The sequence below is a fragment of the Gymnodraco acuticeps genome, unplaced genomic scaffold (genome assembly GCF_902827175.1).
Source record: "Gymnodraco acuticeps unplaced genomic scaffold, fGymAcu1.1, whole genome shotgun sequence".
NCBI lineage: Eukaryota > Metazoa > Chordata > Actinopteri > Perciformes > Bathydraconidae > Gymnodraco > Gymnodraco acuticeps.
The window spans coordinates 1-70971 of NW_022991003.1; the positions used below are offsets into that span (position 1 = coordinate 1).

General features: G+C 42.0%; 6 protein-coding genes across 11 annotated transcripts; 4 read left to right on the forward strand and 2 right to left on the reverse strand.

Annotated features, from left to right (window-relative positions):
• Positions 1-975: 975 nt before the first annotated feature.
• On the forward strand, positions 976-23250 carry mpi (mannose phosphate isomerase; the record flags this gene model as incomplete). The annotated part of the gene is given in 5 exon segments (XM_034236126.1): positions 976-1117; positions 11593-11772; positions 13509-13682; positions 18634-18842; positions 20183-23250. Coding segments are annotated over 5 exon segments (924 nt in total), but the record flags the coding sequence as incomplete, so codon positions are not given.
• LOC117559375 (protein ANTAGONIST OF LIKE HETEROCHROMATIN PROTEIN 1-like) lies at positions 14721-16786 on the forward strand. Its single transcript, XM_034236127.1, has 2 exons — positions 14721-15071; positions 15521-16786. Exons 1-2 carry the CDS (start codon positions 14956-14958, stop codon positions 16425-16427), a joined length of 1023 nt encoding a protein of 340 aa, XP_034092018.1. The 5' UTR covers positions 14721-14955; the 3' UTR covers positions 16428-16786.
• Positions 23251-23454: 204 nt separating the features above from the next.
• LOC117559376 (protein PML-like) lies at positions 23455-26413 on the reverse strand. 2 transcript variants are annotated; one of them, XR_004570976.1, is made up of 3 exons: positions 26009-26413; positions 24077-24838; positions 23455-24044 (listed from the first exon to the last, which is right to left on the reverse strand). XR_004570976.1 is itself a non-coding variant. In XM_034236128.1 (2 exons), exons 1-2 carry the CDS (start codon positions 26082-26084, stop codon positions 24183-24185), a joined length of 732 nt encoding a protein of 243 aa, XP_034092019.1. In that variant the 5' UTR covers positions 26085-26413; the 3' UTR covers positions 23455-24182. The 2 variants fall into 2 exon arrangements, 1 of the variants encoding a protein (XP_034092019.1); XM_034236128.1 differs by having other exon boundaries at positions 23455-24838.
• Positions 26414-28108: 1695 nt separating this feature from the next.
• On the reverse strand, positions 28109-31375 carry LOC117559354 (DNA polymerase III PolC-type-like). Of its 2 annotated transcripts, XM_034236073.1 has the most exons (4): positions 30749-31375; positions 30525-30576; positions 29662-29676; positions 28109-28911 (listed from the first exon to the last, which is right to left on the reverse strand). In XM_034236073.1, exons 2-4 carry the CDS (start codon positions 30574-30576, stop codon positions 28379-28381), a joined length of 600 nt encoding a protein of 199 aa, XP_034091964.1. In that variant the 5' UTR covers positions 30749-31375; the 3' UTR covers positions 28109-28378. The 2 variants fall into 2 exon arrangements, with proteins under 2 accessions (XP_034091964.1, XP_034091966.1); XM_034236075.1 differs by lacking the exon at positions 29662-29676 and having other exon boundaries at positions 30749-31332.
• Positions 31376-42567: 11192 nt separating this feature from the next.
• LOC117559355 (DNA polymerase III PolC-type-like) lies at positions 42568-45503 on the forward strand. Its single transcript, XM_034236076.1, has 3 exons — positions 42568-42860; positions 43049-43100; positions 44702-45503. Exons 2-3 carry the CDS (start codon positions 43049-43051, stop codon positions 45241-45243), a joined length of 594 nt encoding a protein of 197 aa, XP_034091967.1. The 5' UTR covers positions 42568-42860; the 3' UTR covers positions 45244-45503.
• On the forward strand, positions 42768-50804 carry LOC117559357 (DNA polymerase III PolC-type-like). Of its 4 annotated transcripts, none has more exons than XM_034236082.1 (3): positions 42768-42861; positions 46977-47038; positions 50016-50804. In XM_034236082.1, the coding sequence occupies exons 2-3, from the start codon at positions 46987-46989 to the stop codon at positions 50540-50542; spliced, it is 579 nt and encodes a 192-aa protein (XP_034091973.1). In that variant the 5' UTR covers positions 42768-42861; positions 46977-46986; the 3' UTR covers positions 50543-50804. The 4 variants fall into 4 exon arrangements, with proteins under 4 accessions (XP_034091973.1, XP_034091971.1, XP_034091972.1 ...); XM_034236080.1 differs by lacking the exon at positions 42768-42861 and adding an exon at positions 46450-46797; XM_034236081.1 differs by lacking the exon at positions 42768-42861 and adding an exon at positions 46450-46796 and having other exon boundaries at positions 46987-47038.
• The last annotated feature ends 20167 nt before the right edge of the window (positions 50805-70971 follow it).

Genomic DNA, 70971 nt, shown 5'->3' on the forward strand with positions numbered 1-70971 from the left:
TTTGACCCTGAGTCACCCCCAACAATTCAGCTGGGCCTCCCCAGACCCGAACACCAAATGATACACTTTTTTTATTCTTCAGACTTGGCTAAATGGTCAAAATCAGTTTTGTAGTGTTTATATAGCTGCTGTGGAGGACATCATGAAGCCTTGTTCCGATACCAAAAAATAGAGCGTAGTTATTATATCATTTTAACTTGAAACGGGTCAAGGGGAGACCTGAACACAACGTAAGGGTTACATATAAATTGGGATACATTTTACTAATCAGAAATGACAGTGAGTTCCCACCACCTGAAGACATTGTTACTTAGGACATTGTGTGTGATTGTTACCCAAACCTTAAAGAGGAACTGCACACATGTTACACATATACGTCTGTTTACAGGTCTCCATGAGCATTACTCCATATTTTGTTGAGAGAAAGAGAGAGCTTTGAAAAGTCTAATAAATCTACTAGCATGACAAATTCCACATTGAGTTTTTACAGAGGCGCCAGTTTTTTCAATACTTGCATGGAATAAAAACGATTATATTTCTGGCTCTGCTTCTTTGATTTTAACCGAAAAAATCTGTCCCTGAATTCAATAATGGTAAAGATGACTGAATATGGGGGGTATCCACATATAGTTGATTAAAATAAGAGGTTCATTCCCACTTAAAAAACCAAACAAGCGGCTGTTTGTTTCAGTTCAAAGCTGGTATCTCACCTTTATGTTGCTTTCTCCTTAAAATGGCCATATGAAAATGCAAATGGCTGAAAGCAATCTTATCAAATTGTTACAAAGAGAGTGCTATACACACACATCTACATATGTTTATTAGAAAGACTGCATTCAACATGGTTTAACATGTTTTCTGTTGGTTTGGACATTGAAGCCATTGGTCCAGAACAGACTTTGGTCGACCTGCTCTCCTCCCTCACTTCCCCTCTCTAGTAACCTTCTTCCTTTTCTGTCTGCATGCTTTGGTCAGGAGTTAGCGGCTCGTCTCCATGCTCAGTTTCCGGAGCATTATCCAGACAACAACCACAAGCCGGAGATGGCCATCGCCCTCACCCGCTTTGAGGGCCTCTGCGGCTTCAGACCGGCGGAGGAGATCCTGGGGTTCCTCAAATGTGAGTCCCAAAATCCCACAGGGTCATTAAGAGGATTTGGGATAGATGTTTGGGCAGTTACTAGAGAAACAAGGATAGACGGATGGATTTGGGATAGATGTTTGGGCAGTTACTAGAGAAACAAGGATAGACGGATGGATTTGGGATAGATGTTTGGGCAGTTACTGTTAGAGATTTGGAGGGATAACTGGTCCGCTTTTCAAATCTCCGCGCGTTCCTATGAAGCTGGTTATAATACAGGAAGGAATCCATATCTACAAAGTAACCGTTAACAATAATCTACTTTAATGGCAATATGACAATGCAATACAATCATTACAATACAACATGATATATTACAGTTATATTGCAATGCTTAAGGAGTAATGCCGGCTTACTCCTGCTCTAGTCCGCATACTGCAGAGCTACTTTCACCCGAGCGCAGCATGTGAAGAAGAGGCCGAACGCCAGGGATCCACCGGAGATATACCAGAGTAAGAAGGAGGGGTTTGGTGTTAGGTCAGCTGGTCATCTTTTCAGGTCATCTCATTGGGAGACGCAACGCAGCAGGAAACGCAGCAGGAAACCAAACAGGCTCACTTTCCAACAAAAGGTCTCAAGGCCTGCATACCTACACCTCCCCCACAGAGCCATAAAACCCTGTTTACTCCAACCAGCCCAGAATGTTTATAGCCATTTGTAGTCCTTACATTTATGAAAGGATAAAACAGAGAAATCAATATAAAACACAAACACAGGTATTGTTTGAACAGTATTCACTTAACTGCTACTATTGATAAGCACCAGAGAAACCCAAGGGACCTCCCTTAACATCACAAACACTGCAGCTAGATCTAAGTTGAATGCAAATCAGGACATGCTCTCCCCTTCCCCCATCTTCCTTTGTCCTCAAAAACACATGTCAACAGGCCCCAAATGCAGCTCACAGTTTTACCCAAATTATTCTCATTTTAAGCTTATCCATAGTTTGCTAACATGAATAAATACAAATATAACTCTACAAATCCCCCTTTTTATCTCCTTCTCCAGAGATAAACTTAGACAAGGCATTTTGAAATATACCCACGGTCATTATTTTCTACTGTGTCCGTAAATCCATCCGAAGCTGGTATTCAGAGTACTTGAAACCTTCATGGAGACCGAACACCACTTTCCATGGCAGTGAAGGAACCATGAGGGGGTAGCTGAGTGCTAGAATCATCAGCCCCCCCCCCCCGAGGAATAGCCCACAAGGACAGCTAATAGGGAGGGGGAGATGCAGCTTTCCCTTCACGGGTAGAACTGATCAGAGCGAAGTAGACTCCTCTGCTGCGCCGTCCCGGCTTGCCGTGTCTTTGTCCACCCAATCCGCTGACAGCAGCTTCTGGGCTGCCTGCTAGAGAGATGTCTTCCTCCTCCTCGTCCTCCGGCCCGCTGATGGCGGCTTCCGGGTCGATGCTGTAGAGATGTCTCCAGGGTCCTCCTTCTCCGGCCCGCTGATGATGCCTCCCGGGTCGTCTGCTGTAAGGATGTCTCCAGGGTCCTGCTCCTCCAGTCTGCTGCTTCCGAGTAGTCCACGTCTGCCAGGGCCACGTCCGTCCTGATGTCGTCCCCTGGTCCTAGTAGGTGGTTTCCCCGCCGCACACTGGCTCCCGTGGTACGAGCTGTCCCCCTTTTCTCCCAGGCAGACGGCATAAGAGGTCCGCTGGGTCACTCGGTCGGGGTCGGAGAGCCTGGGGTTGAGCCACTTTGTCCTCGTGCTTCTCGGGTCCCCCTTTTGGCGCCGGTGACCTGTGTGGAGAAATCTGATACAACTCCCTCAAGCCTACGCTCAGCTGTTTTGACCCACTTGGAGCCTGTTGGTGGGGTGTCTTGAAACAACAGCCGTCTGTGAACAGGTTTTCCAAATTAATTGTAGACCTCCTATCTGCCAGTGCAGCTTCAGAATCTTAATACTTGGATTGTGCCAACTAAATAAGAACCTCAACATCTTTAGGTAAACTAAATAACATATTTCAATAGCTCTGAATTTCTGACAAGCATCTGTGTTTATTTTTAAATGAAATCCTATTTAAAATCCAAACATAATATGAACTACTAATGTTTCTGGTAAAGAAACACACTAATGTTATGGATTCAAAAACAACCAAAATCACGATGCTAACAAAGTGAATGATTTCCTGGTGATACTGCTTCTACCTGTCAGTGCTTAGATATTATCACGCTGAAAAAATGAATACAGAATTCCAACAAACTGTCATCAAATGTCTTTCTATTATAAATTTAGATGAAATGTATATCCCCATAATGACCTAAACAATAAAGTCTATGGCTTTTACTCCTTTACCAGGCTAGTTACATGATGTTGTCTAAATTAAATTCTGTCTCAATACACTACTATGTTTTAGCTTTAACTGTAATATGTTCTTTCTACATTTCAAACCTCAGTTACTCTAATGTCTGTTAAAATATTACAAAATTGTTTCATTATCACAGGTCAACTTCTTCGGTTTCACAGTAGCCCCTTGGCCACTGCTTCTTTGTTACCTGTTATAATTCAAATCAATATTTAGAAACATCTCAACATTCATCAAACAGTATCTTATCCCCAGATATGGAGCAGGTTAATTACATTCAATGCTCAATCCTTAAAAAATGTAAATTGTGAATTTTACAGCCATGTTGACATTTATACATTATACTCACTCCCCCTTTTTACACATGAAATCATGTGTAACAAAAGCCTGTAATGGGAGGGGAACAAAAACTGTCAGGTAATTGGTTAGGGACATAACGAACATTATTATCATTATTTCCACAGTGAACACTTCAGTGAAAAGAAGTGTTCCTCTCCGTCCTTCAGGCCTAAAAGAAACAGAATCTTCAGATTGTAGTTTTACATTTGCAAACCGCCAACTCATGTGAGAGGAAAATATCACATGTGCGGTTTCCCCTTTTTGTGGAATTTTTAGGAAACCTCTCGTTTCCCTTGGAGCTCCAAAATAATATGTTAGTCCAAAAACATGCTTGGTTAGTTATTGTTTTAGAATCATGCAGTTACACTGATCACATGCCGGCATTCATTCACACTCACACTGTCTGGTTGTCATGTCAAGTTTGGTCAGGTTCACCCCAGAGTCAGTCATCCACAGTGCCTTGTCAAGTTACACTGTCGGTCAGGGTCAAAGGTCAGTTGGTCTCCGTCTTTTTTGGCCATGTGTCGTGCTCTGCAGAGACTTTGACATTTCAGCATAGGCCAGTATCCTTTGTCTACAAAAATATGTCACGATTTCAACTATAATTTTCAAGATGATTCTCACTTGTCATTGGGACTTCCGCCTCCCACTTTTCCTGAAACTTGGTACAAAACTCACTTCCTTCGAGTACCACTACTAATTAAAATGTCTAATGATCTATTTCAGAAACTTTTGTACAATAACTATTATCTTGAGTCAAAACATTACTAGGATCTGTGTCGCTCTGCATTTCATAGCTCATTATAATTCTGGTCTACTTAAAAAACAATGATAAACTCTTTAGCAGTGTGTGGAACCTTGGGTGTCCGAACATGCAACAATTACTCCCTCCTTTATCAAGGATTTAAAACCGAAGTCTGGTAATAACTATGCCACAATGGTGAAATCAACACTTTAGATTGGAATTTAATATGTGGCTTGGCACTAGCCATTAATACAAACAAAGATTTGTCCTATAGAGTGGTTCCTAAAACTATCCTTTTAATGGTGATCAATATTGTAACCAATGAGACCGCTACTTTATTCACACATGAATAAAAATGTCTTAAAGAATGAATTGTTAACATGATGAAAATATTGAAGAATATGGTTCTACTCTGTCAGTGTGTTTTAGGATGATTATCATTTTACTTTAATAGTTTCCTCTTTACTGCTATTTTTAATTTACCAAATGATTAATAAATCTTTCTGTCTTTACGTATTTATGAAGTTAATTCAAGTTATTTAAATGTGCGTTTCGTGAATAAGTGTGTTTATGTGTAACTCACTCATTCCCGTTCTCCTTTCCTCCTCCCCTGGTTTTCTCAAGCCGTGACCCCGGCCTCCTCACTTCTAATCGACCATGCCAACTCCTCTGATTCTGTCTTCTCTTCAGTCCATCAGCTGTTGAATCCATCCGCTGTAACTTTTGTAGGCAGCCATTGGCCCAGTCACATCTGCAGCCCCATCATGCCACTGTTGTTGCACTCCTCCTTTACAGTCTCTCTGCTGTTTTTATGGAGGGCGGATTCTGCTCTCATGTCTATTGTGCCAAATCTCGCGGCGCAGTTTGGAACTTCATGTCCTGTTTGAGGGACCGATGAGAGTATCTCTCTGTATGTCAGCATGCTGGTTTGGTTCTGGATGCCACAGGTGGAGATAGTTCTGGCTGCAGTCTTGATGTAGTCTTGTTGTTGTTGTTGGTTCAGCTCTGGTTCTCTGTCTGTACGATGGAGAAGGAGGAGTCTCCTGTTGGGTTAGGTCTCGTTGTCTGCTTGGAGGGTCGGGATCAAAGCCTTTCTAACTCAGAGGGGGAGTCCAGGTCCCGGTACACATTACCTATAAGAAGTCTAGCACACTGATGTTAAATAAATCCAACCCTTTCCACTCTGTCTCTTTCTAATCATACTATCTGTCTTAGTTGTTAAATGCCATCTAAACAACATAATTAATGTCTACTTATGATATTACAAAAACTAACTCCAAAAATTGTTTCATCCATTGTTACATATTTACCCAACACAACTCTGAAATACTTACATGTTTCCAGCATCACATATTCCACACACTATGAAAGAACATCTCCATATCTTCTCTCATTTTAAATCCCACTGTTACTTCGAACAATAGTAAACCTGCAGAGCACACCAATCGGATCACAGTAATGAAATTTGAATCAAGTGTAGGCCTATGTCTTCTTTCTGAACATTTATTTATATTGTCTACATTTGCAAACAGTTCGAGTGTAAAATGTGTTTTGCACAATGTATTTACACTCTACAGATTCTTGAGTTTACTCATCTCCTGGTGCTGTCGTTGTAAAAAATGTTCAATCCCTTATTGTTTTGTACCAGTTTACCAAACAATACCGGCCAGCAATGTAATGATTAAACTCTAAGCTCGCATAAGTTTCAAGGGTGTGATACCCCCTTTCAGCCACTAGATGGCAGCAGCAGAAGTTTCAAGGGTGTGATACCCCCTTTCAGCCACTAGATGGCAGCAGCAGAAGTTTCCAGACAAAGGGAAACGCTCTACCTTGGTTTAATATATAACAGACCTCTGGCTTTAAGCTTTTAGCATTGGTCTGTTATTTAAACCCCAGTTTTAAACGGCGACTCGATCTGATATATCGAGTTTTCAGGTTTTGCCGTGCAGGATTCAAACCTCGCATTCACACAAACTGCACCATTTCTACGCCACTCAGGAATAAACACCTGCAGATCCGCGCCAAACTGCTCTATTTCACGTCACGCAGGACTTTCGTCTACCTGTCGATCCACGTTTACGTTTTGTATATAACTTTCCTAACATAGTAAAATATGCATTGTATATTCCATTTAAACTATAAAAACACTGTGAAACGCCTACAGACAATCCTAAAGTTTTAGCGTATCCAATTACAGACAGGCGACTTTCATCGTCTGCTTACCTTATTTGCAAAGTTGCAGAGTCCTGCTGATTGTCTGAGATGTTTGAAAGCGTCTGAATTCTTCCTCAGCTTCGTTATAGACGTCGGGTCACCATTTTGTTAGAGATTTGGAGGGATAACTGGTCCGCTTTTCAAATCTCCGCGCGTTCCTATGAAGCTGGTTATAATACAGGAAGGAATCCATATCTACAAAGTAACCGTTAACAATAATCTACTTTAATGGCAATATGACAATGCAATACAATCATTACAATACAACATGATATATTACAGTTATATTGCAATGCTTAAGGAGTAATGCCGGCTTACTCCTGCTCTAGTCCGCATACTGCAGAGCTACTTTCACCCGAGCGCAGCATGTGAAGAAGAGGCCGAACGCCAGGGATCCACCGGAGATATACCAGAGTAAGAAGGAGGGGTTTGGTGTTAGGTCAGCTGGTCATCTTTTCAGGTCATCTCATTGGGAGACGCAACGCAGCAGGAAACGCAGCAGGAAACCAAACAGGCTCACTTTCCAACAAAAGGTCTCAAGGCCTGCATACCTACACCTCCCCCACAGAGCCATAAAACCCTGTTTACTCCAACCAGCCCAGAATGTTTATAGCCATTTGTAGTCCTTACATTTATGAAAGGATAAAACAGAGAAATCAATATAAAACACAAACACAGGTATTGTTTGAACAGTATTCACTTAACTGCTACTATTGATAAGCACCAGAGAAACCCAAGAGACCTCTCTTAACCTCACAAACACTGCAGCTAGATCTAAGTTGAATGCAAATCAGGACATGCTCTCCCCTTCCCCCATCTTCCTTTGTCCTCAAAAACACATGTCAACAGGCCCCAAATGCAGCTCACAGTTTTACCCAAATTATTCTCATTTTAAGCTTATCCATAGTTTGCTAACATGAATAAATACAAATATAACTCCACATTACTAGAGAAACAAGGACAGAAAGATGGATGTGGGATAGATGTTTGGGCAGTTACTAGAGAAACAAGGACAGAAAGATGGATGTGGGATAGATGTTTGGGCAGTTACTAGAGAAACAAGGATAGACGGATGGATTTGGGATAGATGTTTGGGCAGTTACTAGAGAAACAAGGATAGACGGATGGATTTGGGATAGATGTTTGGGCAGTTACTAGAGAAACAAGGATAGACGGATGGATTTGGGATAGATGTTTGGGCAGTCACTAGAGAAACAAGGATAGAAAGATGGATTTGGGATAGATGTTTGGGCAGTCACTAGAGAAACAAGGATAGACAGATGGATTTGGGATAGATGTTTGGGCAGTTACTAGAGAAACAAGGACAGAAAGATGGATTTGGGATAGATGTTTGGGCAGTTACTAGAGAAACAAGGATAGACGGATGGATTTGGGATAGATGTTTGGGCAGTCACTAGAGAAACAAGGACAGAAAGATGGATTTGGGATAGATGTTTGGGCAGTTACTAGAGAAACAAGGACAGAAAGATGGATTTGGGATAGATGTTTGGGCAGTTACTAGAGAAACAAGGACAGAAAGATGGATTTGGGATAGATGTTTGGGCAGTTACTAGAGAAACAAGGACAGAAAGATAGATTTGGGATAGATGTTTGGGCAGTTACTAGAGAAACAAGGACAGAAAGATAGATTTGGGATAGATGTTTGGGCAGTTACTAGAGAAACAAGGACAGAAAGATAGATTTGGGATAGATGTTTGGGCAGTTACTAGAGAAACAAGGACAGAAAGATGGATGTGGGATAGATGTTTGGGCAGTTACTAGAGAAACAAGGACAGAAGATGGATTTGGGATAGATGTTTGGGCAGTTACTAGAGAAACAAGGACAGAAAGATGGATTTGGGATAGATGTTTGGGCAGTTACTAGAGAAACAAGGACAGAAAGATGGATGTGGGATAGATGTTTGGGCAGTTACTAGAGAAACAAGGACAGAAAGATGGATTTGGGATAGATGTTTGGGCAGTTACTAGAGAAACAAGGATAGACGGATGGATTTGGGATAGATGTTTGGGCAGTTACTAGAGAAACAAGGACAGAAAGATGGATGTGGGATAGATGTTTGGGCAGTTACTAGAGAAACAAGGACAGAAAGATGGATTTGGGATAGATGTTTGGGCAGTTACTAGAGAAACAAGGACAGAAAGATGGATTTGGGATAGATGTTTGGGCAGTTACTAGAGAAACAAGGACAGAAAGATAGATTTGGGATAGATGTTTGGGCAGTTACTAGAGAAACAAGGACAGAAAGATAGATTTGGGATAGATGTTTGGGCAGTTACTAGAGAAACAAGGACAGAAAGATAGATTTGGGATAGATGTTTGGGCAGTTACTAGAGAAACAAGGACAGAAAGATGGATGTGGGATAGATGTTTGGGCAGTTACTAGAGAAACAAGGACAGAAAGATGGATTTGGGATAGATTGTTTGGGCAGTTACTAGAGAAACAAGGACAGAAAGATGGATTTGGGATAGATGTTTGGGCAGTTACTAGAGAAACAAGGACAGAAAGATGGATTTGGGATAGATGTTTGGGCAGTTACTAGAGAAACAAGGATAGACGGATGGATTTGGGATAGATGTTTGGGCAGTTACTAGAGAAACAAGGACAGAAAGATGGATTTGGGATAGATGTTTGGGCAGTTACTAGAGAAACAAGGACAGAAAGATGGATTTGGGATAGATGTTTGGGCAGTTACTAGAGAAACAAGGACAGAAAGATAGATTTGGGATAGATGTTTGGGCAGTTACTAGAGAAACAAGGACAGAAAGATGGATTTGGGATAGATGTTTGGGCAGTTACTAGAGAAACAAGGACAGAAAGATGGATTTGGGATAGATGTTTGGGCAGTTACTAGAGAAACAAGGACAGAAAGATGGATTTGGGATAGATGTTTGGGCAGTTACTAGAGAAACAAGGACAGAAAGATGGATTTGGGATAGATGTTTGGGCAGTTACTAGAGAAACAAGGACAGAAAGATGGATTTGGGATAGATGTTTGGGCAGTTACTAGAGAAACAAGGACAGAAAGATGGATTTGGGATAGATGTTTGGGAAGTTACTAGAGAAACAAGGACAGAAAGATAGATTTGGGATAGATGTTTGGGCAGTTACTAGAGAAACAAGGACAGAAAGATGGATTTGGGATAGATGTTTGGGCAGTTACTAGAGAAACAAGGACAGAAAGATGGATGTGGGATAGATGTTTGGGCAGTTACTAGAGAAACAAGGACAGAAAGATGGTGTTTAATGAGGTCACACATGCATATACTGTCATGGCTTCTTTCCTAGTTTTTCTTTCAAGCCACTTGACGCCTTAAACAGACATTTTGAACTTGTTTTCTTTCCTTTATATTACTTACAGTTGAAGAGTTGCTTGGCCTCCGATGGTTTGGATGATGTTATGCGATGTGTTTGTTCAAAATAAAACAACAAACGTTTACACATGCAACAAAGAAAAGAGGCATTTACAATATTCAAAACAGAGAGGCAAAACTCAAATAAAATACCAAACAACTTAGGTATTCTTTCTTTCTTGATAAGGCTTATATAACTTAATAACTGTTAGGAAAATATCACTCGACACCGGGATGAGAATCAATAGTCAGGTACTAATTTATTCTTGCAAGAAGGAGCAGAGTTAAATCACATACAAAGGATATGGTTCAACTCACACGCATGCGCTATGCTGCTCACTGGAGCAGAAAAAGACATCATCTTATATAGTCTAAAATAAGGAGGCATCAGCAAAGTCGTAAATCGGGTTGGTCAGCAGGTGTCGGGGACATCTCTGGAAAGTCACGTACTTCCTTCGCGCCACTGTTGCTCTTTGCCCCTCAGAGAAGTTAGGAGCCAACAAGTATGTGTCCTCTCGTCTGCATCAACGACATAAATCATGCCCTGCCTTCTCCTATCTCAGAAGAGGCAGCTGCAAGGTCATACACGGTGCAAAGATACACCCACACAGTATCAGTGCATTCAAATCAATAAGAGGAGACAAACTGTATTTTCTCCAACAATAACTTAAAGGGTAATTGGACGGTTAAAAACTGTTCCTCGACGGCGTCTTTCTGACAGGTTGCCCATCACTGTCACTCTAGAGGAGGCGCTGTGGGAATTGTAGTCTTTTATAGTGTGTTGACTACAGACGTCACAATTAGGTGGCCTATACTGGCTCTAACATATACAGCGTGTTATATTATGGGTGAAGTGGTAAAGACCTGTACTTCTAAGGGTTTGAATCAAATACATTCTTACCTTGTGCGTATGTGTGTGTGCACTGCGCTGCACCCACACCCGCTCCAGAGACCACATCACCCCCGTCCTTCAAAACCTGCACTGGCTCCCTGTCCGTCAACGAATACACTTCAAAATCCTTCTGCTAACACACAAAGTTCTCAATAACCAGCCCCCCCCCCCTACCTCACCGACCTGATCCGCCACCACACCCCTTCCCGCAGCCTTCGCTCATCAGAAGCCAACCTCCTTTCTATCCCCACACGAACCAAGCATCCGAACCTGGGGGGACAGAGCCTTCTCCATCGCTGCCCCCACCCTCTGGAACTCCCTTCCACAACACATCAGAGACTGCACCGACCCCCCCACTTTCAAAACACTGACCAAAACACACCTCTTCAGACTGGCTTTTAATTTATGAATTATGTTGTGTTGCCGTTTTAATATTTTTCTATTCTATTTTAATATGTGTTGCTGTTTTAATAATTTTTTATTCTATTTTATCTCGCTTTATCACCTCTGTAAAGCGTCTTTGAGCACCTGGAAAAGCGCTTTGAAATTAAATGTATTATTATTATTATCCATCAGCTGTCCCAGAGTTTCATGCTCTGGTGGGAAATGAGGCGGCAGAGGAGCTGAGGTGCAGCGTGGGAAATGCGGTCCACACGGGCCAGGTGCTGAAGAAGTGCTTCACCAGGATGATGAACTGCGAGAAGAAGGTGTTCGTGGATCAGCTCAACATGCTGGTCAAGAGAGTCACTGAAGACGGTGAGGAGGTTGAAGGGAAGCTGGAAACAGACGCAGGGTTACTGGGTTTAGTTAGTTGATTTAGTTGGTTAGTCATTAAGCATTATTAGAGTTTAGAGGGAGAAGTATCACATTTTATCCAGTGCGTTTTATGTTGTTGCTCTCCGTCTATTTGAACATGACAGGAACAACCATTAACAACATAGTTTTTTCGTTTTAAGTCATACTATATTAACACTTTGGGCATAGAAAAAGACTACTGTTTTTATTCTATATATTGAATTAAATTTGGGAAAAACAGTACCATGTGCCCAAAGAATAAAATAAATACAGGATGCTAAAAAAATGGCTGTATCTTAGAAACAAGGAGCACAATAATGTATTTGGTATCTATTAACTCATAACACTTTGAATATCAAAGATAAGCAGCCATTTGCAGTGTAAACATATTCCATAGGGAAGGTAAATACTAAACCTAATGTTTCCCTAATTTTATAAATTCTCCTGATTTTAAATATTGGTGAAAACGTCAGTTGTACTGTTAAAATGATTTTGGTTTATCGGTTAATTTGACCATACTTAACAATCTGCTCTCTGATGCCCATGTGTTAGAAATAGAGATATATTATATCAGCTGTAAAATGTAATCATGCATCAAGTGGTACTTACTGAAGCAGAAGTAACATAGGTTATCATTAAAAATATAAATACATAGAAAAACGAAATTAAGGCCAGCATCATCGTGGATAAGACAAAACACCGAAATACATTTGATCAAGTGTCCCAGACTAGGAAGGGGAGCAGCACTGTGATTAACCACCAGGAGGCGCAACATCTGAAATGTTCTTATCCTACAGAGGCAGAGATGGCAAAAGTACACACCGAGTATTTTTAAACACGAGTATCTGTACTTCTACTTGAGTAAAGGATGTGACACATGTGTGACACAACCTTTACTCAAGTAGAAGTACAAATACTGGTGTTTAAAAATACTCTGGTAAAAGTAGAAGTACTGACTAAACTTCTTTACTCAAGTAAAAGTAAAGAGGCTTTGAAATGTAATTAAGTAAAAAGTACCCATAACTAGCAGCTGTTTTAAAGAGTACCTCACCTGTATCTGTTTCAAAGAGTACCTGACCTCCCTTTATATTAGTAGAACAATAATGTCATTGTTAGCTAATGAATGTTTCCATGCTGAACAACGGCAACATGACAACGTTTCCATTGGTCCCTCTTCTTTAGAGAAGACCAGGAAATGATGGATACACGGATCGTGTTCAAATCAATAGGCACGCAATGACTCTAAATAATAATGATCACGCCACCAAACACACATTCAGACTAAAGGAACCAGCTGTTTGGAAAATGAGAGAAGTAGAAAGTACAGGTGTTTGAGTTCAACATGTAAGAAGTAGAAAGTACAGGTATTTGAGTTCAACATGTAAGAAGTAGAAAGTACAGGTATTTGTGTTCAACATGTAAGAAGTAGAAAGTACAGGTATTTGTGTTCAACATGTAAGAAGTAGAAAGTACAGGTATTTGGGTTCAACATCTAAGAAGTCAAAGTAAAAAGTTGTCAGAAAAATAAGTAGTGGAGTAAAGTACTGATACCAGATAAATGTACTTGAGTATAGTAACAAAGTATTTGTACTCCACTACTTCCCACCTCTGTACAGATGGGATTTTGAATGGATTTGTCATTTTAAAACTGTTTTTACTAACCAAATAACCCTCATGGATGGTTATGACGTGTGCAGGTGCAGCAGGGAAGGACACGTCGAGCAGCATCGGAGACCTGCTGCTGCGGCTCCACTCTCAGTACCCCGGAGACATCGGGTGCTTCTCCATCTACTTCCTGAACCACATGCTGCTGGAGCCGGGCCAGGCCATGTTCCTGGGGGCCAACGAGCCTCACGCCTACCTCTACGGAGGTCAGACGATGCTTTCTGTTTGTGTTCATGAGATAATGAAGTTGTTGACACTCCAGAGTTCCTCCAGTAGTCCTGTTAATCAGAGAAGTGTTCAGTTTGTGTGTACAGACAGAGAGATCGAAATACCGTTTCCCACAATCCCGAATACAAAAATACCAATATATATAAAAATATGTATATCCTATATATCAATCAATCAATCAATAGACACATTTATACATATGCACACATTAAGACATAAATAAAAGCACAACAATCAATATATACACAATAACAGTCACTTCAATATTGTGGGTGTGTGTGTGTGTGTGTGTGTGTGTGTGTGTGTGTGTGTGTGTGTGTGTGTGTGTGTGTGTGTGTGTGTGTGTGTGTGTGTGTGTGTGTGTGTGTGTGTGTGTGTGTGTGTGTGTGTGTGTGTGTGTGTGTGTGTGTGTGTGTGTGTGTGTGTGTGTGTGTGTGTGTGTGTGTGTGTGTGTGTGTGTGTGTGTGTGTGTGTGTGTGTGTGTGTGTGTGTGTGTGTGTGTGTGTGTGTGTGTGTGTGTGTGTGTGTGTGTGTGTGTGTGTGTGTGTGTGTGTGTGTGTGTGTGTCAACCAAGCCAAAAATGTGACAATGTGTTACTCAATATTTTCTAACTCGCCTGCTCTGTCTGCGGCACTTAACCCAAGCCCATTGGTTCCGACTGAGGACATTAGTCTTTAAGATTGGCTCACACATTTAACATTTTTTATCTCAGTTTCTTGCTAACAGAGCTGGGTAGTGTATTTTTTGCCAAATGTGACAAAAAGGAGAAATTGGGACTATTTTCTGTTGTGAATTAATACACATTTGGTGCCCTTTGAGAATGTCCTGCAGCAGGACAGTGTGTGTGAATAGGACAAAGTAAACTACAGTGTGTGATTTCCTGTTTTTAAATGTTTTTGGAGCTATAAGATATGTGTTTAGAGGAGATCACAGTTATCTGGCACAGTTGACCTTTTTGTGAGTTCACACCCATAGTCAAAAATGTCGGAAATCACTAACGGGCCGGCCACACTACAAGCGTAAAATTCGCTTCCAACGCCCCAAGATTTACGCTTGGGGCGTTTCTTCGAGCCCCGCGACCAACAACCAATCAGAATCTCCATGTGAATCTCCCGCCCCGGACATACAAAGTGAAAAACCCCGGTTCTTCTCCACTATTGCTAAAATGGATGCCGTCTACAAAGGGGGGAATACCACCTTCTCGTCCAGGAGCTCCGTCTCGATGACCGCCTTTTTCAGAGGTACTTCAGGATGAGCAAGGAGGTGTTCGACGAGTTGCTCGGAAAGGTGGGCCCACTGATTACAAAGGTGGACACCCATCTGCGTATGTCAATCGGCCCCGCCGAGCGACTCGCCATCTGCCTACGGTACGTTTTGTGTATTTCTACTTCTTTAATCTGACTCTGTATAGAAGGAGAGAGAATGCACGAATGATGACTGAAGTCTGTGATTTAGTTCAGATGGGTAACATTAATTAAGATATCTAGGTAAACACAGTATTGCTCCCCTGTGTACATGGCGTGTGTGTCTGTGTCTGTGATCAATGTGTGTGTGGGGATCTGTGTGTCTGTCTGTGTTCAATGTGTGTGTCTGTGTGTCTGTGTTCAATGTGTGTGTCTGTTCAATGTGTGTCTGTGTTCAATGTGTGTGTCTGTGTTCAATGTGTGTGTCTGTGTTCAATGTGTGTGTCTGTTCAATGTCTGTGTTCAATGTGTGTGTCTGTGTTCAATGTGTGGAGGGGGGGATCTGTGGTCTGTGTGTGTGTGGGGTCTGAATAAATATATTTTGTAATCATGTATATATCTTTTTTTCTCAGGTACCTGGCAACTGGTGACTCGTACGCGACGATAGCCTTCAGCTATCGGGTCGGGCGTTCTACAGTGGCAGTCATTGTCAAGGAGGTTGCGGGGGCCATCTGGACCGCCCTGGTCGAGGAGTGCATGCCGGTACCACAGGTGGAGGATTGGAGAGCCATCGCTGCTGGGTTCCAGGAGCGCTGGGAGTTTCCCAACTGTGTTGGTGCCATAGATGGGAAGCACGTCGTTATCCAGGCTCCAGCAAATGCAGGTTCCCTCTACTTTAATTATAAGTCCACCCACTCCTTGGTACTGCTGGCTGTGGTGGATGCTGAGTACCTGTTCAGGGTAGTGGATGTTGGAGGCTTTGGGAGGAGCAGCGACAGTGGGAGCCTGCGGAATTCTGCATTTGGAGAGAGCCTCCGAGACGGCAGTCTGCAGCTACCACCTGACACCGTCATCGCAGGATCAGAGCGGCGGGGCCCTCTCCCCCATGTCTTCGTTGGAGATGAGGCATTTCCGCTGCTGGACAACCTTCTGCGTCCATTCCCTGGACGTCACCTCAACCGTGAAAGGAGGTTATTTAACTACCGCCTCAGCCGTGCCAGGTTGGTGGTTGAATGTGCGTTTGGCATCCTCTCAACCCAGTGGAGAATGCTCAGGCGTGTCATCACCACCAGCCCCGAGGTGACGGAGTTGTGTGTGAAGGCTGCCTGTGTGTTGCATAACTTCCTCCGCAGGAAGACCATTGATATGCCATCACGCACACCTATCGCAAGGTCCACGGATGAAGTTACTCCAACCCTGTGTGATGCACCGAGGATGGGCTCCAACAATGCCACACGGCAATCCATCCAACAGCGGGAGACCTTCTGCTCCTACTTCAACGAGGAGGGGGCAGTGCGATGGCAGGCAAATGTGGTGTAGGCCCATATTTGTCTCCAAACCAAAAAGCTCTTTTAAGAGCTACCCATTTTCTTTAAAAAGCAAATATTCCAAATGAGCCATTTTAAAATCAACCATTCCTAATAAACATGTTTCTTGAATTGATATCATGATATAACTAACAACCTTTTTCCTTCAGCCCTGTTTTTAGTGATAAACCACTCATAATTTTCATCAGGGTTTCACCTGAATAATTACAGAAGACAGCACATTATATATCGACATACAAGAAGCTCCTGGTATGTTGTAACTGACAAACCACATGAACAAGTCAAGACACAGTATAGCCATAACATACTTTTAAATAACTTTTATTTATGTGATGTTGTGTGTGATGAGTGATGAGTGTAAAAAGATGTAATGTGGATCAGTATCAGTATCTAATTAATTAATTATTAATGTCCATTTCTGTGGCCTCCAGGACCGCCTCTTGTAGCTTCATTTTCAGTCTCATGCTGCTCGTCCTGCTCAGCTTTTGCATTGCAGGCCAGAGACTCCTTAAAAAAAGGAGGTCCTCGTCTTCCACCTCCACCACTGGTGGTGGGGGTGGTGGTGGTGGTGGTGGTGGTGGCATGGCCAGCATCGGGCCTACGGCCGACAGCAGGTTCTCCTCAAAAGGGGACATCTCCCTTCCCCTGCTCTTCTTCCCCCGGAATGCTGGCACACTGGCCGGCACACCGTCTGGCACACTGGCCGGCACACTGGCCGGCACACTGGCCGGCTGACTGGCCGGCTGACTGCTACCTGGCTCTGGCTGGCTTTCCAGACTGTCATCCAGGCTGTCACCCATAGAGTCTTCCTCTTCTTCTGCTCCGGTGGGTGGAGGCAGGGGTTGCCGGGGGAAATTGCTGGACGTCTCACGGTCCAGCATGAAGGGCTTTAAAAAGCTCATTACTGCCGCGAGACGCCAGGGCTTAGATCCCCCGGAAGCCCCTGCCCCGCTACTTTTCCCTTCCTTCTCCAGGATCCTCTCCCTGCGGTATCGGCCCCTGAGGGACTTCCAACGCTTTTTGCACACTTCGTCTAATAAAATGAAAATGAAAGAATACAGTTAATTTCTTGAATTTCAGAAAATGATTGCTCCATTAATGAAAACCAAATCCCTTTCAATTGCATACAAGGTTTTACATGTCACACTTTATCAGAATCAAAAACAGGTTTATTGCCAGGTAGCTTTGCACATACTAGGAATTTGACTTGATGTCATGGTGCATATATACAAAACAAGAAATCTAATATAAAACACAACATGTATTGTACAGTTAAATTGCAAAAAGATAAAAATTAAATAAAGCAGTAATTTACATGGAAATAGAATGCTAGGAATGAATTTTTGCATATATATATATAACTAAGAAATGTGAAAGGAGTATGACTGTGTGCATTAATGTAATGCAATATAGTCTATGATGTGGCAGCGGATGATTAACATGTATGTGATTAATGTCTATGGCGCTATTTTATGCTAAATATACCGGCTATGTTTCATTAGCTATGTTAACATGAAGTAAACTGGATATAAAATCCCCAAACAGGCGAAAACCTACCAGTTTCCCCCACTGTCTCTGCCACCTCCTTCCATGCCTGGTTCCTCTGGTTTCTATCCCGGTAGGTGAACAGGGTCACATCAAATAATACAGGGTGATTCGCTACCGCTACGATTATAACCTCGTCCATTTTATTTCAAATATAGACATGAACGGCGGGATATCTCAGGATATCTCTCCCAGCGTATGCGCGGTTTTTGATTGGCTACGGCTTGAGCTGTCAGATTTTCTGAAACGGGATTTGATTGGCTTACGCTCACTTGTCAGGAACGGAGAGAGCGTTTCGTGCGTAAAAAGTTCAACATTGTTCAACTTTTTACGCGCGAGACGCTCTCAAAGTTACGCTTGCCTTCCCGTGATGCAGTTCGGCGAAAACGTGAGCGGACGTGACGTCACCCCATTCAAAGTGAATGGGCAGACGCGCTAGAGGCGTAATTTTACGCCTGAAACGCTTGTAGTGTGGAGGGCCCGTAACAATAAAAGTAGGAGTGGAGGAGAAGAAAAAGCTCCTGTAATGCATTTAACTTCACAGGCTGCACATTGTAAGAGTATTAGAGGATTGATTTTCCTGTTTGAAGGAGAGTCCACTGCCAATTCTGCTTATTTAAAACTATTATCTATGTCCTAATCCATCCATGTAGACTGTGTGGAGTGCATGGCCTGCTCAGACAACACGGTGAGGGCCGGTCTGACTCCCAAATACATCGACGTGAACACGCTGTGTGAGATGCTGAACTACACCCCCGCCCCGGCCAGCTCCAAGATCTTCCCCTGTGTCCAGGACGCCTCCGACCCCTGCGTCTCCCTGTACGACCCCCCCGTGCCAGACTTCTCTGTCATGAGGATACAGGTAGAACAATCCAACATTACTGAATGATAACTCTTTAGGAGGGAGGGTGTATTTAACATATGGGGATTTGATTGGTAATGCTAAAGAAATGCAACATTAATAACTCATGACCTGTCACATCTGTGGTCCTCTTGTTATCAGAGAGGGCAAAAGTACACACATCCTTTACTCAAGTAGAAGTACAGATACTCGTGTTTAAAAATACTCTGGTAAAAGTAGAAGTACTGACTAAACTTCTTTACTCAAGTCAAAGTAAAGAAGCTTTGAAATGTACTTCAGTAAAAAGTACCCATAACTAGCAGCTGTTTTAAAGAGTACCTGACCTCCCTTTATATTAATAGAACAATAATGTCATTGTTAGCTAATGAATGTTTCCATGCTGAACAACGGCAACATGACAACGTTTCCATTGGTCCCTCTTCTTTAGAGAAGACCAGGAAATGATGGATACACGGATCTTGTTCAAATCAATAGGCACGCAATGACTCTAAATAATAATGATCACGCATCAAACACACATTCAGACTAAAGGAACCAGCTGTTTGGAAAATGTATTATGTGTCTCTACTGTGACATGTCTCCATGCTCTAATGTTCAAAAAGCTCTTTATTTTTCTCATACTGCCTGTGCTGCAGCACCTCTTTTCACCCTCTGTCTGAAACCAGAGCCCAGTCTGCTCTGATTGGTTAGCTGGCCGGCCTTTGCAGACCATTTACATGCACAGAAACCTATATCACATACTGATTATAGGAAAGGGAAAGCATAAACATAATAGGGCCACTTTAAGAAAGAAAATATTTTTTTTATAAATGACATTGCTTTACTTTAATGCAGCCTTTAAAACCATGAAAATACAACACTCATGCCATGTCACAATATCCAAAATCGAAGGTGATAATTAGTCTCATATCACTAAAATCACAATATATTGCCCATCCCTTAAAGGTCACCTATTGCGCAAAATCCACTTGTTCATGTCTCTTCTACATCTGGAACAAAGATTCTCTCTCTTTTTGTCCTGATCCATTTCTATAAAAACCTGTCTGAAAATGAGCTGATCAGATTTTGGCCACTTTATGATGTCATAACGATTTATTGGCTTGTGTAACCATTAGCCAATCACCAACCAAGGTAACCCCCCCCCCCTCTTATCACCTGAATCTCCTCCTAGAGCACCATTGTGTTCTTTTTAACCAAATATCTCTCAGAGGAGCGTGGGGAGGGGCTCCTTATTTTCATCTAAAGTAACAGACAGAGAATCAGCACTTTGGAAACAGGGCTGAAACTGAGGGGCTTATGGGTAATGCTGCAATGAGACTCTCACCCTGTCCCTCCTGCAGGTCCCCCCCTCAGTGAAGCAGTACACCGTTGCCCCCGTCGACAGCGCCAGCATCCTCCTGGTCATCGAAGGGGACGCCATGGCGACCTCTGTCGCTGCCCTCTCTGACATCACACTGAGCCGGGGCACCGTCCTGTTCGTCTCGGCCAATGAGAGCGTCTCCCTGCATGTCACATGCCCCTCAGGGATGACCATGTTCCGGGCCTGCTGCCTCCTGTAGCTGCCAGTCTGAAGCAGTGTGTGTGTGTGTGAAGGCTTCCTGTGTGTGTGTGCTCCTAAAGATCTACGCTGCGATCAGGATTGAGCCCAATGATCCCCCTGCACCTCACAGTAGGTAGTACGTTAAAGGAGCTTTCAGACACAGAGGCCCCCTCCCACCTAAAACCAACCTGCAGTGTTCTTTAGCTTTAAAGTCCACAGCAGATTTGAATTGTCTTTTTTACCTTGAGCGGTGCAATTTACATCTTATAGAAAAAAAACATAGGATGTTCTCTTCTAAATTCTTTAAAGGTGCTGGGTATATACTGAGAATCAAAAGTCAAATGATATGTCCAGAACACTGACCATGATCCTATTTAAAAAGTAGTAAGGCAGTGCTCAGATCACTTCATCCTTGTGGGGTAAATGATAAGGATTAAAATGTTGCATGAAAGGTTGTTCTTGAACTAGAAAAACCACAGTATAAAGGTCTATGTGGTGTGGTAGCTTTTCTGAAGCGGAAGGGACTTCAATGCTCAGAAGAAAGGAAAATGTGCAATTCAACGACAACTAGGCAAACACTTTCTGATAATGAAGATCATACAGAATTGTCTAGAACAGCAAATAAACATTTGGGCCAAAACAAAACTTCACAACTGATCAAGCTCCACCCACTGATTTGAACCCACAGTTCAAAGCCTCAATATAACTATGAAATAATCCGGGAAATATTGCTCAATGCTCAATTTAAAACTGGCCCTTCTTCAGTGTTTATGACATACTTCCTTTTTAGTGATAAAACACTTACAGCTGCACGTTTTTATCCTATTATAATACTTTCTAACAGAACTGAAGCAGGGTGGAGGACATGTTTACAGAGGTGCAGTACACCACCATCACTCACTGCTTTGTACACCTGCAGAACCACCTGAGGACTGAGCATGTCTGATATATGAACCAGCAGTCTTTCTCAGTTAGTAAATATCCAGACCTGGATACAATACATAGATAGAAAAGTTAAGGGTATATAGTGCAACACTGAGATGCCTGTGCATGTTTGATTTTGAGCAGTAAGACCGGAGAGGGGCCTTCAATCTCGACCGGGGATACATTTAGTTAGCTTTACCAACATCTCCTTTAAGATCGTCCATACAGCTCAAAACATTTTGTAGCTGTATGGACGATGATTAAGTCCACATGTTAAATCTAAAGTTTTTTAGATCTGGCCAAAAGTGAGAGTGAGACTAAAGTCAAAATTCTGAGAAGAAAATCTAATTTATTTTAAGAGAAATTCTGAGATTAAAGTCAGAATTTGAGCAAAACCATTCTGACTTTTTTCTCAGAAGAAGAAAGAAATGTGGCCCTTATCTTCTTCTGTACAGCTGTTGGGTTTCTCAGTCTTTGTCAGGAGGGAGAATAACTTAATGAAGTTAAAGTTAACAAGGGAAAACCAGGACTTGTGAGAAGGAAACGAGAGGATATTTTTGGTTAAACTAGATTGACTGAAATATCAGTTTGAGCTTTTCATTGATAAGAACCTTAGAAAGTTCGGACTAAAATGTGCCTGGCTAAATATGATAGTAAACTAAAAAGGACATTTGACACAGGATTTAGTAGCTTACAAATGTAATCTTGAGTGTCAGTGAAGTTTACCCTGGAAAGTATTACTGCTTTTAACTGTTACCAGTGCATGTTTACGGTGAGGAAACTTATTTTCAAAGTATAAAACAATCATAAAGTTAAAAACTAACAAAGAGGGCCGTTAACCATCACGGTTAATGTCGCTTTCATTAACTACATCTTAAAGTTACTCATGAGGGAAAATGCACTACTGCTGTCCGATGCTTACATGTACAATTTGACTGAAGCCCGTTAACACAAATCTTGTACAGTTGTACAACAAAATGCTGCATTCAGTTTTGTAATATCGTATCAAACATGTCTGTATTTCTAAGTGTGTGAAGCTGGATTTTCAACAGACGTTGCATGTTTTGTTGTTTGAACTGATTCATTATTACTCGACTTTCCATAATAAGTGAAATTGACCCTTGAACAATGCCGTATTGTAAGGTTTTACCTGTGTATTATGTGGTGGTCCAACATGTTGGTAGAATATTGTAAGTAGATTATTTCAGTATGGTGCAAATTTCCACATAATATTCCAGTTTGTATCAGGGTCAATCTGAATGAAGTCAATCAATGAAGTGGATTCTTCTTGAATTATTTGAGTGAATGCTGTAACTGCCTGCCAGTGAGTAAATATGTCTCTTGTAGTTTGAATGAATGACAGTGAATTGATCCAATGCTTTTACCGATGACCATGTAAGTCATGTGGGTTGATTTCTAAGCTTGTCCCTGATGTATGTGCACTAAACCTTTTATTTGTCTGTTGTTGAAATTGTGGAAAAAAGGAAGAATATTTGGGAGGTTTTAAGTTAAAATCATGGTCTTCTTGATTAAGGAACCCTTCCTTCAATTCCTCTTCCTGTAGCTCTAAACATTAAGACGTTTTTTTGTTAACAAACCAACTTTTTTTCCATCTTTTAAAAAAAAATGTATTTAGTAATCGTGTAGAGATCACTGATTTAAATATGAATTGAGTTTTAACTTTTATTTTAGATTCTCACATCGTTGTTACTGATCTTGTTTTGAGTCACCTTATCGTTTTAAAAACTGTATGTCCACACGTTTGTTTTGTCCACTTTGACCTCCTGTCCTTAAAATGCACATGACGCTGAAGTGGTTTAATTATAGTCTTGGAATATTTCTCTAGTAAAGGCATGGTTTAGGGTTTTTAAATATGGTTATGCCTGGGACTGCAGATAACATGTGTGTGTAGAAGTAGTTTAATAAAGCCTTGTTCCATTACTACAACTGAACTCCTTTTATTGCGTCTGCACAGTTTGATGTAAAATCTTACAATACTGCTAACAAATCATTAAGGGCCTGTTCGGTATTACTAATTTGATTTCTATAAGTAAATGTGTACCAACCGTTAGCTGTCGCTGATCTAGAAGCTAGCAGCTATGGTGAGAGCTGTGTGGAAGCAATCTAATCTGCTGTGTACTTCGTATTGAGCGCCAAAAAGGTCCTAAAATCTGTGAATTTAAATTTGAACATTTGAAGTGGGAAACCATTAAAAATGACCGTGTGCTATCTTTGACTGCAATGGTATCATATTAATCCATTATTCTAAATAATTGACTAAAATATTCATGTGTTACAAAGCACTCACCAAAAATGTTGCATAGCATTCTGGACACCCTGTAGAAATACAATACTTTTATTAGCAGATGAATTTACCTTCAATAGAAATATTATGTAGAACTCACGGAAAATAAATTCAGATAAAAACAGATACAAAATGTTCAGTAACAAAACAATATAAATATTAACGTTAAAGAATAGCAAATAGAAACATATTTCCACAACCCTCTTGAAGAATCCCATAGATGCAACATATTTTTTGTCTCAAAGATTATTGTGCAATACATTTCAGTGCATGTTTTTGTTAACCAACTAATCGCACCCTAATCTAGAGGGTTTCAGTGCTTTTTTGTTTAGTGCTGCATAACACAGAAGTAGGACTTTGTGCATGCATTGTCTAGTTTTCACTTCTCTCACCTTTCAAAATCACAGTGGTATAATCCCATTTGCGCTGCGGTTCATTTTTCTTTTTGATACACTGAAGTGAAGTCAATCTTTCATTTGTTCAACTTCCACCATCAAGCATTTGAGGAAATTGACAGCTTCAAAAGAACAGCAGCCATCTTGTTTTGTGTAATGAAAACGTCCAGATGTTTTCACATGTTCTCCTGTGTGGCTTTGTCCTCTTTACTCTCTGTGATCTTCGCTGTCTGTTTTACGTTCTCCCTCAGGGGGCGCTGTCCTTTTGGCTCTTTAGACTGAGCAGCTGGCTTGTCCTTCATGGTGTCCAGGGTGAACAGATGCCTACAGATCAACTCTGGTGTGGGCTGAAGCACACTATACAGAGCCTGCAAAGCCCGCACATCCTCCAAAGCATCATGGGCCTTGTAGTTCACACCCAGCAGCTCCCTGACCAGGTTCTCCTGTCGGAAACTCTTGAGGCCGCGCTCCTTCAGCATCTCCCGGGCCAGAGGCAGAGTGTCCACATAGCCGGAGACCGCGGCCTCAAACTCTGCCCGGAGGTCCAGTTCCTCCAGAGCTCGGGCAAGCACAGGACAGTCGAAGCGGCGGATGTTGTGGCCGACGACGAGAGGATGTCTGAACATCTGGAGGAAAGCTATGAAGGAGACCAGGGCCTCTCGCAGGGTGTTGGTGAAGACAGGCTGGCGATGGAGGTACAGCCTCTGTCTGCGGACCATGAAGCCGGTCACTTTGGACGCTCCTCGCTGCATTTGACCCCGAGGGATGAGGTACAGGTTGAGGGAGTGACCTCCACTCACTGCAGCCAGCTGGACCATCTCACAACTCTTACCTGCGGGAAAAACACAGGAGAGCATCAGGGGAAATTATTACTGGAGATTACATTACATTACATGTTACTTGTTAGACGCTTTTATCCAAAGCGACTTACATACTCAATACTGTGGACAATCCCCACTGGAGCAATTTGGGGTGAAGTGTATTGCCCAGGGAGACAACGACATGCTGACTGCAGTGGGGTTTGAACCTGTGACCCCCTGATCCCAACACCTACACACAACCCACTGCACGGAGATCAGGCCTCCAGGTGGAGTTTTGATTAATTACAAACTGTTAGAAAACTGTGTTAATTAGGCAAGGGATATATGGGTAAAATCTTACTATATCTCATGCTAGGCCTTTTTGTGATGATAAATAATCTTGAAAATCAATTTAGAAACAGTGAATCAATAAGATTCAGAAAATAAAACACCTCACAGTCAATGTACTACACTAAATTGAATGCAACATTGTCAAAGGGCTATCCTTGATGATTATTTTCTAGATTCATTGCAAAATGTCAGATTAATGGTGAAGACTGTCAATCCCAGTTTCTCAAAGTTCAGGGTGATGTCTTTAATGTCTGACTTATCCGAAAGCAGGAAAACTCCTTATTTTAAATGATCAAAAACACATCTTCTGCAATTTTGCCATGAATATTACATAAAGGTTGAATTGACTATTAACTAGCTAGCAATTACTAACTAATTGATTATTTGGCTAATCAATAAGTTGACTAATTGTTGCAGCTCTACATTGCCCAGATGGGCCCTTCACAATGGAGATGTAAAGGTATGAGAAAAGCTCTGATTGAAGCCACATTTTTATCCAATCAAGAAAATGGATCAAACTGAAACCAACTGCAGCCCTAGTGTCAAGTCATAAAATATAACAACATATATGTAATACTTTTAAACAGACATCATTTATAATATCTCAAGCTTGAGGGTAAGATCGAGTAGGCATTATGCAAACTGCCTGTAAACTGATAACTCGTTAATTAAATTTGTAGTGATGACAATAAAACTAAATTAAAGGTTATTATGCAGTAAGTGTCCAGTGTGATTTGTCTACCACAGAAGTTATCCTGACAAAACATGGAAACTTTAAAGCAGAGACATACACTTGTATCTGTCTGAAAACAGGTCATAAGTCCATTTAAAGTCTCATGGAGGTATCTTACTCAGTCCAGTTGTCTCCAAGTCGAAGAAAACCAGCCTCTGTTGTTGAGACTTTTCTGCTCCGTCTGAGCTCTGCATCCCGACACATCCGGTTCAACAATAAGACAGCCACACAGTTTGGTGAAATAAAGAAACACTAGAGACTCTATCAGTTAGTATTTATCTACATATATCAGCGTCACTACAAAGTCGCCTGAAGATTTTCCCTCCATGTTTTTAAACAGCAGAAACTTTCATAATAAAAGCATCGTTCGAGTTTAATTTAAATTAAATAAACTGAAACAAATGAGTTGCAGTCTAGGCTCTAAAAATACACACAGACTAAATTGTGTAGTTTGTGGTGTATGTTTGTAGCAAATTCAAATCGTATTTTTCAGAAAGAAAGCTTGAAAATCAGCTTTCCAAAATAGTCATCTGGAAACATTTCTTCTTCTGTGAAAAAGGAACACAACACAAGCGTCTCAGGCGGAGTGCTGGCCCCTACAGGATTTAATGGCAGCTCAAAAACAAATACTTGGAGCACTGTATACAGAGGTGGAAATGTTTTACCTTTGTCTAAGTACAAGTAGATGTACCAGAGTGTAGGAATACTCTGTTACAAGTACAATTTCTGCATTCAAAATGCCACTCAAGTAAAAGTACAAAATGACTAGCTTTAAAATATACTTAAAAGTGTTGGGGAATATTTTTGCTTAGGTGTTTAACCTTTGACACAGTTCATAATTCTCTCCTTCCTCTGTCTCCTTTCCCATGGCATAGGTCTTCGGCCTTGGGGAGTGCATGGTTGCTATCTCCTTTAGGGAGGAACTGCTCTGGCTTTTTTTGTTGCCAGTTCAGGACCGAGCACCAGCTGGCCTGAGATAATTTATTGTTTAGGAACATCCGGAAATCCTTCTTATCAGGTGCGTAGGTCCCACTGGCATACATTCTTTGGCCATGGACGGCAGTTTTAGTTAGATTTAGTGTCCACACTTTGTTAGTCTTGCTAATGGAGACTATTGATTATACACTCTGAACAAGTTAAAACCTCCGACTAAGCGACAGATCTTTAGAATTGGTTTGGCAACCCCTGTGTCCACTCACACGTCATGTTAATTCTCCGGACCGCAACTTCAAATAAACCATCAGTTTCTGCCATCAAGCTCCAGCTCTCCCCCTGTCTTACTGAGATTTGTCTCCATTGCTTCAGAAGTTTCCATTACAAAAAGTACCAAAAGTAAAAGCACTCATTATGCAGATTGGCCCATTTCAGAATAATATATATTGAATATGTTTTATTAGAATTGTTAGGAAAAATATCACTCGACACCGGCTTGAGAATCAATGATCAGGTCCAAATGTATTCTGACCTGCTCGTGTATAGGTTCTCTTTACGGTAGTTGAATGTTGCTCTTCGCCCTCAAAGAGCCACTCTAAGGGAATGCAGGAGAGAACAGTCTTTCTTTTCCGTGGATAAACAAATTAATCAAGTCTGCTGTTACAGGAGCCATCTGCAAGGTCATGCACAGTTCCAACAGTACAAGATAACAGTAGCAAACAGTATACTATTTTCCCCCAACAATATTTATTGATGCATTAAAGTGTTCTCAAAGCTGGTAAAGGAGCAGCTAGTTTGAATGACTTTGTATACTGCAGGGTAGCTTGTGATTTTACTCCAGGTGGAACTAAAGTCTGATTTAAGGGTTGATTATATTTCACATCATTAATCCAAATCTGTAAAGTAACTAAAGATGTTAAATAAATGTAGTGGAGTAAAAGTACACCATTTACCTCTGAATTGTAGTGGAGTAGAAGTGCAAAGTAGCATAAAATGGAAATACTAAAGTAAAGTTATGATTCGAAAATACAAGTATCTCAAAATTGTTCTTATTACTTGAGTAAATCTACTTAGTTACTTAACACCACTGAGTGTATATCTCTAACAATGATGTTGTTGGTGGATATAATGCCACTGAATATAGTTGTTTACAAGTTCATTACTACAGGTAGAGAAGATAATGAATATAATGATATATGATGTTTGAAAAACAAAGCCAGCCATGCCTTCAAGGAGTAGACATTTCTCCCTGAATGATGGCTAGAAATGAGTTGAAGAAATTGTATAGAAGAGTCAAATGAAAGTTTAATGGTACTTTAAACATTATGCTTCGATTTAAAGGAAATACAAAAACAAACACTTTGAGCATGACACAGAACATCAAAGAGTATGAGCATTATTTAACATGGAGTTCGAGGTGTCACAAGCATTATGTCAGAAATTATGTTTTTTTTTATGTCGATCTGTACAACCACCTGTGGGTACATGATGAGAACACAAAACAACACATATTAACTTTAGTATTTTAATGTTGTTCTGTAGCTTATTTTAAAGCTTAGATCCAGTCGGTGAACTCCCTGATGTCATCATTGTCTGGATTCCAACGATTGCAAAACAGCTCTTCCAGCTGTTTGGCATCCTCCACTGCATTATGGGCATTGTATTTCACTCCCAGGAAGCAGCGGACCAGATACGGCTGATTAAAACGTTTCAGTTGAGGATAGAGCTTCTTGCTCAGCGGTAAGGTATCCATAAACCCAGACACCACCTGTTTGAACTGCTCAAAGAGAGAGAACTTCCTCAGCACTCTCATGAGCACAATTTGATCAAATCTCCATGCGTTGTGGGCCGCCAGCAGCACGGGGCCGGGGAAGCTGACAAGGTAGTGGATGAAGGATTTTAAAGAATGGTAAAGTGACACAGTTCTCACAGGCTCTCCGTGGAGGAACAGTTGGCCATAACTGACGGTGAGGCCGTTCACTTCTGTAGCTCTGTATTCGATGGGGATGCAGGGGAGGATGTAGCGGTTGAAGGTGGTAAGATGTTCACAGCTGGCCCCCAACTGGACGATGTGACAAGATTTAGCGTCTGAAGGAATTCAGAAGAAGGAATTCATGTAATACAAAATATAAAAAGATATAGTCAAAATGATATAGTGGTCATCTTTTGTTCATCAAACGGCTTAATGTTTCCCACTAGAACAAGCGGTTCAAAGCCAAAGGGACTTCAACTACATTCTTCCAGAACACTTTGATATTCTGTAAAGGACAGACCAACTTAACGACCAAGTTGAGATACAATCTTTTCAACAACAAAGTAGTTAACGACCCTCATAAACCCCCGAGACACAGATAAGAAGCAGACCCTAGGAGAGAGTTTAAAACAATACAGGATGGGGGCTGCAGGAGGTGTTACATCCCCCCCTCCCTCCTAATCTGTGCTCCTTTCTCCCTTTCTACTTCTGAATCAGAATACCTTTATTAGTCCCACAGAGGGGACATTTGCAGCGTTGAAGCAGGAAAGAGCCACAGACAGCTTAGTGTTGCATATCTTACATGCGTTAAAAAGTACTAAGTTATAATATAATAAACAATATGCTAAAAAAAAGATAACTAAAAAAAGTTACATCATTTTCAAAAATACAGATAAAAAACAAATCAAGTCTACAAATCAAGTCCTGTAGCAGTTCTTAGGATTTAGCAGCCCGGTATATATTACAGTTATTAAAGATGGCATATGTATATAAAGTATATATTGCACATAAAGCACATATTACACATAGTTTGACGGTATTTAACAGCAGCAAGTTACACAATTTACAAAATACAAGATACATACCTTGAAGAAGATCTCCTTAAAATAATTAAAAGCAATCAAGAAAAATAAAAAAAGACAATTTAAGCCATTTGGACATGCCATCCACACAACGAATTGCAGTAGACTAATTATGAACCTTTGAGCTCAATCAAATAATAAATATATCAATAAATATTGTTAACAAAGTGATCAATGGCATACTGTTGCCCCTCAGGCAACAAACTACCTTTTTGGTCCTCACACCGACTCTTTAATTTTTTTGGAAAATACATTATTTAGAATACCAGACATGTCTGTGTTCACTTGAATGAGGGGTTGGAGGCAGTCATTTCAAGAAGCAAAACCACAGAGTCCTTGGGACAAAAAGCCACTGTCTCGCTTCACAAATATCACTTTTCCACACATTTTAAATGTATCTGACTTTATATAAAAATATATGTATGTGCTTGGATGTGTAAAGAAGTATGTTTGATTGTTCAATACATATTACTTATATATAATCATTTATAAACTAAAACAGTGTTTTTTGTTCGTTGTTTTAGGGTCACCATTCTCTCTGACACGGAGGACTGTGAGCATCAGAGTCAGGAAGAGTCAAGTACAGTGTGTGTGTGTGTGTGTGTGTGTGTGTGTGTGTGTGTGTGTGTGTGTGTGTGTGTGTGTGTGTGTGTGTGTGTGTGCTTTTGTTTCATAACCATCCAGTAAAAACACATTCTAACGTGTATAGGCTACCAACTACACACACACACACACACACACACACACACACACACACACTCCAGGGACCCCAAAGCTCCCCAAAAATACGTTAAATTAATTGATCCTAATAAGCAACTATAGTAAGTAGGCTATTGATAAACAGACATCAAGTAATTGTTATTTACCTAATCCTGTGGTCTCAAGGTCAAAGAAAACGATGGTACCCTGCCGAGCCATCTGCACGAATTAAAAGAAAAAGTCATTTGAACATACATTCACATATGCAGTGGACAAAGCATTAAAAGATAGTAGTCAAAACACGTATAGCTTTCAAGATGTATGCTAGCTAATTCAAAGTAGTAAAGTTAGGCGACTGATAAAGTCAGAGAGAAAAGATGCCAGAACTCACCGTGGACGCTGAAATAATCCTGTCACTGTCACAACACCTCCACAAACTTAAATCAACTAGGAATATAAATGCTTTTTTATTATTTTTCAGTGTCCTCGTGTAGCCTACTGAATGACCTGCTTGTCTTGTCTTGTCCGCTGCAGCTGCAAAACTAAGCGAGTTTCCCGTGAATGTGGAAAGTTCCCCGCAGTTCGGTTTCAGTTTCAATACAGGTCTAGTGTTTTGACCCGACTTGTCCCAGAGTTCAGGCTGCTGCTGTGGAAAACATAATGTTGAACTGTCCTGCTCTGCTCCCAGACCGTAAGTGAGGGATACTGGGGACTACCCTCTGAAATGGGGGGTGTTGACTGATCTGCTGATTAAGTGGTCATGACACCTACAAATCCTGCCTCCATGAAATGTACCATTGTTAACTACATTTATGATTGTCTTTAGTTTGTTTGGATGGAAGTAAGTGTTTCTAAGAAATGTATTACCAGATATCCGAAACCAGACATCATGCCGAACTTTTGAACAATACTCACGCTTTACGTCTCTGTTTTAAAAAGTTTGCATGCAACATGTCACAATAGGAAGCCCTGTGGGTTTGACACCTTGAGGAATGTTAACAAATGAATCAAGTCTTGTCTTCCAGGAGGGCTCTGCAAGGTCATGCACAGTTCCAACAGTATAAGGCCCCGGCCACACGAGGACGAAAACGGCTAAACGCATAGGATTAACGCAAACGCAATCGCAAAAAAGCTTCCGTCCACACGCAATATTCACCGGATAGAAGGCTTGTTTGAGACAAGTGAGACCTGCGCAGTTGCGATCAACGTCTTGCTAGTGCGTTGCATGATGGTTAGTCATTTTGTCCGACTTGCTCTGGAGGCTCGCCTACATGAGACGTTGAAATCTCGCGGGACAAAGACGCCCGCAGCCTTGAGAGCGAGGCGGCGCAGTTATCATACTGACTAAATAGGCTTGTTTGAGACGCGTTGCGGCTCGCCTCGATAGTAGACGAGAATAGCCGATCGCAGCCGGGGGAGGTCTCAAAAAGCTCGCCTGAAGTCGGACAGCTCGGAGTCAGCTTCGTCTTCTTCTTCTTCTTCTTCGCCTTCTTCTTCTCTCGGTTATTTGGCGGATTGCAAACAACTTTAAGGTGCATACCGCCACCTCCGGAGTCGGCTTGACTCGGTTTGCATTTATAAAGAATGCACACATGTGTTTAATCGTTAATGTCAGATATGTACTAAGTAAATACATTTGTTCCTGCTCAAGATTAGATTCAACTTTATTGTTATTGCACATATTACAGGTACTGAGACAACGAAATGCAGTTTAGCTTCTAACCAGGTGCAACAAGCAGTGAAGTGAAAAGTAATGTACACAATAGACAGAATAAAATATAGAATGAATTGAATGATGAATAAACAGTGAGGGGTATGAATACACTAGATATCAGCCTGTGAGCAGTATGAACAGTGTGTATGAATATGCTAAGATATATAAAGTATGAAACGGTAAGCAGTGCAAGTATAGTATAAAATATATGGATATTAATTTCATGATGATAAACATTGTGGAACAATGATGAAAAATGGGAATGGATGTGGCGACGTAAAACTGACACAAAACAACAACAAACTTTTGCCAGCCAATTGGAGAGTTTCATCAGCAGCACGTGGTAAAAACCACCAATGAGCGCTCAGCTCGAGATACCAGCGAGTCGTTTCCCATCAAGCATTTCGCTTCCGCAGCCCGTGGAGAGCAACTGCGCCACCTCGCCGCGCCTCGCTCTCAAGGCTGCGGGCGTCTTTGTCCCGCGAGATTTCAACGTCTCATGTAGGCGGGCCTCCAGAGCAAGTCGGACAAAATGACTAACCATCATGCAACGCACTAGCAAGACGTTGATCGCAACTGCGCAGGTCTGCGCAGGTCTCGCTTGTCTCAAACAAGCCTACTATTTACTGTGAATGTATGCAAAAATGTATGGCATATGGCTGTCTAACATAAGTTAAATCCATTTCTCACTTATTCTGACAATGTACTTAACCCCAAATAAAAGAACCCAATAAAAAGAGTTGTTAAATAATAGTGAAGTCACGTTGTAATAACAATAACTCATCTCTCTCGAGTTTTCTTTTTGAGCTTTGCTAAAAGCCACTGTGTCAAATGTCCATCTTGGGTTGCCGTCCGGAGTTGTCCAATATGGCGGACGATCTCGCACATGCGCACTACCGATCGGGCAGGGGGACGGATCGGGTAGTGACCATGGATGTATAACAAGAACTGGATACAGCGTGGGAGGCGGGGCCTCATTCATTCCTATGAGAGTTGCTCATTAGCGCATGATGATAAAATGGCCCAACTTTTGAGAGAGCGAAACGTCACAGATTACCCGGCATGCCTGAGAAGTACCCGTATGTGCGCTCATAGCGCATGCGCAACTTTAACCAAAATGCTCGTTCACATCAAGCACGTCAATTTGCGTACACGTAACAGCACCGTGCGTTCATGACAGCATGGTAATGGTTTGTTATTATGATGGATTTGATATTAACGAGGCGGCAGTTAGCAGCTGGCGGCTAGCTAGTAATTATGCTAATGTCCACATCAATCGTTATGTACTTATTAGGGCCGGGACTCGATTAAAAAAATTAATCTAATTAATTAGAGGCTTTGTAATTAATTAATCGAAATTAATCGCATTTTTAATCGCATATAAATATTTGACTTGAGAACAGTGAGAAGCAATTTTTTTCACATGGATTTTAGTATACCATTAGGCGCATTCACACCGCAGTACTTTTCCCACAAAGGTTCATGAGAACTTAGTTCATGAGAACAAATGAAGCCGCTGACGTCACTTCTTCTTCTTCTGCTTTGGGTTTACTGGCAGGCCGCAAACCACTTCACGGCGTATACTGCCGCCCAAAGTCCCCGGCCGGAAGTCCCCGGAGTTGGGGACTGGCTTCAGTAGAAGCTGCTGGGAGTCCCAGCAGCCTTCCGAGTAAATCGCCAGAACGCCGACACCTCCTCATCTCCACCGCTCCCATGTTTTATTTTGTGTTGCCATAAGTTAGTCTCTCTGCGTTTCTGCGCTGGGCTAATGCTAATAATGCTAATGCGAGGATAATAAAATGGCGGCTTCACCAAACTTTTTGGGAGTTTTACGGGGCGTGGTTTGCAATCCGCCCAGCCAATCAGAAATATAGCTCTTTTCTCACAAAAGAGCCGTACGAAAGTCCCTGCTCTCTAGCAGCTCTCTGCTCTCTAGCAGGGACTTTCGTGGGGGTAAAAAGGTTCTCATGAACTAATTTTAGTACCGGCTCTTTTTGGTGTGAACCATAGACTGTATAGTGTGAACGCGATAAAAGAGGCTAACGTCCACGCTAGCTTCCACGCTAGCTGCTATATGTTTTGCATTGAGGTGATACTTGAGGCTTGATGTGCTGCGGTGATATGCGAATTCCTTTTTGCATAATTTGCACACAACCGTGCTCTTATCGACGCTTCCATCCGTCCGTTTTTTAAAACAATATTTCCCACTGTTGTTCACTGTGGTTTGTTGTTGTCTGAAGTCATGAACGTTAGTTGGTGCTCCAGTATAATCGGTACGCCTGAAACTCATCCAGTGAGAAACGTTCCGCGGTGCAAAAATAAGTGCGATTAAAATGCGTTAATTTTTTTAACGCGTTAATTTTTGTGTAATTAATTAATCTTAATTAACGCGTTAAAGTCCCGGCCCTAGTACTTATATTACGCTGTAACAGGATCTAGTGATATCCAACAGAGCTTCATTTAGCATGAAAGAATTATTGCACTGTATATATATATATATATATATATATATACAGTGCAATAAGCTTCTTAGTGCAATAATAAGCTACAGGGACGTTAATCTAACGTCGGTAATATTAACTTTATTTAATACAACATTTTCGGTACAAGATTTAATCATACAGCCCATGTAGTATAATATTTTACAAATGATGAATTACAGCAAACATGTGCAATATATCCATTATTACAGCTCCGTGGGCTGGCAGTAAGGTGATATGGGTCCGTTCTTATTGTGCATCCATGGGTAAAGATAAACTCATGTAGTGCTGAACACGTAACATGAACGTGCCGGGCGGCGCGGTCCCGTGGGTTAGATGCGCGTTCATAATGCAGAGGGAAATAACTCTCAGAATAACGTTAGCACATTTTTACAACTTGAGGAACGAATGTTTTTAATAAGGGCTATACAAACGTTCATACTGGGTAGTTTATTTAGTTTTAAAAAAATTATCCAACGAGTTACAGACCACTCTTTCCCAATGTAATTCAATGGAAAAAAGTGTTTCCGGGCCTGGCAACCTAAAGGAAGTGTAGTACCGCCGTTTGGCCACAATGAATATTCTCATCAGACTCCGGCGCACTTCCTGGGGGCTTGGGCCCCAGATGTCACTGTAGTGTATATTTCTGTATATTTTTTTGAAAATGTAGTGTATTCATTATTTTCCTACACATGTATTCACTGGTGTGTCTAACCTGCAAGTTGCTCTTTAAATTATATTATCAAGCTCTGTTATTCATGTATATTAATATTTCAATGTGTTAAATGTATTCAATGTATTCAATGTTTTACATGTATTCAATGAATTCAAAGTATTCAATGTGTTAAACGTATTCAATGTATTCAAATCACTCTGATGCAAAACTGCGTGCCCGAAGCCCCCCACCTTTTTGTTTTACCATGTGTATTGGCTCTAACGGTCAGAAAGAGATGTCAATCACCAAAATCGACCAATGGGTTTCAGAGAAATCCCCATTTCCACCCAAATCACCTCAGAGGTCGAGTTTTCTTTTGCTAAACCTCTCTAAAAAGGTCAAATGTCACTTGTTTTGCATCAATCTTGATACAGGGTACTTATTATATGTTGTACTTTGGATTCCTAAAGCTTTTAGTCTACCTTACCATCATCCAAGGGTAGTTTTCACTATAAGTAAAAAATAATTTTTGGACAGACACTATAATTTACAGTTTTTTTACTATGTTCAATCTGAATTTTCTTTAAAATAAAAAAACATCTATATTGATTCGGACTTTTCTACATCCAACTCACAGGTTTATCATTACTTTGAGAAAAATATTATTAATTTAACCCTTTTTAGAAGGGAAGATATGGTCATTTGTTCTGGAAATGTCATTTTCATGCCTGAGACCTGAAAAACAGGCTCAGGGCTAAACAGGTTAAACATATTATTTTTAATCTATTTAGACCCTGTTTTAGTGTTGAGTGTTATTTTAGCATTTTCAAAGTGATAACCTGTCAATAGATTTTGCTCTGTAAACATTGTTTGTTTGGCTGTCTTGGACACCATTATTAAAAAGATCTATCTGTGAATAGTGATGGTCACGTTATCAGTCTTTTTATTCTGTACTGTCAGTTCATCAGTGCTATCTAAATATGACTACTTTATTCAAGTTTATGTTAATGTAAATGTCATGTCAGATTACTTTTGATCTCAAGGATGAAATGTAATATTGGACAAATTAACATACACTTCAATAAAGTATAGTCATATTTAATACTTGGTCACAGTCTGCACTTTAACCTCATAGTTATTGTTTCATTTCAATTCCAATGTGCTGGAGTACAGACTCAGAGCCACAACAACAAAACATATGTCAGTTTCTCTATTTCTGGTCACTGAGTTGATATAGTCATTAGTTATAGGTAGTTATTTGTAGTCAATTTAAAGACTGTGTTGCTGTTCTCAGATCCCACTTCAGTGTTTACATGCATATGTATACAATATGTGTGCTTATGCTAACATCATAAGACAAAAATTGGTTCCGTGTTGTGTGTAGTGAGAACGCGCTAGATTGAGGGGGCCCCCAAGCCAAAGCTCGCTTAGGGCCTCCAAAAGTCTAGGGCCGACCCTGCCTGTATTGAAACTGAAACTAAACAAACTGCGGGGAACTTTCTACATTCAAGGGAAACTGGCTTAGTTTTGCAGCTGCGGCAGACAAGATAAAACAGGCAGGTCAGTCAGTACACGAGGAAACTGAAAAAATAACAAAAAACAATTGATATTCCTAGTTGAGTTCAGTTTGTGGAGATTTTGTGGCAGTGACAGGATTATTGCAGCGTCCACGGTGAGTTCCGGCATAGTTTCTCTCATTCTTTTTTATACATTTCTGACTTTATCAGTCGTCTAACTTTACTCCTACTTTTAATTTGCTTTTTCAGTACTTTCTTTTAATTCTTTGTCCAATGCATAATTTGAATGTTGTATGTTCAAATGTCTTTTTCTTTTCATTCGTGCAGATGGCTTGGTCGGGTACCATCGTTTTCTATGACCTTGAGACCACAGGATTACGTAAATAACATTTACTTGATGTCTCTTTATTAATACTTACTATATCTGGTTATTAGGAGAAATTATTTCACGTATTTTTGGGGAGCTTTGGGGTCCCTGCGTGCGCGTGCGCGTGCGTGTGTCTGTGTGTGTCTGTTGGTAGTTGGTATACATGTTTGAATGTGTTTTTGGGCGTATCTGTGTCAGAGACACTAAAACAACGAACAAAAAACGATGTTTTAGTATATAAATGATTATATATAAGTAATAAGTATTCAACAATCAAACATATCCAAGCACATACATATATTTTTATATAAAGTCAGATACATTTAAAACTTCAGGAAAAGTGATATTTGTATATTTGTGGCTTTTTGTCCCAAGGACTCTGTGGTTTTGCTTCTTGAAATGATTGCCTCCAACCCCTCATTTAAATGAACACAGACATGTCTGGTATTATAATATTTTAAATCATTTATTTACAAACAAAATTAAAGAGTCGGTGTGAGGAACAAAAAGGTAGTTTGTTGCCTGAGGGGCAACAGTATGCCATTGATCACTTTGTTAACAATATTTATTGATATATTTATTATTTGATTGAGCTCAAAGGTTCATAATTAGTTTACTGCAATTAGTTGTGTGGATGGCATGTCCAAATTATTTTAATTATTTTAAGGAGACCTTCAGAAGTGGAAAGGGAGAAAGGAGCACAGATTAGGAGGGAGGGGGGATGTAACACACCCAGCAGCCCCCATCCTGTATTGTTTTAAAACTCTCTCCTAGGGTCTGCTTCTGATCTGTGAATCGGGGGTTTATGAGGGTCCTTAACTAGTCTTTGTTGTTGAAAAGATTGTATCTCAACTTGGTCGTTAAGTTGGTCTGTCCTTTACAGAATATCAAAGTATTCTGGAAGAATGTAGTTGAAGTCCCTTTGGCTTTGAGCCGCTTGTTCTAGTGGGAAACATTAAGCCGTTTGATGAACAAAAGATGACCACTATATCATTTTGACTATATCTTTTTATATTTTGTATTACATTAATTCCTTCTTTGCATGCAGGCACTAAATCGTGTCATATCGTCCAGTTGGCGGCCAGCTGTGAAAATACCATCTTCAACCGCTACATCCTCCCCCGCATCCCATTCGAACGCGTAGCTACAAAAGTGAACGGCTTCACCGTCCGTCATGGCCAACTGTTACTCAACGGAGAGCCTGTGAGCACTATGACACTTTACTATTCTTTAACAACTTTCATCGACTACCTTGGCAGCTTCCCCGGCCCCGTGCTGCTGGCGGCCCACAACTCAAGGAGATTTCATAGAAGGGTGCTCATGAGAGTGCTGGAGAAGTGTTCCCTCTTTGAGCAGTTCAAACAGGTGGTGTCTGGGTTTGTGGATACCTTACCGCTGATCAAGAATCTCCATCCTAAACTGAAACCTTTGAATCGGCCGGATCTGGTCCGCTACTTCCTGGGAGGGAAATACAATGCCCATAATGCAGTGGAGAAGGCCGAACAGCTGGAAGAGCTGTTCAATCATTGGGATCCCGACAATGATGACATCGAGGATGTCACCGACTGGATTTAATCTACAGAACAACATTAAAATATATACAATGATGACATCAGGGAGTTCACCAGCAGGATCTCAAGCTTTAAAAAAAACTACAGAACAACATTAAAATACTAAAGTGAATATGTGTTGTTTTGTGTTCTCATCATGTACCCACAGGTGGTTGTACAGATCGACATAACAACAAACGTGTGATTTCTGACATAATGCTTGTGACACCTCAAACTCCATGTTAAATAATGCTCATACTTTTTGATGTTCTGTGTCATGCTCAAAGTGTTTGTTTTTGTATTTCCTTTAAATCGAAGCATAATGTTTAAATTACCATTAAACTTTAATTTGACTCTTCTATACAATTTCTTCAACTCATTTCTAGCCATCATTCAGGGAGAAATGTCTACTCCTTGAAGGCATGGCATCAGAGGCGGATTTAGGATTGTAGGAGATCCGGGGCTTAGCCCAGGAGTCGTTGGGTTGGGGGGTGTGTGTGGGGGGTGTGTGTGGGGGGTGCAGGGGTACAGTGCTATTTTTTATAAGTGGGGGGTGGACCGAACATCCTTTAGGGGGGTCGTCGCCTCCTCTCGGGGAGTCCGGGGGCATGCTCCCCCGGGAAGATTTTTTTTTAAATATTGAAGTTGAAAGCATCAATCTGGTGCACTTTGAGAGCAACATTAACCCTACCTTCATAACACCTTAAAGCGGACAAAAGGCACTGGAGAACACTCATTAACACCCTTTAATGAAGCAAACTAATGCCTTAACTCACTCAAATAGTCGTTTACTTATTAAGGTGTAACGAATGTGCGTAGAGTTTTAAAGGATAGTCTCACCTTGATTCTGGCGCATTGCTTATCGTTTTATAGATCTATTCTCATCCACCATCTTTGTTTGTGACGTAAAGAGTGTAAGAGTCACGTTTCTGAATCGGACACTCTGAGTGGATGCAGTCACAGCCAATCGGAGTCTGATTCAGAGGGTTGCCTGTCAGTTCTGTTGTTATGTGTACTGAAACGAGAGCCGGTATAATTCCACGTGTGAAAACAAAATAAAAATTGGAATACGTTATTTTTGTGTCTTAAAAGTAGACTGAGTTATGAAGGGTTAACGTTACATCTTAGGATAATTTGTAGTCATGTTCTGTATACATACTAACATATAAGGGTATACTTAGTGTGGTTACTCCATGTTTACTAGCTATAACATTAACGTTACATCACTCTTTTTCAATTCTTACTCAGTCAGCCAGAGTGCAGATATCACCATTAGATTAACAAACCTGAAACATCTTCCATTTCTTGACTGCTGGTGATGACATTGTTGTCAGCTGCTGATACTGCTGCTGCTGCAGCTTGTGGCGCCGGCTGCTTCGATGACAATAACTTTCTAATATCCATAACTTTATAGGCTATTAGCTTAAAACTCGTCAGGCACTAGGAAGGATCACTTCTTCTTCAGGGCAGGCTACGCAGTACGCAGGCTAATGTCCCACAGTGGCTGCCTCTCTGGTGGACTCCGGTACTGCACATTACTCCCGAGACGTTATAAAAATAATTTAAAAAAATTACATTTATTTTTTAATTTTTTAAGTGAAACATCCGGGGCTTTTCAGAAAATATCCGGGGCTTGAGCACAAGTAGCCATCCCCTAGCGCCGCCACTGCATGGCATGCTTTGTTTTTCAAACATATATATCATTATATTCAGGGCTGCACATAACTGGTGCGCAGGTGCGCATGCGCACCTCCGCCAAAAAAAGAGCACCGGGTCATTTGAAACAAAGCGCATTTGCGTACCAACATTGAGAGGGAGAGAGAGAAGAGAAAAGAGAAAATAGAGGAGAGAGGAGAGATGAGAGAGAGAGAAGAGAGAAGAGAGAGAGAGAAAGATATATGCGAGTTGCATATGAACCATGATATGAACTCAGGGCCGGCCCGTAGCGCTGGCTAGATGTTCGCCTAGGGCGCCAGATCTGGGGAGGTGCTGCGCTGGCAGTTCTGGGAGGGAAAAAAACATTTTGACCGTTGGGGCTCATCCTAATTTTCGGCCTTGATGTAACAATATTCACAATTAAGTAAATGTAACACCCTTTTCACCCCGGTTCCACCTTTCATTTGCCACGATGGGCGCTGATGAAAATGGGGGATGTTGGCTTATCTGGCGCCCGCAGCTCACAGACAAAATGCGAGTGAGCGAGGGAGAGAGGGAGGGTGGTACCAGCGCTGTTGTTATTAGAATCTGGTGCCGTGCTAGCTGCTCTAACGGAGATAAGAAGAAGATGTTTCTACAATAATGTGGAGGGAGAGTCCTCTCCAGTCAGACTGAGAGGCTGATAAGTTAACTACAGCTCAGTGAGGTAAAGGACTCTTAGTCTAAGTTCAAACGGTTTGGTCACAATTTATGTAAACACATATTTCCAAGGCACTCCTTTATAATTATTGGGATAAACAGGTTTTAAATCATTCCAATGTATACTATAGGACAGTAACCAAAAATATCCTTTAAAACTGGAGAGATACAAAAAAAATGCATAAATAAATAAATGTTAAGGTAAAATAAGATATGAATGAACAACACAAATAAAATAAGTTACATTAATTTGTTATTGGCTATGGTAGGCTATTGGTTATGTTCACATACTTATTTGATTACATTCACTTGTCTAAGATGACAACAGAGACTTTCGACCCAAAACCAGCTGTTGACTTGTGGGTGCAAGCATCTAATCGCAGACTGAACCAGAGAGAAAGTAGTAGGCCTACATCATCAGCTACCATGTCTGACAGAGAGGAAGACAGTGAGGAGAACAGTCAGGAGGGTAGTGATGACAGCTTGTAGGATTACTGGTCGTGCTAATGTTGTCTTGTGTTCACCTCTGCATGTGTGTTCTGTGTTCACCTCTGCATGTGTGTTCAGTGCCGTGTGTCTGGCAAATAAAGTCAAGACCCCCTCAAAAGTTACGGTTTATTTCATTTTAAGGATGAGCACCAAGCAACATCTCCAGGTGCTCCTTTGAGAACCAGGGCAAAAAAGTTATGTGCACCCCTGATTATATTCATTATCTTCTCTACCTGTAGTAATGAACTTGTAAACAACTATATGCAGTGGCATTATATCCACCAACAACATCATTGTTAGAGATATACACTCAGTGGTGTTAAGTAACTAAGTAGATGTACTCAAGTAATAAGAACAATTTTGAGATACTTGTATTTTAGAATCAGAACTTTACTTGAGTATTTCCATGTTATGCTACTTTGCACTTCTACTCCACTACAATTCAGAGGTAAATGGTGTACTTTTACTCCACTACATTTATTTAGTACCTTTAGTTACTTTACAGATTTGGATTAATGATGTGAAATATAATCAACCCTTAAATCAGACTTTAGTTCCACCTGGAGTAAAATCACAAGCTACCCTGCAGAATACAAAGTCATTCAAACTAGCTGCTCCTTTACCAGCTTTGAGAACATTTTAATGCATCAATAATTATTGTTGGGGGGAAATACTGTTTGCTACTGTTATCTTATACTGTTGGAACTGTGCATGCCCTTGCAGATGGCTGCAAAGAGGGACCAAGACTTGATTCATTTGTTAACATTCCTCAAGGTGTCAAAACCACAGGGCTTCCTATTGTGACATGTTGCATGCAAACTTTTTAAAACCGAGACGTAAAGCGTGAGTATTGTTCAAAAGTTCAGCATTATGTATGTCTGGTTTCGGATATCTGGTAATACATTTCTTAGAAACACTTACTTCCATCCAAACAAATTAAAGCCAATCATAAATGTAGTTAACAATGGTACATTTCATGGAGGCAGGATTTGTAGGTGTCACGACCACTTAATCAGCAGATCAGTCAACACCCCCCATTTCAGAGGGTAGTCCCCAGTATCCCTCACTTACGGTCTGGGAGCAGAGCAGGACAGTTCAACATTATGTTTTCCACAGCAGCAGCCTGAACTCTGGGACAAGTCGGGTCAAAACACTAGACCTGTATTGAAACTGAAACTAAACGGACTGCGGGGTACTTTCCACATTCACGGCAAACTCGCTTAGTTTTGCAGCTGCGGTGGACAAGACAAGACAGGCGGGTCAGTCAGTAGCCTACACGAGGACACTGACAAAATAACAACAAAGCATTTATATTCCTAGTTGATTTAAGTTTGTGGAGGTTTTGTGGCAGTGACAGGATTATTTCAGCGTCCACGGTGAGTTCTGGCATCTTTTCTCTTTTAAAAAAAATATTTACGACTTTATCAGTCGCCTAACTTTACTACTTTGAATTAGCTAGCATACATCTTGAAAGCTATACGCGTTTTGACTACTATCTTTTAATACTTTGTCCAATTCATATGTGAATGTATGCTCAAATGTCCTTTTCTTTTAATTTGTGAAGATGGCTTGGCAGGGTACCATCGTTTTCTTTGACCTTCAGACCACAGGATTGGGTAAATAACAATTATTTGATGTCTGTTTGTAAATACTTAATATAGTTGCTTATTAGGAGAAATTATTTCACGTATTTGTGGGGAGCTTTGGGGTCCCTGGAGTTACTTGACTCTTCCTGACTCTGAAGCTCACTGTCCTCTGTGTCAGAGAGAATGGTGACCCAAAACAACGAACAAAAAACAGTTTTAGTATATAAATGATTATATATAAGTAATACATATGTAACAATCAAACATACTTCTTTACATATCCAAGCACATACATATATTTTTTATATAAGGTCAGATACATTTAAAACTTGTGGAAAAGTGATATTTGTGAAGCGAGACAGTGGCTTTATGTTCCAAGGACTCAGTGGTTTTGCTTCTTGAAATGACCGCCTCCAACCCCTAATTTAAGTGAACACAAACATGTCTGGTATTCTAAATAATGTATTTTTAAAAAAAATTAAAGAGTCTGTGTGAGGATCAAAAAGGTAGTTTGTTGCCTGAGGGGCAACAGTATGCCAATAGGCGCTTTCACACCATAGTACTTTTCCCACAAAGGTTCATCAGAACTCTTTAGTTCTCATGAACTAAGTACAGATCGGGCAAATGAAGCCGCTGAAGTCACTTCTTCTTCTGCTTTGGGTTTACTGGCAGGCCGCAAATAACTTCACGGCGTGTACTGCCACCCGAAGTCCCCGGAGTTGGGGACTGGCTTCAGTAGAAGCTGCTGGGAGTCCCAGCAGCTTCTACTGAAGCCTTCCGAGTAAATCGCCAGAACGCCGACACCTCCTCATCTCCACCGCTCCCATGTTTTCTTTTGTGTTGCCATAAGTTAGTCTCTCTGCGTTTCTGCGCTGGGCTAATGCTAATGCTAATAATGCTAATGAAGGCATAATAAAATGGCGGCTTCACAAAACCTTTTGGGAGTTTTACGGGGCGTGGTTTGCAATCCGCCCAGCCAATCAGAAATAAATAGGAATTTTTTTCTCCCACGAAAGTACCTGCTCTCTAGCAGGGACGGAAAAGGGGGTAAAGAGGTTCTCATTAAGTCATTTTAGTTCCGGTTTTTTTTTATGTGAACGCAACATTTCGGAACTATATCGGAACTAAAGTGGGAAAAGTACTGCGGTGTGAAAGCACCTATTGATCACTTTGTTAACAATATTTATTGATATATGTATTATTTCATTGAGCTCAAAGGTTCATAATTAGTCCACTGCAATTAGTTATGTAGATGGAATGTCAAAATGGCTTAAATTGTCTTGCTTTTTTTTCTTGTTGGCGTTTAATTGTTTTAAGGAAATCTTCAGAAGTAGAAAGGGAGAAAGGAGCACAGATTAGGAGGGAGGGGGGGGGGGATGTAACACCTCCTGCAGCCCCCATCCTGTATTAAAACTCTCTATAGGGTCTGCTTCTTATCTGTGTCTCAGGGGTTTGTGAGGGTCGTTAACTACTTTGTTGTTGAAAAGATATCTCAACTTGGTCGTTAAGTAGCTAGTCTGTCTTTTACAGAATATCAAAGTATTTTTTTGATGAACAAAAGATGACCACAATATAATTTTGACTGTATCTTTTTATATGTTGTATAACATGAATTCCTTCTTTGCATGCAGACACTAAATCGTGTCACATCGTCCAGTTGGGGGCCAGCTGTGAAGATACCAACTTCAACCGCTACATCCTCCCCGGCATCCCCATTGAATACGAAGCTACAGAGGTGAACGGCCTCACCGTCAGTTATGGCCAACTGTTCCTCCACGGAGAGCCTGTGAGAACTGTGTCACTTTACCATTCTTTAAAATATTTCATTGAATACCTTGGCAGCTTCTTCTGCCCCGTGCTGCTGGCGGCCCACTACGCATGGGGATTTGATCAAATTGTGCTCATGAGAGTGCTGAGGAAGTTCTCTCTCTTTGAGCAGTTCGAACAGGTGGTGTCTGGGTTTGTGGATACCTTACCGCTGAGCAGGAAGCTCTATCCTCAACTGAAATGGTTTAATCAGCCGTATCTGGTCCGCTGCTTCCTGGAAGGGGAATACAATGCCCATAATGCAGTGGAGAATTCCAAGCAGCTGGAAGAGCTGTTTTGGAATTATTGGGAACCCTACAATGAGGACATCAGTGAGTTCACCGACTGGATCTACGCTTTAAAATAAGCTACAGAACAACATTACAATACTAAAGTGAATATGTGTTGTTTTGTGTTCTCATCATGTACCCACAGGTGGTTGTACAGATCGACATAACAACAAACGTGTGATTTCTGACATAATGCTTGTGACACCTCAAACTCCATGTTAAATAATGCTCATACTTTTTGATGTTCTGTGTCATGCTCAAAGTGTTTGTTTTTGTATTTCCTTTAAATTGAAGCATAATGTTTAAAGTACCATTAAACTTTCATTTGACTCTTCTATACAATTTCTTCAACTCATTTCTAGCCATCATTCAGGGAGAAATGTCTACTCCTTGAAGGCATGGCTGGCTTTGTTTTTCAAACATCATATATCATTATATTCATTATCTTCTCTACCTGTAGTAATGAACTTGTAAACAAATATATTCAGTGGCATTATATCCACCAACAACATCATTGTTAGAGATATACACTCAGTGGTGTTAAGTAACAAAGTAGATTTACTCAAGCAATAAGAACAATTTTGAGATACTTGTATTTTAGAATCAGAACTTTACTTTACTTGAGTATTTCCATGTTATGCTACTTTGCACTTCTACTCCAGTACAATTCAGAGGTAAATGGTGTACTTTTACTCCACTACATTTATTGAATATCTTTAGTTACTTTACAGATTTGGATTAATGATGTGAAATATAATCAACCCTTAAATCAGACTTTAGTTCCACCTGGAGTAAAATCACAAGCTACCCTGCAGAATACAAAGTCATTCAAACTAGCTGCTCCTTTACCAGCTTTGAGAACATTTTAATGCATCAATAATTATTGTTGGGGGGAAATACTGTTTGCTACTGTTATCTTATACTGTTGGAACTGTGCATGCCCTTGCAGATGGCTGCAAAGAGGGACCAAGACTTGATTCATTTGTTAACATTCCTCAAGGTGTCAAAACCACAGGGCCTCCTATTGTGACATGTTGCATGCAAACTTTTAAAAACGAGACGTAAAGCGTGAGTATTGTTCAAAAGTTCAGCATGATCTATGTCTGGTTTCGGATATCTGGTAATACATGTCTTAGAAACACTTACTTCCATCCAAACAAACTAAAGCCAATCATACATGTAGTTAACAATGGTACATTTCATGGAGGCAGGATTTGTAGGTGTCACGACCACTTAATCAGGAGATCTGTAACACCCCCCATGTTCAGAGGGTAGTCTCCAGTATCCCTCACAGAGCAGAGCAGGACAGTTCAACATTATGATTATTTAGTTTAAAACCAACATTAGTTTAATTTGTTTTCCACAAAACAGTGACGACAGCAGCCTGAACTCTGGGCCAAGTCGGGTCAAAACCGTAGACCTGTATTGAAACTGAAACTAAACGGACTGCGGGGAACTTTCCACATTCACGGGAAACTCGCTTAGTTTTGCAGCTGCGGCGGACAAGACAAGACAGGCGGGTCAGTCAGTACACGAGGACACTGACAAAATAACAACAAAGCATTTATTCCTAGTTCAGTTCAGTTTGTGGAGGTTTTGTGGCAGTGACAGGATTATTTCAGAGTCCACGGTGAGTTCTGACAACTTTTCTCTTTCTTTTATACATTTGCGTCTTTATCAGTCGCCTAACTTTTCTACTTTGAATTAGCTAGCATACATATTGAATGCTACAAACTTTTTGAGTACTACCTTTTAATTCTTTGTCCAAAGCATAAGTGAATTATGTATGTTCAAATGTCTTTTTCTTTTAATACCTGCAGATGGCTCGGCAGGGTACCATCGTTTTCTTTAAACTTGAGACCACAGGATTAGGTAAATAACAATTACTTGATGTCTGTTTATTAATACTTACTATAGTTGCTTATTAGGAGAAAATATTTCACGTTTTTTTGGGGAGCTTTGGGGTCCCTGGAGTGTGTGTGTGTGTGTGTGTGTGTGTGTGAAACAGAAACACACACATACACACACCAACCCCTCATTTAAGTGAACACAGACATGTCTGGTATTATAATATTCTAAATAATGTATTTACGAACAAAATTAAAGAGTCGTGTGAGGACCAAAAAGGTAGATTGTTGCCTGAGGGGCAACAGTATGCCATTGATCACTTTGCTAACAATATGTATTTTTATTTTTATTATTTGATTGAGCTCAAAAGTTCATAATTAACTGCAATTAGTTGTGTAGATGGCATGTAGAAATGGCTTGAATTGTCTTTTTTATTTTTCTTGATTGCTTTTAATTATTTTATGGAGATCTTTTTTTTTACAGTGTTCGCTATCTGTGTACTTTTTAAAGATTTTTTGTTTTATATTTTATGTATGACATCAAGTCAAATTCCTCGTATGTGTGGTGATCCATCCTACCTGGCAACAAACCCGTTTCTGACTGAGGGGAAAAGGAGCACAGATTAGGAGGGAGGGGGGGATACACCTCTAGCAGCCCCCATCCTGTATTGTTTTAAACTCTCTCTTATGCGGCTTTCACACCAGCGCTTTTCCCTTTCTAGCTCCGAGCTAGAGCTTTTCTGGTTCAGCTCCGGTTTCCCTTTTCTGCTCCCGCTCTGTTCACACCGCCCAGAGCCCGACTGGTGCTGCCGCTGCTGCGTCATGACGTCACTGTTTACATCGCTGATTTGCTCCCCAGCGGCGTTACGGCGCTCACAACAACAACAACAACAACAACAACAACAACAACAACAACAACGGGGAACTGCATCGGGTCGATGATCGTGTTGCTTTTAATCACACGAAGCCAGATTAAATTGAATAACGACTTCTCCAACCTTATACTTTTCTCCAGAGTGCCGTGGTTCATTGTTTATTAATGTGTTTCTGCTGCATTTACCGACCGCTGCAGTGTTGGCTGCTCTTCCACGGGAGTTTATTCTCCCCCGTTAGCTCCCGGTTAGCTCACACTGCTCTAAAGTATTCACTGTCCGACTCACACAAGCAGCTGATAAATATCCCCAGTTCCCCTTAAGTGAATGTGTCTCAGTCTGAATTGACGCTGTTTGGTATCACAACGCTGTTATGAAAGTTTCTCTGGTATAAAATGGGTGATGTTAGCATAGCAACCGAAGCTAAACTGACTACTTGCTATTGCTATCCTATTGTGGCATAAACCGTTTTCTACAAGCACATTTTACCGGCGTATTTGTATTATGATTCTACTTGTGATAGTCGGACATGACAACCTGTGCAGCCCATGTATTGTTTCCATCCGATAGCTGCTATAATACAAAACAAAACGTCTGCCTCTCTCCACAATGATCAATAACAGTGAACGGATGGTCAAAGTAAGGTACAAATAAACAGAATCACACGAAGCCTGGTTAGTGTTGCCTGACTTTATAAAGTGTGTTTATAAGCACTACTGCTTGTAGGCAGGCATGACAGTCGACCCATGTTCAGGGGCGGTGGGTTTAGTTTCCTGCACGCCTCGACGTAAGAGAGACGTAAGCGACGCCACCTCTTAGCTCCGAAGCTCTTGCCTCTAGACCGACAATTTTTTGGAGCTGGAAGTGAACCGGATTCCGGAGCTAAGAGGAGGCGCCGCTGCGGTGTGAACAGGAAAAACCCGCACTTTTCAGGCTCCAGCTTCGAGCCGGAGCTGAAAACGTGTTGGTGTGAAAGGGGCATTATACATCATTCACACCAACGGTGTTTCAGGGCCGGTTCGGAGCTGGAGCTTGAAAAGCACCGGGTTTTCCTCTTCACACCGCAGCGTAGCAGCCTCTTAGCTCCAGAATCCGGTTCGTTTCAAGCACCAAAAAATTGTCCGGCCAGAGCAAAAGCACCACATACGTCACGCTTACGTCGAGGCGGGGGCAGGGGCAGATCAACTCCTGAACAACAACAAGAAGCCCGCGTTTTATCCAGTTTGTACACAACGATGGAGAAACTTAACAAGAGTTTCAGAGTTTCAGTGTTTCTGCCATAGACTATATATAAAGGTTTCTGCTCATGGTGAAGCAACGTGTCTGCGTGTTAAGGTGGAACCTGAGCATTCACGTTGATCACCTCTCATTATAAATCTATAAAACTATAAATATTAAACTTTACTTCACTTGTTCATTTGAGAACAGCTGTTACATACCTGGGTGAAGGTTACAGTTCATTTAAATGAAAGATACAACGTTACTCCACACTCATGGTTCAGTCCACCTTAAGAAATAAGACCGACCTTGGAAGCAGTTGTGTTTTAAAAAAACCTTTATTGACACAAGTACACTTTTTTATAAGAATATACTAAACCATAGAAATGACTCCGGAAAAGCTGCAGATAGAGCCATAAGAAATTAATGCAACTGATTTCATCCGCACGGTTTGGCTTTATGAAGCAGGCACGCAAACGGTTACGTCATGACGCAAACGATGACGCAATAACTCAGCACCAGTCGGACTCTAGTCGGTGTGAAAAGAGCCAGAGCTAAACCGAAGAACCGGTTCTGAACCTGAAAAGCTCTAGCACGGAGCTTGAACCGGAGTTGCGTTGGTGTGAATGAGGTACTAGGGTCTGCTTCTTATCTGTGTCTCGGGGGTTTATGAGGGTCCTTAACTAGTCTTTGTTGTTGAAAAGATTGTATCTCAACTTGGTCGTTAAGTTGGTCTGTCCTTTACAGAATATCAAAGTATTCTGTAAGAATGTAGTTGAAGTCCCTTTGGCTTTGAGCCGCTTGTTCTAATGGGAAACATTAAGCCGTTTGATGAACAAAAGATGACCACTATATCATTTTGACTATATCTTTTTATATTTTGTATTAAATAAATTCCTTTTTTGCATGCAGGCGTGACATCTTGTTACATCGTCCAGTTGGCGGCCAGCTGTGAAAATACCATCTTCAACCGCTACATCCTCCCCTGCATCCCCATCGAAGAGAGAGCTACAGAAGTGAACGGCCTCACCGTCAGTTATGGCCAACTGTTCCTCCACGATGTGCCTGTGAGCACTATGACACTTTACTATTCTTTAACAACTTTCATTGACTACCTTGGCCGCTTCCCCGGCCCCGTGCTGCTGGCGGCCCACAACTCAAGGAGATTTCATGGAAGGGTGCTCATGAGAGTGCTGGAGAAGTTCTCCCTCTTTGAGCAGTTCAAACAGGTGGTGTCTGGGTTTGTGGATACCTTACAGCTGAGCAAGAATCTCTATCCTAAACTGAAAACTTTTAATCGGCCGTATCTGGTCCGCTACTTCCTGGGAGGGAAATACAATGCCCATAATGCAGTGGAGAAGGCCAAACAGCTGGAAGAGCTGTTCAATTATTGGGATCCCGACAATGATGACATCGAGGATGTCACCGACTGGATTTAATCTACAGAACAACATTAAAATATTAAATACTAAAGTTAACATTTGTTGTTTTGTGTTCTCATCATCTACCCACAGGTGGTTGTACAGATCGGCATAACAAAAGAAAACGTGTGATTTCTGACATAATGCTTGTGACACCATGTTAAATAATACTCGTATTTTTTGATGTTATTGATGTGTCATGCTCAAAGTGTTTGTTTTTGTATTTCCTTTAAATCGAAGCATAATGTTTAAATTACCATTAAACTTTAATTTGACTCTTCTATACAATTTATTCAACTCATTTCTAGCCATCATTCAGGGAGAAATGTCTACTCCTTGAAGGCATGGCTGGCTTTGTTTTTCAAACATCATATATCATTATATTCATTTTCTTCTCTACCTGTAGTAATAAACTTGTAAACCACTATATTCAGTGGCATTATATCCACCAACAACATCATTGTTAGAGATATACACTCAGTGGTGTTAAGTAACTAAGTAGATTTACTCAAGCAATAAGAACAATTTTGAGATACTTGTATTTTAGAATCAGAACTTTACTTTACTTGAGTATTTCCATGTTATGCTACTTTGCACTTCTACTCCAGTGCAATTCAGAGGTAAATGGTGTACTTTTACTCCATTACATTTATTTAATATCTTTATTTACTATACATATTTGGATTAATGATGTGAAATATAATCAACCCTTAAATCAGACTTTAGTTCCACCTGGAGTAAAATTCACAAGCTACCCTGCAGAATACAAAGTCATTCAAACTAGCTGCTCCTTTACCAGCTTTGAGAACACTTTAATGCATCAATAATTATTGTTGGGGAACAATGTTTGCTACTGTTATCTTATACTGTTGGAACTGTGCATGACCTTGCAGAGGCCTCCTGTAACAGGAGGCACCAAGACTTGATTAATTTGTTTATCCACGGAAAAGAAAGACTGTTCTCTCCTGCATTCCCTTAGAGTGGCTCTTTGAGGGCGAAGAGCAACATTCAACTACCGTAAAGAGAACCTATACACGAGCAGGTCAGAATACAGTCTTTTCCCATCTGTTGCCAACCTGATTTGCGACTATGGTGCTAAATGCCGTGAAGACCAGGGACGTGAACAGACATTTAGAGGGGCTATTGCTCTAAACTGGAAAAAGGGCCTCCCCCCCGAAAAAAAATATAAGACCAAAACGACCATTAACTAATTTGAACAGTAATTCACATCATCATCTCACAACAAAATAAGCTAAGGCAACTACTTGCATTCGGTGACTTGATTTTTAAAATGAAAACCAGGGACATTTTTAGTTTTGCGGTCCATATCTCATTAAAATATCTAATGTTAGAAACTACTAAAGAAAAAATGGGGACAATTCAATGTAGTTTGACCATTGCAGACATACTGATAAAATAGGGCTTCTATAATTACCTTAAATAAACTCACTAATTAATGAAACCAGTTCAATATGCATTATTCTTATTCTTATCATTCTTTATGAGCACAGTAATTTGTAAGGTATCTAATTAACTTTATGTATTAGTATTGCCATAACTTAATAACAGAGATGGTCAAATTAAAAGTAAGAGACATAGCAGAAAATCCTACAATGAAGCGGACAGTGAAGTGTTCTCCAGTGGAGAGGGAGAGGGGCGATCAAGAAAAGAAAGCGAGCAGCCTCGTCGAGGGAGTTTACCCATGCGGGCAATTAGCATAGACAGAATAAGGGAGGAAGAAGAAGAAGAAGAAGAAGACAGAAAGAAGAAGCAGAAGACGAAGAAGAAGAAGAAGAAGCAGAAGAGAAGACTAAGAAACGCAGAAGAAGCAATAAGAGATCAATAAGAAGAATCATAAGAGAGAAGAAGAAGAAGAATAAGATAGTCCAGAATCCTCAGCTCTCCCTCAGCTCCGCTCCACTCCTCCTCGCCTCCATACACATACCTCAGCCTCCTCCTCCTCGCTCACTCTCCTCCTCCTCCTCCTCCTCCTCTCCTCCTCCCTCCTCCTCCTCCTCCTCCTAATAAGCCGAAAGAAGAAGAAGAAGAAGAAAAATGAAGCTGGTGTGTTTCCCACAGCGAGACACTACAATACTAATTGTGGGCTTATCATGTTGATTCGACCACAACAGAAAGAAAAAAAAACCTCTCGCTTTCTCCAGAGGGGCAGGTCAGCCAAAAAGGGGAAACGGGCCGTTGCCCGGGCAACAATAGCCCGTACCTGTGCACGTCCCTGGTGAAGACTATATAAGTGTAACTGTCTTTCTGCTGCTTTGATCAGCAAACCTTGTGTGTGTGAGTTGAACCATCTCTCTGTATGTAATTGAACTATGCTCCTTCTCGCAAGAATACATTTGGACCTGATCATTGATTCTCAAGCCGGTGTCGAGTGATATTTTTCCTAACAATTCTAATAAAACATATTCAATATATATTATTCTGAAATGGGCCAATCTGCATAATGAGTGCTTTTACTTTTGGTACTTTTTGTAATGGAAACTTCTGAAGCAATGGAGACAAATCTCAGTAAGACAGGGGGAGAGCTGGAGCTTGATGGCAGAAACTGATGGTTTATTTGAAGTTGCGGTAAATTATCTCAGGTCAGCTTGTGCTCGGTCCTGAACTGGCAACAAAGAAAAAGCCAGAGCAGTTCCTCCCTAAAGGAGATAGCACTCCCCAAGGCCGAAGACCTATGCCATGGGAAAGGAGACAGAGGAAGGAGAGAATGATGAACTGTGTCAAAGGTTAAACACCGAAGCAAAATATTCCCCAACACTTTTAAGTATATTTTAAAGCTAGTCATTTTGTACTTTTACTTGAGTATCATTTTGAATGCAGAAATTGTACTTGTAACAGAGTATTCCCACACTCTGGTACATCTACTTTCACGTAGGAACTGAAGAATATTATTGCTTGCTCATAAATAAATGTTTATGAATAATGTGCTACCAGAAGGTCTTAAACTATGAAGAGAAGTGAGCTTCATGACAGTGTTAATGGTGAGCAAAACATAAGGAAGGAACTGCATTTCTGCTACTTTTATTAGATTGTGCACAGTTATTCACTGAGGTTCAGGAGAGGGCACCGTGCCAGGCATGAGCAGTTCAGAGCTTAGCACGTGACAGGAGAAACAGACAGTCAGTATAGTGTAGGGCCTGGATGAGCTTGGGAAGAAGACTGGACCTGTCGGACCTGGACGAAGCCAAGAGGCGTGGGCTCGCCTGTACTCCATTCAGAAATCTACGGCACCTCACTCAGAAATATACATATCCAATCAGAATATGACACCTTCTATCTGTAATAAGTATATGAAATGTCTTTTGCCGGTTTCCGGGGCTCTGGAAGGAAGTGTGAGACAGTTTACTGCTTGGAGTGGAAACTGCTCGCGGTCTGTGGATCACTGATCTCCAGAGACCTCAGCTGAGCAATTATATTCCTTATCACAACTGAAATAAATCAGCTTTATTATAACTGTACTGCCTGGTCCGACTCCTTGCTTTGCAGAGGAATTCTGAAACACAACAGTACACAAAACGTAGTAATTATAGACAATTTAGACATCCACATTTTTAAAAAATTAACCTTTTATTTTATAATTTGTTGTTATGTATTTAGGAAAAACAGATAATAAACCATTAAAAAAAGTGATTTGCCCAGTTTAGGCATCAAATGTAATCTTTGTATTAGATGTTGTATTTGTTGTGTGCCATACTTTATGCAACCCTGTTACAAATACTCATTAAGCAGAAAAAAGTATTTTCAAAAATATTCTTCAATAAAATGATTTACTATTAAGTAAAGAAAGTCACATTTACATTAAATACTCATGTCGTTTTTGGATAACTGGTTTAATTTGATTATTTTAGTAGAAAATGATATAGTAACAGGGTTGAAATTAGAGTAACAGGGTTGCGTAAAGTAACAGGGTTGAATGGCTACATTACTTTTGATTGTCGATCATGACATAAATGTGACAAATAAATACTCAGGACCACAGAAATGTTGTTTGATAATATTTTATATATATTTTTCAATGAAGAATCAACCCTGTTATTATTATATATTGGGCGTGTGGTGCAGTGGGTTGTCCGTAGGTGTTGGGATCAGGGGATCAGAGGTTCAAACCCCACTGCAGTCAGCATGTCGTTGTGTCCCTGGGCAACACACTTCACCCCAAATTGCTCCGGTGGGGATTGCCCACAGTATTGAGTATGTAAGTCGCTTTGGATAAAAGCGTCCAACAAGTAACAAGTAATGTAATGTAATATTATAATTAGAGTAACAGGGTTGCAAATAACACTTTAATAAAAATGAAAACAGCTATTGCCCTATGTTATTGTGGGCCACATGTTTGAATTGTATTGGGTGTGTAAAGTATTGTAACAACGATGCAATATCAGAAAGTGTATTGTGCCACATAGATGCAATCATGCAGAGCACCTTCATCAGGTGACATCATGATTTGAAGAAGTGCAGGGGAACTTGTGATACTCTCAGCACTTGTAGTGGCACATTTTATATTACCTTACCTTATATGGTAAAACCAAATGCAATAGTTTCCATAAGGATGTATTTTAGCTCATAACCTTTGTTAGACTTAGGAGTAAGGTCTGGGTGATGTATTTCAGTTCATGCCCTTTGTCTGCCTTATTGACTTTTAAAGGTCGTGAAAAAGGTCCTCATGAGTGTCTGGGTGTCAAGCACAGGGTACTGGACAAGTTCCTGTGTTATGTTCCCTGTTCTACAATCAATCATTCCTGATTTCTTGTCTCTTCCATCTGTCGTTAGCAAGTTTCCTCACATCCATCTGCTTAACGAGTTCCTGCTTTTCTATATTAGTGATTGACAGTTTCTGTTCCTCTGGAAAGCTTATCTCTCCTTCCATGGCCCCTCAGTGACAGGTGACGAAGTGTCTTTGAACTGTCAAGATCCTATAAAACCTACATACATCCTTTCCTCTGTGTGCACTCTTGCAGAATACTCTGTACTCTGTGAGACTTGTACCTTTGAAGCGCTTCGAATAAAGAACCAGAAAGACAACTCTGTTTGTTTCACCAGTTTATTGATTGATCATTCTAATTGTATATCTCCACAGTATTGACTAGGTCTGAGATTTCCGTAACACACTATGCAAGGTTCACTACTCTGCTTTACCCTGCTCTGCTCTCACTTTGGACCAGTGGCGGTTCTAGACCAATTTAACTGGGGGGGCCACTGGGGGGTCAGTTATTTTCTGAGGGGGGCACAATAAATGCAGGACGAAAAAGAGAACTAGACAGCATGAAGTAATTGCGCATAAGAAAACAATGCAATACAGTTATTGGTATTTGTTTCAGTACAATTATTTATTTCAGATAGATCTTATAGTTATTACTGTTAGCTTAAGCTTAAGTTATAGTGCAATGTTTGCACTCATACCATATTTATATAAAAATAAAGGCAATGAACAGTTACATCTCTACTTTGCATAAGGGTGTCTGCACAATCTCACATTACAGCAACAAAATCCTGCGGTTTTTGGCAAACCGAGTACCAGAAGATATACATTTAAAAAAAAAAAAACTTTTCAGTGTTAGGGGGCATTGCCCCCCCCCCCCCCCCCCCCCGATATATCGATATAACCGGCCTGCTCTCGTCTATCCCACGTGCTCCACTGAGATCCAAAATCTAGTTTCTGGTGGCCTGTGGAATTGCCAGTCAGCTGTTCCTAAGGCTGACTTCATCTCTGGCTACGCCTCCCTGCAGTCTCTGGATTTCCTTGCTCTCACTGAGACCTGGATTACTCCATCCAACACATCCACCCCAGCAGCTCTCTCCACTGCATATTCCTTCTACCATACACCCAGACCCACTGGCAGAGGAGGTGGCACTGGTCTCCTGCTCTCTCCCAAATGGAGCTTTTCCCTCTTCAGGCTACCTAACTTTACTCCTTCCACCTTTGAATTCCATGCCGTCACAGTAACCCATCCTATACAGTTAACCATTGTTGTTCTCTACCGTCCACCAGGCGCCTTGGGGGACTTCTTGGAGGAATTAGATAATCTCCTCTCACTCATCCCTGAAACTGGCCCTCCCGCTGTACTTCTCGGAGACTTCAACCTCCAGACGGGGAAGATAGACGAACTAACATCTCTGTTAACCGCCTTTGCTTTCTCACTGTCTCCGTCCCCACCGACTCATAAAGCTGGCAATGTCCTTGATCTCATATTCTCAAGGAACTGTGCTACTTCTAACCTCTCTGTAAACCCGCTCCACACATCCGATCACTTCTTCATTTCATTCTCTCTATCCCTTTCCAAACATAACAAACTAATCTCTTCTCATCCTGCACTTGTCCGCCGTAACCTTCGCTCCCTCTCCCCCTCTAGCTTTGCCTCGTCGGTGCTCTCAGCCCTCCCTTCCTCTGATTCGTTCCATCTCCTGCCTCCAAACTCTGCTGCAGAAACTCTCCTCTCTACTCTCTCATCCACTCTGGACTCGCTCTGTCCTCTCACATCTCGGCAGGCTCGTCAGTCCCCTCCTGCTCCCTGGCTAAATGATGCACTGCGTGCTAATAGAACCGTCCTTAGGGCAGCAGAGCGGAAATGGTGGAAATCCAGACACCGTGACGACCTCCTAACCTATCAAGCTCTCCTCTCCTCTTTCTCTGCTTCGATCTCTCAGGCAAAAAGCACTTTCTTTCAAGATAAGATCCAATCTTCCTATTCCAATCCTAAAAAACTATTTTCCATCTTCTCCACCCTCTTGGACCCTCCAAAAGCTCCTCCCCCCTCCTCACTTCTGTCAAGCGACTTTGTTACCCACTTTGAAAAAAAGGTTGATGATATTCGCTCTTCTTTTTCTGACTCACCTTTACTCACCGCTGGGTCACCAGACCCTCCTTCCACCAACACACTTACCTCCTTTCCCCCTCTCTCTCCAAGTGAGGTTCTTACCCTCATTACCTCTGCCCGCCCTACCACCTGTCCTCTGGACCCTATCCCTTCAAACCTCCTTCAGACTATCGCTCCTGATATTCTACCGTTTCTCACCCATTTCATCAACACTTCTCTAACTTCTGGTCACTTTCCAAACAGTCTCAAGGAGGCAAGAGTAAACCCTCTCCTAATGAAACTCACTCTCAACCCGCCTGATGTTATAAACTACAGGCCTGTTTCTCTCCTCCCGTTCCTGTCTAAATCACTTGAACGCGCTGTCTTTAAACAACTCTCCTGTTATCTCAATCAGAACAACCTTCTGGATCCGCACCAGTCTGGTTTCAAGGCAGGTCACTCCACAGAAACTGCTCTCATTGCTGTCACGGAGGAACTGCACACTGCCAAAACTGCATCCCTCTCCTCTGTCATCATCCTATTGGACCTGTCTGCTGCATTCGACACGGTGAATCATCAGATCCTCCTTCGCACTCTCCAAAAACTTGGAGTTTCAGGCTCTGCACTTTCCCTCCTCACCTCATACCTGAAAGACCGTACCTACAGTGTGACTTGGAGAGGGTCTGAGTCCGACCCTTGTCAATTAACTACGGGGGTCCCTCAGGGCTCTGTTCTTGGTCCCCTCCTCTTCTCCTTGTACACAAACTCGCTCGGATCAGTCATTAGCCCGCATGGTTTTTCTTACCACTGCTACGCTGATGACACCCAATTAATTCTGTCCTTTCCCCGCTCAGAGACCCAGGTCGTCGCACGCATCTCTGCTTGTCTAGCTGACATCTCTCAGTGGATGTCTGCTCACCACCTCAAGCTCAACCTTGACAAGACTGAGCTGCTCTTCCTCCCGGGAAAAGATTGTCCCACTCTTGACCTAACAATCAACCTCGGCACCTCAGTTGTTTCCCCGACTCAGACTGCAAGGAATCTGGGTGTGACCCTAGATAACAACCTGTCCTTCACTGCAAACATCGCTGCTACAACCCGTTGCTGCAGATACACGCTTTACAACATCAGGAAGATACGTCCCCAGCTGACTCAGAAAGCGACTCAGGTTCTGGTCCAGGCTCTCGTCATCTCACGCCTAGACTACTGCAACTCCCTCCTGGCTGGTCTACCTGCATGTGCCATCCGACCTCTGCAGCTCATCCAGAATGCAGCGGCTCGTCTGGTCTTCAACCTTCCTAAATTCTCCCACACCACTCCGCTCCTCCGCTCCCTTCACTGGCTTCCGGTAACTGCTAGAATCCACTTCAAGACACTGGTACTTGCTTACCATGCTGCGAATGGATCTGGCCCATCCTACATCCAGGACATGGTTAAACCGTACACCCCAGCGCGTGCACTACGCTCTGCATCAGCCAAACGACTCGTTGCGCCCTCGCTGCGAGGGGGACCCAGGTTCCCATCGGCGAAAACACGTGGGTTTGCTGTCCTGGCTCCAAGATGGTGGAATGAGCTCCCCTTTGACATCAGGACGGCAGATAGCTTGCACATCTTCCGGCGCAAACTGAAAACTCATCTCTTTCGACTCCACTTCGAGCGTTAGAACTATTAACGAAGCACTTTTATACTAATAAAGGACTGGCTTATCTAAAGCCAGTTGAGTAGCACTTGAAATGTTTGGCTCTATGAAACCTGATGTACTTATATGATTCTGTTTTCTTCAAGGTTGTGTCTTCCTGGTCGAATGTACTTATTGTAAGTCGCTTTGGATAAAAGCGTCAGCTAAATGCAATGTAATGTAATGTAATGAAACTGGCTGAACAAGCGAACCGAACATGTGATTACAATTTTCCCAACAGGGTTATTAATGAACACACTTTTATGCTTTGGGAATGTATGAATACTTGTTCAGCTCAAGGTGAGTCGAACAGCGTCCGGCTGACTTCTTTTAGCTTCCCTTCCTCATTACAATATACTGGAGCTCATTACAGTCAGCTCAGATCAAAAGAGAAATGTGCAGCTCCGCTTCCTGTGCTATACACGCTGAGGGCAGTCAATAATGCTCACAAACCATTGGAGGTAGTGAATTGTAACCAAACTGAATCATAAATCCAACAATCTGTCCAACATCTCACAAACGCTGCACTTTCTAACTTTGCTGCTTACAGCTTAAAATGCTATGCTTTGTGTGTAGAGTACCATTTCATGTGTGTACAATATAAAGTGAATTATGATCGTATCAGTAGACTACAATGAATGTACAGTAAGAGCCAACAATCCTTTAACTCGCCACATGAGGGCGCTAGCAGTCCTAGTACTCCTCCATCCACTGCTTGTTAATGTATATTTTCTTACTAACATCAACAACAAGGGACCTTTTTTTAGACACTTCATATACATGAAGATTTAAGAAAGTATTTATCATTTTATATGTTTATTTTTCATGTATTATTTTAGTATTTAATGATAAAGTCTATCAAGAACGTGCTCCTCATTTTATAGGTAAAAAAAGAAACTAATGGTGCTGTTTACCACGCACAAATATGATTCAACACTATCTGTATGCATATCGTCCATTTTGCCCTTTCCATGACTCTGCAAATGTGTTCCGAATCTCAAGAGGTCTGAGACTTTTATCCAACAACAGTGTTGACTGAAGCAAATCTTGACACGACTGTAAGGCCGGACCCTCAAATTAAAACGGTGTGTTTCTGTCTGTGGTCACATCTCATACCAGTGATATTAAGGTCCCCTATTATACTGTTTTTCATCAATATATTACAGGCCTCGGATATATACAAAATATGTCTCTGAAGTGTTTGGCTCGAAATACCAAACAGATCATTGCAGCATCCCATAATCCCCTCTGTTTCAGCCCTGCTTCAAAGGTGCTGATTCTCTGTCTGTTACTTCAGTGCTTCTCAAAGTGTGGTCCGCAGACCACTGGTGGTCCGTGAGCGCCCCTAGTGGTCCGTGAGTATATTGGTGAAATTTCACATTTGAAATTAATTAATTAATTAGAGTTTTCCGCGCTCTCGCGGGAATATCTCCGCAATGGAGCGAGTTTACGTTTCACAACACATGTTGCCACTTGTTTGTACCATTTTTAGGCGATTTGTAATCTGTTCTAGAAAAACGATGTGATTTGGATATTTGTAGAGTTAGGTGGTCCGCGAGTGTTTTTTTATTGGTTAAGTGGTTCTTGTTATGAAAAAGTTTGAGAAACACTGCTTTAGATGCAAAGAAGGAGCCACTCCCCACGCCCCTCTGAGAGATATTTGGTTGAAAATAACACAATGGTGCTCGAGGAGATGCGGTTGATACGGTGTGGGGGGGGGGTTACCTTTGTTGGTTATTGGCAAAAAATCGTTATGACATCATAAAGTGGCCAAAATCTGATCAGCTAATTTTCAGACAGGTTTTTTTATATAAATGGTTTTTATATAAAAGTGGATTTTGCATAATAGGTCCCCTTAAACACAGGCCCGAGGTGTGCAACCCTCCTGGTGGCGTCATTTCAAAAGTTTACTCCAACAGCTTTTTTATAACAATGCTCCAAAATTAAATTAAAAGCAGTTTAAAATATCAGCCTGTGTTGATACAATGAGGATTGTCTTTTGTTGGTTATCACACATTAAAGGCCACTCTCTTTTTACCAAAGAATTTTAAAATAAAGGATTTATTCTGTTTTGGATTTGTTTATAGAAATTGTGTGTAGAAAAAGTGTAGTTAAACATTTCTCGGATCATACTGTATTTGATCATTCAGGGTTTTCCATATTAATTACAGCCACCAGAACATCCTAGCAAATGCTTCTGGATGCTCAAAACAGTAACACATCTTAGCAGAAGAACCAATACCGTCCAATATATTCAAGAACGCTCCTTTGTTGTTGTAGAGGCTAAGCCAACGCTTTAAGCCTCTGAGGATCCGCTTGGTGGGTGTAATTGACGCACACAAGTTTGCTGCCGAATAAAGGTCAGAAACAAAGTTTCCAGTTTGAAACAGTCCATTTATTTACATTTGACTGGTTTCCATTTACTTGCTTCTTTCCTTATTCCATCCATCCATCCATCCATCTTCTCCCGCTTATCCGTGGTCGGGTCGCGGGGGTAGCAGTTCCAGCAGAGAGCCCCAAACTTTCTTTTCCCTGGCGACATCAACCAGCTCTGACTGGGGGATCCCAAGGCGCTCCCAGGCCAGCGAAGAGATATAATCCCTCCACCTGGTCCTAGGTCTACCCCTTGGTCTCTTCCCAGCTGGACGTGCCTGGAACACCTCCCTAGGGAGGCGCCCAGGTGGCATCCTAACTAGGTGCCCGAACCACCTCAACTGGCTCCTTTCGACGCGAAGGAGGAGCGGCTCAACTCCGAGTCCCTCCCTGATGACCGAACTTCTCACCTTATCCCTAAGGGAGACACCAGCCACCCTGCGGAGAAAACCCATCTCGGCCGCTTGTATCCGCGATCTCGTTCTTTCGGTCATGACCCATCCTTCATGACCATAGGTGAGGGTAGGAACGAAAATGGCCCGGAAGACCGAGAGCTTTGCCTTCTGGCTCAGCTCCCTTTTCGTCACAACGGTGCGGTAAAGCGACTGCAGTACCGCTCCCGCTGCTCCGATTCTCCGGCCCATCTCACGCTCCATTGTTCCCTCACTCGAGAACAAGACCCCGAGATACTTGAACTCCTTCACTTGGGGTAAGGACTCATTCCCTACCTGGAGTGGACAGTCCATCGGTTTCCTGCTGAGAACCATGGCCTCAGATTTGGAGGTGCTGATCCTCATCCCAGCCGCTTCACACTCGGTTGCGAACCGATCCAGTGAGTGCTGAAGGTCGCAGACCGATGAAGCCATTAGAACCACATCATCTGCAAAAAGCAGTGGTGCAATCCTTAGTCCACCGAACTGCAGACCCCCTCCCCCATGACTACGCCTCGAAATCCGATCCATGTATATTACAAACAGGATTGGTGACAAAGCGCAGCCCTGGCGGAGGCCAACCCTCACCGGAAATGGGTCCGACTTACTGCCGAGGACCCGGACACAGCTCTCGCTTTGGGAGTACAGAGATTGGATGGCCCTGAGTAGAGACCCCCTCACCCCATACTCCCGCAGCACCTCCCACAGTAACTCCCTGGGAACTCGGTCATACGCCTTCTCCAAGTCTACAAAACACATGTAGACCGGATAAGCGTACTCCCAGGCCCCCTCCAGGATCCTTGCGAGAGTAAAAAGCTGATCCGTCGTTCCACGACCAGGACGGAATCCGCATTGTTCCTCCTCAATCTGAGGTTCGACAATCGGCCTGACCCTCCTTTCGAGTACCTTAGAGTAAACTTTCCCGGGGAGGCTGAGTAGTGTGATGCCTCTGTAATTGGCACACACCCTCTGATCCCCCTTTTTAAAAAGGGGAACCACCACCCCGGTCTGCCACTCCTTCGGTACCGTTTCCGATTTCCACGCAACGTTGATGAGACGTGTCAACCATGACAGTCCCTCAACACCCAGAGCCTTCAGCATTTCCGGGCGGATCTCATCCACCCCCGGGGCTTTGCCACTGTGGAGTTGTTTGACGACCTCAGTGACCTCCCCCCGGGAGATTGGTGTTGATCCCCCGTCATACTCCAGCTCTGCCTCTAACATAGAGGGCGGAGTTGTCGGGTTCAGGAGTTCCTCAAAGTGTTCCTTCCAACGCCCTAACACTCCATCAGTTGAGGTCAACAACGTCCCATCCTTACTGTACACAGCTTGGATGGTTCCCTGCTTCCCCCTCCTGAGGTGTCGGACAGTTTTCCAGAACAACTTTGGTGCCGCCCGAAAGTCCTTCTCCATGTCTTCTCCGAACTTCTCCCACACCCGCTGCTTTGCCTCGGCCACGGATGAGGCTGCTGCCCTTCGGGCCTGTCGGTACCTTGCAACTGCCTCGGGAGTCCCCCGGGATAACAAATCCCTGAAGGCCTCCTTCTTCAGTCGGACGGCTTCCCTGACCACCGGTGTCCACCAGGAGGTTCGAGGGTTACCGCCCCTTGAGGCACCTAGGACCTTGAGACCACAGCTCCCCGCCGCGGCTTCGGCAATAGAGGCTTTGAACACCGACCACTCTGGTTCAATGTCCCCAACCTCCACAGGAATGCCCGAAAAGCTCCGCCGGAGGTGTGAGTTGAAGGCCTCCTGAACTTGGGCCTCCTCCAGACGTTCCCAGTTCACCCGAACTACACGTTTGGGCTTACCAGGTCTATCCAGAGGCTTCCCCCGCCACTCGACCCAACTCACCACCAGATGGTGATCAGTTGACAACTCCGCCCCTCTCTTTACCCGAGTGTCCAAAACATACGGCCTCAGGTCCGATGATACGATAACGAAATCGATCATGGACCTTCTGCCTAGGGTGCTCTGGTACCACGTACACTTATGAGCATCCTTATGTTCGAACATGGTGTTTGTTATGGCCAATCCATGACTAGCACAGAAGTCCAGTAACAAACCACCACTCCGGTTCAGATCAGGGGGGCCGTTCCTCCCAATCACGCCCCTCCAAGTGTCTCCATCATTGCCCACATGTGCGTTGAAGTCTCCCAGCAAGATTAAAGAGTCCCCTTCAGGAGCCCCATACAGGACTCTTTCCAGGGTCTCCAAGAAGGCCGTATACTCTGAACTGCTGTTGGGTGCATAAGCACACACAACAGTCAGAGTTTTCCCCCCCATAACCCGCAGGCGTAGGGAGGCGACCCTCTCGTCCACTGGGGTAAACTCCAACAACGAAGCACCTAACCGGGGACTTGTGAGTATCCCCACACCCGCCCGGCGCCTCACACCTTGAGCAACTCCGGAGAAGAATAGAGTCCAACCCCTATCCAGAAGTAAGGTTCCAGAGCCGACGCTGTGCGTAGAGGTGAGCCCAACCAGATCCAACTGGTAACGCTCCACCTCCCGCACAAGCTCCGGCTCCTTCCCCCCCAGAGAGGTGACGTTCCACGTCCCCAAAGCCAGCTTCTGTCGCCCGGGTCTGGTCCGTCGAGACCCTCCGCTTTCACTGCCACCCTTCTGGCAGCGCACCCGACCCCATTGATGTTTCCCGTAGGTGGTGGGCCCGCGGGACGGAGAAGCGGAGGTGTTGCCCACGTTGCCTTTTCGGGCTGGGCCCGGCCGGGCTCCGTGGCAAGCCCGGCCACCAGACGCTCGCCGACGAGTCCTCCTTCTGGGCCTGGCTCCAGAAGGGGACCCCGGGCTTTCTCCGGGCCGGGTATCCTCACTTCTTGTATCGTCTTTCATGAGGTCTTTTGAACCAATCTTAGTCTGGCCCCTTGCCTGAGACCAATTTGCCATGGGAAACCCTACCAGGAACACAAGGTTCCAGACAACACAGCCCCCAGGTTCATCAGGGCACACAAACCTCTCTACCACGTTAAGGTGCTGGTTCTTCAGAGAGGTCTTTCCTTATTCACCACACGATATTACCGTTTACACAATACCTTTGCTTTGCCTGTAATCCCGTGTTTGTGTGTGTGTGTGCTCCGTGTGTGTTCTCCGTGTGTGTTCTCCGTGTGTGGTCAAAAACTGTATGGGCCTTCCGGCGGAACCTCTCCCCAACACACATAGGTTCCTACCTTTATACCCACAGTTAATTGGCTCCTACAGTTGTTATAAGGTTTCCATTTATAAGGACCCCTCCCACTGTTGTTAGAGGAACTTGTGTAAAAGCTCTTGAAATAACGTTTGATTGTATTTATTTATTTGTTTGGGGTCAATGCGGGATTGATGTTGTGGGTTCGATCCCAGCCCGTGCAGCCAACATGTCGATGTATCCTTGGGCAAGATACTTAACCCTGAGTTGCTCCCGATGGCATGGCCAACGGTGTGTGAGTGTGTGTGAATGTTAGTTCCTAGAGTAAGATACACTGCTCTGTATGAATGGGTGAATGACATGTAAAGAGCTTTGAGGGGTCGTAAAGACTGGATAAAGCGCTATATAAGTACAGTCCATTTACCATGTAGTATCTGTAAGAGAATATTTTAATCCGATCTGTGTATTTAGAGATTCTCAGTCTTTCTTGCATGTTCCTGTGTAACTTCTCAGGAAGACACAGGTCAAGAGGTCTTTTGCCTTTCCTGTGGGAGAGGGGTTTGGGCACATGAGAAGTTGCAAAACAGAGGTGCTTTGTTCCGATGCCTGGTATTGATTAGAGGAAAGGCGGGAATATATGCCCCTCCTCTTCTAATGTATAGATGTGTTCCTGTCTCCTTTGTCTCCAGAGTTTGTTGGTGTCTCATAAATAAGTTGTGAATATACCTTGTGAATTCTCCGGCCGTATTATACTCTCAATAAATGTCAGTGTTGGACTAAGGCGAATCCACCTTCCATTCCTTTCACGAGCATTGGCTCAGCATTGATAACAGAAGTTTTCCTCACAGTATCTACCTCTTTGCTCTAGTGCAGCACTACATCTCTTCTTTCCTCATAAAAACTCCTAGCAGGGAAAAGGGATGGGGGAGTGGTGCGTCAGAGAGGCTCTGCGTTCAGTTTGTTTTTAGCTAATTGGACATCCCTGTCGTGTCCCTCTCTCAAGGTTGAAAGAGTTTGATATGGCTCCATTTATTTGTATTCTTGCATAAGGGTTGTCGTACAATCCTTGAACAGTATTAATAAAGATCTTGTGAAAGCCAAACTTTTCAAGAACTTGGTATAAGAATTTCCAATTAACTCGATCAAAAGCTTTTTCTGCATCGAGGCTCAAAAGTACTGCCTGGAGTTTATTTTTTGATATATGTTCAACTACGTATATGGAGAGTTCTGCGGATATTATCTTGAGTTTCCTTGTACGATGTGAGGGTCTAAGGATAGAGGGTGTCGTATTGTCATACTGATATTCTGTACAAACTGTGAAGTCCACTGAGACAAATGTAACATTTGTGATATTGGGCTGTATAAATAAACATTGATTGATTGATTGATCAGTAGATCCATCATTTCCTTGCACCATTCAGAAGGGAAACCATCTTGGCCTGCGGCTTTATTGGGTTTCAAGTCTGCGATTGCCTTTTCTACTTCTTTTCCCGTAGTTTCTCTAATTAATTTGTGATTTTGCTCATCCCTCACTTTAGGACAAGTTATCAAATCAAGGAAGCTCCTGGTGTTGGGTTTATCTATTTTAGGCTGTGTGTATGGGCTTTTATAGAAATTGACACACGTTTGATGTATATATTTTTATCTTACTATGTGTAATACTTATTTCAGGGTCTTTTATTTTATAAATTGTGTTTTCTACCTGTTGTTTTTTTCATTTGGAAGCCAATAGTTTTGCTGATTTACCTCCTACCTCATAATATCTTTGTTTTAGAAAGGTCTTTTTTTTTAAATATGTAGTTTGAGAAGATTTCATGGAGTTTGTTCTTTTTTTAATAATTGTTCCTCTTAGAACAGCTTTGCATGCATCCCATAAAATGATTGGGGACACTTCTCCATTATTATTAATGTTTAGATAATCTTTTATATCGGTCCTAATTTGCGGCCTTATTTGGTTAAGAATTCCTGTGTTCAGTCTCCAGATTGTGCTTTTCCTTTCTAGTCCAAGATTTAATTCCATGGAGACCGGAGCATGGTCCGATAAGTCCATGGTCCCTATACTGCAATTTTGAACCCTATTAAAATCTTTCTGATGCATACAAAAATAACCAAGCCTTGAACATACAGTGTGGGTGTGAATAAAAGGTAAAATCTTTCTTTAACGGATTTAGGTCTCGCCATATATCCGAGAGTCCCAGGTCTCCCAACATCAGTTTAATGTTCTTGGTGATTTCTTTCCCTCCTGATGAAAGAGGTTTTGATGTATCTAAAGTTGAAGTGTAACATTGAAATCTCCCCCAAAAATTAGGATTCCTTGGGCCTCCAATGTTATTATTTCAAAAATGAGTTTGTAAAATGACCATTCAGATCAATCAGGAATTAATCAAACTAACGACTAACTGTTGCTCTATTGCTTGAATCAATGTGGGAAGCCTAGAGCAACCCCATGTTTATTTTTAAGGGGAAAAGACCCCTGGACATTTTATCCTTCAAAATGGATGGCAAGTTTAAGATTTTTTTTTTCACTTGATAAAAATCAGTTCGGGCAAACCGAAGCATTTTTCTCTCGGAGGAAACCCTGTGTTGCTTTTGAAGGGAAAAAAAGACTCATGGCAATCATCCCTTAATAAATCCCCTACATTTCCCCTAAATAACGCATGCTACAGTTTTTTCATTTGTTTGCAAAAAATGTGGGAAAACCTGGAGAAACCCTGCGTCTCAGTTCACTTTAAGCTTCCCGAAAAGACATTCCAAACTCATTTCCAGCAGATCTAAAGAACCCGCTGATGCGTCCACGTTTCGCTGGGCGGAGCAGGTGACATTTGACAGACTCGGCAATAGATTCTACAACTTTTGGGTTCATCAAGATCAACTCGATGGATAACATGATTATGCCATATTCCATGCTTAAGCGCTGGCAAATAACCTTGCCAAGGTCGCCGCGGTGATGTCAAAGTGATTGCCCTCCACTTTAGCCAAAATCCTATCAGAAATACACTCAATGCAGTCGGTGAAGTTAAGATTCAGAAAGCTAGGATTGTCAATGGCCAGCGAGAAGAAGTCCACCACAAAAATCTTAACCAGGATTCTATTTAAGTCTTTCTGCAATGTTCTTCTCTTCTCGAAAGGATCCCAGGGACAGGCAGTTGTCTCCTCACAAAGTGCTGCTGGCTCCAAAGCTTCGTCCCTCTCAACCAAGGTGCCTGGGTGAATCAAATCATCAGGCATTTTCTTTCCTTGACTGCGAGCTACGTAGCCTCCAACAGATCTAAAGAACCCGCTGCTGCGTCCACGTTTTGCTGGGTATAGCAGCTGACATTTGACGAACTCAGCAATAGAATCTCCAAGTTGTGGTTCCCCCAATATCAAGTGGCCCAGGACCATATCTGGAGAACCATGTTCCTTGCACAAGCGCTAGTAAATAACCTTGTCAAGGTCAGCGAAGGGCGCAGCGGTGGTGTCAAAGTAAATGCCCTCCACTTTAGCCAAAATTCTATCAGAGAGGCGCTCAATGATGCCCTTGATGTCCCAAAAGGTGTACCTCCAGTAATTGTCTCCGAAGGCCCGCAAGATGAGCTTATCCACAAAAATCTTAACCAGGATTCTATTTAAGTCGTTCTGCAATTTTCTTTTCTTCTCGAAAGGATCCAAGGGACAGGCAGTCGTCTCCTCACAAAGCGCGGCTGGCTCCAAAGCTTCGTCCCTCTCAACCAAGGCGTCTGAGTGAAGCAAATCCTCAGGCCCCATTTTGCGTCCTAGACAGCGAGCAATGTAATTTCCAACAGACCCGCTGATGCGTCCACGTTTCACTGGGTAGAGCAGCTGACATTTGACGGACTCTGCAATATAATCTCCAAGTTCTGGTTCCTCCATGATTAACTGGCCCACGGCCATATCTGGAGAGCCATGTTCCTTGCACAAGCACTGGTACATAACCTTGTCAAGGTCAGCGAAGGTCGCCGCGGTGGTGTCAAAGTAAATGCCCTCCACTTTAGCGAAAATTCTATCAGAGAGGCGCTCAATGATGCCTTTGACGTCCCAAAAAGTGTACTCTTTGTAATTTTTTCCGAAGGCCCGCGAGATGAGCTTCTCCACACAAATCCTAACCAGGATTCTATTTAAATCGTTCTGCAATTTTCTTCTCTTTTCGAAAGGATCCAAGGGACAGGCAGTCGTCTCCTGACAAAGTGCGGCTGGCTCCAAAGCTTTGTCCCTCTCAACCAAGTGAAGAAAGTCACTTGATTTTGCTAGATTACTAAGTCATTCCTATAATTGCATTCCAAGTTGCCTAGTTACAGTTGCTAGGCAACCAAGGCTATTTGATTGACACTTAAAGAATAGATTTCAAAATACTGATGGTGGTTTATAAAGCACTGAATGGTTTAGGCCCAAAATACATTTCTGACCTCCTGCTAAATGATGAACCATCCAGATCTCTCAGGTCTTCAGGGACTGGTCAGCTTTCTGTCCCCAGAGTCAGAACTAAACATGGTAAAGCAGCGTTCAGTTATTATGCTCCAAATATCTGGAACAAACTCCCAGAAACCTGCAGGTCCGCTGCAACTCTGACTACTTTTAAATCCAGGCAGAAGACTTTTCTTTTTGTCGCTGCTTTTAATTGAACTATTCACATCTTAAACTGCACTGTAACTTTTATCCATGTATTTTTTCTTTTAATGTTTAATTTATTATCTTTTCTTTTTAATGACTGATTTTAAATGCCATTTTCTTAATGTCTTTCATTTTTCGTAAAGCACTTTGAATTGCCTTGTGTTGAAAGGTGCTATATAAATAAACTTGCCTTGCCTGACAACTCTTCTTTTCTCACTTCTTGACGTAACTTTTTCCTCTTAGTGCAATGCAACGTGTGGAGAAGGCATGAGAAGCAGGAAGGTGGGGTGCATGGGCGCAAGGATGACCCCGGTCCAGGACGACTACTGTGAGCCATCGTCCCAGCCAGCATCACACCAGGCCTGCAAAGCAGCTCCCTGCCACTACATGTGGACTTCAGGGCAATGCTCACAGGTAAGAATAATGAATGAGTTTTGTTTCCTCACATATTGTTTTGTGATAGAGAAGATTTCCATTAAACTGAACAACAACAACAAAGTGGAATATATTCTTCTACCAATATCATATCCTGCGGCTTAATGTAAGTTACAGTGTCTGATTTAAATTTGAATGTTTCAATAAAGCAAAATACTGATTACAGTTTAAGAATGTGATCGTTCTGTATGTGATCGTTCTGTATGTGATCGTTCTGTATGTGATCGTTCTGTGAGTATGTGATCGTTCTGTATGTGATCGTTCTGTATGTGATCGTTCTGTATGTGATCGTTCTGTATGTGATCGTTCTGTGAGTATGTGATCGTATTAGATCACGCTCTGAAAGCTATTTCTGCAATAGCATTTCCAACTCTACAGGGGGTATGCAGAGTCAAATGGGTAAATAAAATGCAAATATCTGCATCTCTATTACAGTTTTTCTCGATTGCTAACACACTAAAATTATACACATAAAGCACAATTATTTTAACTGACGCTCAAAGAGAAAAACATCGGCTCAAATCTCCAAAACACGTTTTCAGCTTTTCACACAATTTGCAAATCAACATGGCACTTTTTGCAAACCACACGTTTCTCCACGTAAGACACAGGAGTCTGACATAAAGTCACGTGTTAGCAGGTTTAAAACACTGATATTCAAAAGGCCTCACACATGACCAATGATCAAGAAACACGTTCCAACTGACCAAAAACCTGATAGCATAATTGTTGGCTCATCAATCAGGATGTTAGCACTATAAAAAGACCACAGGTGAGTACTTTCTTACAGCAACAATGGAAGCCAACATGGAAGCAAGAGGAAGAGGAAGAGGAAGAGCTGGGCTGAGAGTGAGAGCAAGAGGAAGAGGTGGGTGAGAGTGAGAGGAGGAAGAATGAGAGGTAGCGGTAGAGCTGGAGGGAGAGGACGTGGACAAAGAAGAATACTCTCTAATGAAATGAAA

What these genes read in the sequence shown, in the direction of transcription:
- LOC117559354 (XM_034236073.1), bottom strand. Translation starts at nt 30,576, where the DNA reads ATGGCTCGGCAGGGTACCATCGTTTTCTTTGACCTTGAGACCACAGGA.
- LOC117559376 (XM_034236128.1), bottom strand. Translation starts at nt 26,084, where the DNA reads ATGCAGAGCTCAGACGGAGCAGAAAAGTCTCAACAACAGAGGCTGGTT. An exon ending in CTTGGAGACAACTGGACTGA is followed by an intron (nt 24,839 to 26,008) that starts GTAAGATACCTC and finishes TTTTTCCCGCAG; the next exon opens with GTAAGAGTTGTGAGATGGTC.
- LOC117559375 (XM_034236127.1), top strand. Translation starts at nt 14,956, where the DNA reads ATGAGCAAGGAGGTGTTCGACGAGTTGCTCGGAAAGGTGGGCCCACTG. An exon ending in CGACTCGCCATCTGCCTACG is followed by an intron (nt 15,072 to 15,520) that starts GTACGTTTTGTG and finishes TTTTTTTCTCAG; the next exon opens with GTACCTGGCAACTGGTGACT.
- LOC117559355 (XM_034236076.1), top strand. Translation starts at nt 43,049, where the DNA reads ATGGCTTGGCAGGGTACCATCGTTTTCTTTGACCTTCAGACCACAGGA. An exon ending in CCTTCAGACCACAGGATTGG is followed by an intron (nt 43,101 to 44,701) that starts GTAAATAACAAT and finishes CTTTGCATGCAG; the next exon opens with ACACTAAATCGTGTCACATC.
- LOC117559357 (XM_034236082.1), top strand. Translation starts at nt 46,987, where the DNA reads ATGGCTCGGCAGGGTACCATCGTTTTCTTTAAACTTGAGACCACAGGA. An exon ending in ACTTGAGACCACAGGATTAG is followed by an intron (nt 47,039 to 50,015) that starts GTAAATAACAAT and finishes TTTTGCATGCAG; the next exon opens with GCGTGACATCTTGTTACATC.